This window comes from Ochotona princeps, chromosome X (genome assembly GCF_030435755.1).
Source record: "Ochotona princeps isolate mOchPri1 chromosome X, mOchPri1.hap1, whole genome shotgun sequence".
NCBI lineage: Eukaryota > Metazoa > Chordata > Mammalia > Lagomorpha > Ochotonidae > Ochotona > Ochotona princeps.
In genome coordinates this window covers 61,763,653-61,835,741 of record NC_080865.1, presented here as the reverse complement: position 1 = coordinate 61,835,741, position 72,089 = coordinate 61,763,653, and positions in this window count along the sequence as shown.

Genomic DNA, 72,089 nt, shown 5'->3' with positions numbered 1-72,089 from the left:
ATTGTTTCCAAATTTTCTTTTTCTTGTTATATATGAGGATAAGGGAGGAGAGAAAGGACAAAGCTGTATCCTGTATCCTAAGTGTCTCAGTACCTGAGGATGGGGAATAGCCACCCAATGTAATCCCAGGGCCCCTGATGTGGAGCATGTTCTGAGGGGTCTGATCAAGCGGTTTCGATAGTTCTGAAATGCTGTCAATCTTGCCGATCCAAGGATGAGGAAATCCTTCCAAGGTCCATTAGCTGACACAGTCCACCTTAGAGTCTCGATCTGCCCAGAAATTTGCTGTCAAGATTGGCTGGAGTAGTTGACCAATTTGTTCTGCCTTCCTTCCTCTGCTATGGTACCAGATGTCCTCTGCAGGCTCCCATGGACTGCCAAACCCTCCATGTGCATCTGGGTATGGCATCCACTGCTCTGTCTTAGATAATTAAGAGGTCCAGTTCTGACCCATGCATTCTAGGATTAGTTGGCAGAGCCTGCAATGCTCCCTACAGTTGGAGTTCTGAGTCCAGTGGTTCAGTTGGAGGAATCCCCAAAGAAACCTCACCAAAGGTGATCCCAGATTTGACTCGTGTGTGCTTGCAAGTATGGGATCTGGCTCAGCTAGTTACCCACATCAGTCAAAGCACACACTGAGAGTTGCAATTGCTGGTTCAGTTCTGTCTTTAGCCCCTCCCTTACTTAAATCAATGGATGCTATGACCCAGTTCAACCCTCCCCAAGCAAAACGTAGCTCTCAAGTATCCCATTGGGACCTACTGCCTAGTCAGAGCGACTCCCAATAACCCCCACTAGGCCTGGCCCCTTGCCCTGGTTTCTCTGCTTACCAGTATGTGCAGCAGAATGGTCCAGTTGGTCCCAAATCCCATTCAACTTTCATACTCCTCAATGGTCATTGGAACCAACTCAACCCAACCAACCCCGCTATCCAGTCCAGAATCATGCCAGCGGGTGTCACCACCTGTCTAACCAGGCCCATCCCTAGCCCTGGTTCTTATGCTCACCAGTGGGAGTTGCAGCCCATCAGAGCAGTGCTCACAGTTTCCCTACTGGGCCCACTCACTCCTAGTCCCGGACCTTATACTTTCCAGGTGCTTCTGTAGTCTAACTTGACAGGATTTTCCCCTAGTACCAGCACCTGCCAGCTGATGCTGCAGAAAAGGGGCCTAATATTCTTAAAAATTTTAAAAAATAAAAACAAATATGTCTCTAAGATTGTCATTTCAACAAAAAATGTTTTTCAATTTTCATAGATCCTTTCAATTTGGAAGGAATAAGTTTATAAATAACACAACTCTGCCTTCTAGAGTCTCTCCAAGTAGTTTGTTAAAAGCAAATTCAGGAGGAAGTAAATAATGCTGATGTTATTCATTTAAGAGGAATTTTGCTGTAAGTAGTCGGTTGTGAATATTTTGAAATAATTGTAGGCTCACATGCAATTGTAAGAAACAAATAGAGATATGTCATGTGCACTTTACTCAATTCCCTAATGATAACATCTTGCAAAACTATGGTACAATATCATAATCACAATATTGGCACAAAAATCTACTGATCTTATTCAAGTTTCTCAGTTTTCTTGTTGGAGACTTGGATTTGAGTTGTGTGTTCCTTGCTTTGCTCTGCCCCAACACTGGCCATTGATGCACTTAGTGAATAAGGCAGGGAAATTTCTGTCTATCTCTGTTTCAGTCTGCCTACCTTTTAAATAAAATGGAAACCAAATAAAACTAAAACAACATACAGCGTAATTTGATTCCTATTTCTATTAGCACAGGGAAACTACAAATATCACATGGGTTCTTTGACAACAACTCAATGTTTTCTGTCACTGTAAGTTTGTCATATAAAGAGTATTGCATAACAGGAATCATACAATGCATACTGCCTAGGGTTATCTTTGCTCACTCTGCATAAATATTTGGAAATAGACACAGGTTGTTTTGAGTAATAGTAGTTTCATCATTTATATTGCTGAGTAGTTTCCCATGATATGGGTGTCATAAGACCTATTATTCTGATAATATACTGGAGAACATTTGAATTGTTTCTGCTTTTTTGGTTAGTAAAAACAAAGCTTGCAAGCACTCAAAGATAGGCTTTCTTGTTTGAACATGCTTTCAATTTTATGGGATAGAAGACAGTGGTGGGATATGATGATGGTTACATTTCCAGCTGTATAAGACATTGCCACACTGTTTTCTAGTAAATAGCACTTTAAACTCATCACATGCTAATTTTATCTTCAGGAATAACTCTACTGCTAACAAAGATGCCAACATCATACTTCCAGGTTTTTTTTAAAAAAACAATATACAGAATGAAGCACAAGTCTTAAGTTCTTTTTCAAATAATAATCAAACCTCAAACATACAAAAACCAGATCAGAACCTCTTTTGATGGATAGATTTATTAATTTTATTAATAAATGTTGTATACTTGCATTTTATAAAGAAGACTAACTCCATAAATCATGGGAGTAAGTTTGCCACTACTTGTTTTTTTTTAAGGACAGTATAGATTAAAATTTAAAAAATATTGGAGAAAAAGTGTGGTAGATGCAGCCACTTAATTTTACACTGATTCCAAGATCTTTGTCACTTTATCCCATAACCACTAATTATCACTAAGTGTAAGAGAAGCAAGTTTCACCTTTATTTGACTAATAAATCTTAACAAATACAGCGGAACACAAGCAACTTATCATATAGTTGAAATAGAAAAAAACACAATTTTGAAAAGTCAGTTTTGAATGGATGATGACCATGTTAATGAGAACTTAGCTATAACTGCTGCCCCAGGAGCCTGAGTTGAGAGTCAACTTAAGGTACTTCTGTGTTGAAGATGTATTTGTTTATTTAAAGTCAGGATTACAGAAAGAGAGAGAGAGAAGAAGAAGAAGAAGAAGATGAAGAAGAAGAAAAAGAAGAGAAGGAGGAGGAGGAGGAAGGGAAGGAGAAAAAAGGAGGAGGAAGGGGAAGAGGAGGAAGAAGAAGAAGAGGAAAAATAATAGTAATAAGAAGAAGACGGGGAGGGAGAGAGAGAGAGAAACGGAGGGAGAAAAAGGGAAAAGAAGAGAGAATCTACCATCTGTTAGTTCACTCCCAGATGATCACAAAGGCTGGGGTTAGGCCAGGTTGAAGCCAGTAACTTCATCTGGGTCTCCCACATTGGTAACAGGGCCCCAAGCATCTCTGTCACCATTTACTGCTTTGCTAGATCATTAGCAGGGATTGGATTAGAAGTGGAGCTGCCAATGGAATGACAGCATTGCAGATCAGATGGTAGTTTTACCAGCCATGCTAGAAATCAGTCCCAAAGCCAGGTACTTCAATGTCATCAGTGTCTTAATGCCATTAAAACGTCTTAATCTGCCAGGCAAAATGCCTATCCTAGTCAGATTCTTTTCACAAAATATAATAATGTGATTAAAGACATATTGGGCTGTACTACAAAATTATTTATAATGTTTTGGCTAAGATAGTGTTTTTGGCAAGCTAGCTGTAAATGAATGACATGTTAAGCTAAAGGGACACATCACTGTGATTTGGATATTAGGTGAGAGACAACTTTATGAAATAGAGAGGTGCAGATCACTGACTTAAGAAAAGCACGTGCTGAACAATGTGATCTATTTTTGGTCAAAATGTGTAAGGTCACACACACACATACACAGACACTATATATATGTGTGTATATATATGCATATATACACACACGCACACACACACACACACACATATATATATATATATATATATATATAGAGAGAGAGAGAGAGAGAGAGAGCGAGCTAAGAAGTTTATTCACTACAGATTAAACCCATGGGATTTCTGGTAGTGGCAATGTGAAGGCTTGTATTTTAAGTTTTGGCTTATTTATATTTCCTGATTCTTTGTGGTTGTGTATATTCTTTGTGCCATAATAAATGATATTTCTAATTGATTATAAATGGAAATGCATTTATGAAATGTATTGTGCCACTTAGCTTTAATTTAGTTTCTTTAACCAACAATGGAAAATCAAATGCAAAATCTCAATTTAAGAGATGTTTTTGTCAGTGCAGCAAATATAGTGATTTCCATAAATGTATCAGCTCTTTTGTTGACATTGGGAATCATCAATTTTCACATGCTCTTTTTCAGAGCAGACGTCTAGAAGTACTATTTCATTTTGACATTTTAACATGCTGGTGTACATTTTATTTTAAATGATGGGTTTGCTTTGTGCCTATCATAAGGCTTGTTTGATGAAAATGGGATATACCTGTACAGTTTGAACACAGCTATACCAGCTTTGAACAAATTCCAGGGGTGTTGGTTGTGGTGGTATTTTCCTATCTGAACAGCACTTCATTGGCCTCAACTATCTTGAAGGAATGCTTGAAGTACAATCACCTAGACTATCTTTAACCTGAGGCCTGTTCATCACCATTCCTCCTAAATTGTTCCACAAGCATTTGTTAACCAAGTAGTAATTCTGTGACAGGCTAGGTTATTGGTATAGAGCAGTACACAAAGTAGCTAAGACCTGTTTTTGTGGAGTTAGTCTTCTATTGGAGCTAGACTTTCAGCCAACATAACACATTAGCAAAATGCATCTTCAACTGCTAATGTCTTCATAGAAAAATAAGTAATGCAGGGCAGTCTGGAATGCGGACAGAGAATGTGATAACTTGGATGGTTGGGGTGTACCTCAGAGGTGACCCACAAGCAAAATACTAGTAGGCAATGAGGAGTGAGCCATATAGGTATGGGGGAAGAAACACTGCAGGCCAGCTAACAAGCCTTATGTGCAGAGCATTTTTCAAGAGCAGGAGGACCAGCACAGGGTGGTTGGAGTGCAATGGATGTGAGAGTGACAGAAACTTAAAGGATGTGGTCAGGAAATAAGACGTTGGTGGGGAAAGTGGATTCAGAAAAAAAAAAAAGACCTAGTAGGTCATCACAGAGTCTTTGTCCTTAAATATGAGTGGGATGGAATCCACTGAAGTGAGCAGGGGAAGGATAAGATTGATTCAGATGATTTTAGTAGGATAAGTCCAGCTGCTGAAAAGAGGCAGGACAGGGACACTTATTTTTTATAGTTTGAGGGAACTTCAAGATGTTTGTTGAAGATTGATTTAAAAGACAAGTTTGTTTTGATGCAAAAAAGGTTGAAAGGCATGCATAGCTTTTCCATAGTGTGCACTTTCTTTTTAAGATTTATTTATTTGTTATTAGAAATAACTGGAGAAAGAAAGACGATTAGATCTTCCATCTGTTGGTTCCCTCCTCAAATGATCACCATGGCCAGAGCTGAGCCTATCTGAAGCCAGGAGCCAGGAATTTCTTCCTGTTCTTCTTCACAGCTGCAAGTTCCCAAGGACTTGGGCCATCCTCTACTGCTTTCTCAAGCCATAAACCTAGAGCTGGATTGGAAGTGGAAAAGTTAGGACACAAATTGATGCCCATATGGGATGATGGCACTGGGAGGCAGAGGTTTAGTCAATCAAGCCATTGTGTCAGCCCCCATGCTACACACTTTCCATGATGTTTTTCAAGTTCCCCTCACAATTCAGGGTGTTGCTGGCAATAGCTTGAGCCAAGGTGGTGCTTTGGGGAGTAGTGAAATGGAGCCAGATTTTACAAGTTTTTTGAAGACGATGGTAGTAGGAATAATCGTGATTAGAAAGACTGAAAGTGGAGTAAGTGCATGGAAGAAAATTAAAAGTGCTGTTGTAGATACCGTAAGTATAAACTGTCATTCATCAAATAAATTCTTAATTCCATCATCAGCGCCAGTTATCCATAAGCACTGCATGTGGGGTAAAACATGTACCTCACAGCATAAATACTCACTTGATCAGATTCACATTTAATTGCTGATCAGCCGGCCCCCTAGTGGGCAAGGCAGAGCTGGCTTGTGTCACTTGAATTGACCTGACACTATAGACTTGGACCTTGATTTCTCTTTCAGGAAATGAAAACCAGACATGCTTTGTTTTGTTTGTTATTTTTTTTTAAAGATTTATTCATTTTATTACAGCCAGATATACACAGAGGAGGAGAGACAGAGAGGAAGATCTTCCGACCGATGATTCATTCCCCAAGTGAGCCGCAACGGGCTGGTGCACGCTGATCCAAAGCCAGGAACCTGGAACCCCCTCCGGGTCTCCCACACGGGTGCAGGGTCCCAAAGCTTTGGGCCGTCCTCGACTGCTTTCCCAGGCCACAAGCAGGGAGCTGGATGGGAAGTGGAGCTGCTGGGATTAGAACCGGTGCCCATATGGGATCCCGGAGCATTCAAGGCGAGGGCTTTATCCGCTAGGCCACACCGCGGGGCCCTGTTTGCTATTTTGAACCAACTTGCTTTCTGTGATCAGTTTCTAGATTTTGCACTGATTTAGTTATTACGCAAGAATTATGTGTTAGAATTGAAGATATTACGATGCAGTGCAGTTGTAGTTTAGGAAACTGTGGGAGCCTACACACTTTCAGTCTCTTGAATAATATTTACATTGTTAGTAATAAGAATAATATTATCAATGACAGTGGTCATCAACATTTGTATTTATAGTGTGTTATATAGTGTGTTGATACTGTGTTAACTCCTTTACATTCGTTATTGTCTCAATTAGTGTGACCAGTGGCCTACAAGGAGATTTTATTAGTTTCTCCATTTTATAGGAGAGGAAACTAAGGCTTAAAGAGTTGCATTCATTGAAGCGTAAGGGGCAGAACTCACACCAGATTTTTCAGGGGGGCAAAACCAGCACATTTCACTAAAAAATCAGAAGAATCTTCTAAAAGTTCGTGGAAATGCATACTCTGAAAAAAACTATGCATGGGTTTCAAAGGGTTTTGTACCAAAATAAACATTCTCTCATATTCCATCAGCTTTTTTGGTGTTCTTTTGTATATCATAAGATCATGGGCTTCTTAGGGCTGCTTTCCCCTACAATTTCTGTTGTGTATACAGCTCATTAGTTTGGAGGAGGGACAAACACACTCCTTTATAAATGTTCATCAATCTATGCCTTTCACTAAAATGAAGCCCTTTTAATTGTACAGAACATCACAACCTCAAAACCCTTTTCAAACTCAGTTACTATTGACACTCAAGAAAATTTTTTGTGGAGCTCAAGATAGGACTTGTTATTCCCTTTTTGCAGATTGAAACAGACAAAAACCAAACAAAGAACCCTAGGCTCCCATAGGTTAGTGGCCTGTTTGCAAATGAGATTGTAAATTTATTGTACATGAGATTTTCCTGGCTGTTAGTCAACTCATCCAGCAGTAACCAGTGTTTGAAAGTTCTCATTTGGAATATATCATTCTTAATAAATATTGTAGAGGACTGTTGCTTTACTTTCTAGCAAAGCATCAAACATGAAAAACTAAGTATTAACAAAATGTCAAAGACCTTTGTTCTTTGCCTCTCTTTTTGATGTGAGAGTTTTTGACCTCAAAGAGGTTGTTTGAGTTTGCATGGGATGCTGTAAAACAAAAACAAAAATAAAAACCAACAAAACAAATCAAAGCAAAAACCACAAACTAAATAAATTAGAATTACACAATCTTTTTCTCTCACATTGGGGAGGGTAGAAGTCCAAGACAGCATGTCAACAGTGTTGGCTTCTCCAGAGGCTGCTGCGAGTGTGTGTCACGCTCTCTTACACTTCTCATACTGACACCGATCCTACGAGATCACGGTCTATGTAAATGAGCTCATGGAAACTGGATTATCTTTTTGCAGGTTCTATTATTAAATATTCCTATACTCACATGCTGAGATATTGTGGGTTAGGATTTTAACATGAATTCTAGAATACAGTAGCAGGTAATTTCCTATTTAGCAAATGCTGGTTTATGGGGTGAATGTGGGAGCTAGAAAAAAAAATGAACTTTCCAATATCAATGTGCAATTCTGCATAAAGTCAAAGCCGTCTAATGGAATTCAAGCTTGAAACAACTTTTTAAAATGAAGAACCTAGTAAACAGATAAACATAAGTTTGGGCCTATAGTCAATACTAAAAAGAAGAAGAAATGAGGAAACTAAGAAGCAACTTAATCACTCAGGGCAAAAAAGAAACTTAAAACTTTCAAAATACGCACTATAAGCAATAGACAATATCACAGACATCTTAGCTAATCTTTGAAGCAAATTTGTATATGACAGCATTTACTATTTCCAAGGGGGTGCTTATATTTTGACTGCTAATTTGGGATTAATAAGCTCAAATCCTAAGTGGGCTTTAGAGTGGGTCACAGGACCAAAGTTTATTGGAACCTGTATCTGCCTGAACTAGTAGGATAGAACAGGGATATAGGACCTGTGATTCTAAGATGAGATCTAAAGAAGTCTGCTGTTGGTCCTGAGAGCTCAAGGAGATGAGGATAGCAGTACTGGAATCATTGGGGGCTATACCACGGACACCAGCAAATGGTTCAGGATGGATGTGAGGTTCTGCAAAGACCCAAGTGGTCATTTCTGTACTTGGTAGAATAATGCCAACATCAAGGCAGACCCTTAGGTACCAAGGCAGAAGACATTCACATGTTCAAATCTGTTACACAACAAAGAGCACAAGAGTACTTCAAAAGTTAATGAGATAGTAGAATTAAAAGATACATTCATTTTCCATGAACTTTTTGAAGGTCCCTTGTACAGGTCAGCACAGGGGCATTTTTACTAATGCTTCACTGAAACTCAGTTTTGAATATGTAGCCTGCTGGCTGACCTAAGGCTCCCTAGGTTCCTCAAACCTAGGAGTATAATTGTTCTCCAAGTTCAGAGTGGTACTGATGAAAGATCAATGTTTTAAAAGCCCAGAAAGACTTAGGTAAGAGGGATCAAATGCACCATTCCCCACTCTGGAATAGCAAATATCATAGCTATTAGCTCAATTTGCTTTACATATAAGTAAGTTAATCATTATTACACTAAAATACTTCAAAAATGCTTCCAGTAAAGTATTGTTCTGGCAATATTTTGACTTGAGAGTGTATCACTGACCTATAACAGAGCCTGTCCTGGGATTGTAACTTTGCTCAAAACACCCCTACAACACTTACATTGTGGCTGGTTGTCATCCCAGTGTAGTGGCAGCGATTCATGGACACTCAATACCCTCATAAATATTAGGGTCTCATAAGATACTAAAAGTTATACACTCATTTTTCCACAGGGCAAATTTAAGGAGAAGGAGAGCAATTAAGAAACATCTAGATCACTAAGGCAGAATTATTTTTTTCAAAAAAATTTATAAGTCGGTTTATGTGATATATGATACCCTGCAGCTAAATTGAAGTAATGCAGACTCCTCGGGGCTTCTTTTGTACAATACTTGGAAGTGTCAGTTGGCACAGATTGTAGCAGACTCTGTGCTTACAGGCATTGACCACATGCAGCTTGTGACATCTGTGGTTTTGGTCTTCAATGACTGTGTGCTTGATTCTTGTTCTGAGATTTGGCTTTATCCAGTGTGAGATCTAGAAGATACTTTTAAAGTGACTTAAGTATTAGGAAAGTAATAGAATTGCTGTCATTGCACTTATTGTATTGCATATTTTGGGGGCATTTTATAAATAATACAGCAAAATGAATATGAAAGGTAAATGCATTTCTTAGTCAACACATGAATAGAAGGTCATGGGAAGTCAGCCTAGCAGAGCATCCAGACATCCGGACGTTTGAGTGGTGTTCCCCCCAAAAGTCATGTTGAAGTCTCACTCCCTAAAACCTGTGAATGTGATCTTAACTTTAAATGGAGAATCTGCATATGTCATCAGGTTAAGAGGAGGCATATGAGGGGGTTAGATGGTAATTCAATGTGACTAATCCAATGTGTCATAAGAAGTAGGGAACAATTTAGATATGAGCAGAGAGGTGTGATAAAAGCCCAGACTGGGCCCGGCGCCATGGCCTAGCGGCTAAAGTCCTCGCCTTGAATGTGCCGGGACACTATATGCATGACGGTTCTAATTCCGGCAGCCCAACTTCCCATCCAGCTCCCTGCTTGTGGCCTGGGAAAGCAATCAAGGACGGCCCAAAGCTTTGGGACCCTGCACCCGTGTGGGAGAACTGGAAGAGGTTCCTGGCTCCTCAATTGGTTCAGCTCCAGCTGTTGCAGCTGCTTGGGGAGTGAATCATCAGATAGAAGCTCTTCTTCTCTGTCTCTCCTCCTCTCTATATATCTGACTTTCCAATTTAAAAAAAAATCACATTTTCAAAAAATTAAAAAGCACAGACTGGAATGAAGCTGCTGTAAGACAAAGTCTGGAGCTAGCAGATGTTCAGAGAAAGAAACAGAGAGTCACTTTTAGAGGCTTTGGAGAGAGCAGGACCCTGCACATTCCTTGGTTTTGGACCTCTAGCCTCTGGAACTGTGAGAGAATAAAACTGCATGTTTATTCCACCCTTTTATTGCTATTATCATTTTTCCATGATGTTGTTTTGCAAATTTTGGGATTCATCCCTTTTCCCCCTTTCCCTCTCTTCCCATTTTCCCCGCTCACCATTTTCTCCCAAATTATCATGGTAGTATAGTCCTTTAGCAACAGTTACAAGTTTAACATTCTGCCATTTTAGTATATCATCCAGATATATGGAAAAGTAGAAAATCTAGTATAATATTGTCAAGATGTATTTTAACTGCTTCAATTACAAACCTCCTTTTATTTAAAATCCATGGTTTAATCCATTCAGTGTGAGGTGTGTTTTTAGAGCAAGCATTGGAAACTAATACACTCAATTTCCTCTCTCTTTTCAGCACTGTGCCTAACAGAATCAGTTTTCAGTGTGCCAACAATTTTTAAGCTCTCTGACTTCTGATGGGTTCTGAGGCTTGATTTCTGGAAGACAGGAAGCCACAGAGAACGAAATGATGCCATTTAAAATTAACTGGGGCCTATGCTGTGGTGTCACAGGTTAACTTGCTACTTGAGATGCCAGCATCCTACATTTGAGTATGAGTTGGCATACTGGCTGCTCCATTTTGCATCCATCTCCCCACTAATGTGACTGTAAGTGCCATACTAGACCCCTATCATCCACATGGGAGTTCAGAATGGAACTCTAAGCTCCTGGCTTCAGTTTAGCCCAGTCCCAGGTGTTGTGGTCATTTTGAGGGTGGACCAGTGAATTGAAGATCCCTCTGTATGTTGAACAGCCTTTAGAAATTGAATTTAAAGGGTCTGGGGTGGTAGCCTAGTGGCTAAAGTCCTCGCCTTGCATGTGTGCAGGGCACTGGGATCCCATATGTGTGCCAGTTCATGTACCAATTGCCTCAGTATTCCACCCAGCTCCCTGCTTGTGGCCTGGAAAAACAGTCAAGGACGGTCCAAAGCCTTGGGACCCTGCACCTGTGTGGGAGACCCAAAAGAAGTTCCTGGCTCCTGGCTTCAGATTGACTTAGCTCCGGTCATTGTGGTCACTTGGGGGATGAACCTGCAGATGGAAGATGTTTCTGTATCTCCTGTCTTAAAAATTAAACTTAAAAAAGTAAGAATTAATCTGTCTTCAGGGAAACTGTTCAGGAACAACTCAAGCAAACTAACAATGTTCCCCAGGTAAATAATTGGGTTTTGGAGCTGCTAGATTTTTGTGTGTGTGTGAATGTTGAAAGAGACAAGAAGTATTCCTCACTCATTCTCATTAAGTATGTCATTGACTGCGGTAGACATAAACCTTGTGTTCTCCAAAATTCTCATCCTGAAATCCTAATCCTAATGAGACAAGATTAGGAGGTAGGGAGTGACTAATTTATGAGAGTGGAGCTCTCAGGAATGTTATTGTTGACCTTAGAAAATTAGGAAGAGTCACAGTATCTTCCCTCCCACCCATCTCTTCTCTGCCATGTAAGGATATAGTAAGAAAATTACCATTTATAAATCAGCACAATAGACCCTCAGCTGAACTGACCTAGTTTGCCACCCTGATTTTGGGCTACCCAGCCCCTAGGACTGTGAGAAATGAATGCTGTGTGTTTAAAACACCCTATAGTGTTCTGTAACAGCAACCTTGGAGATAAACTGATTCCAAGCAGCAAGTAACCCCAAGCTCAGGTCTCAGATTTGTTTTTGACAATCTGGGTCATATTTTTCTGCCAGGAAAAATTCTAAAATAAGTTATTCTACATTTTAGGCCAAATATTTAGCCTGTATTTATACATATTCTGCGTAAATATTCACAGTAGTGAATAATAAGCAAACGTCATTATTTTCATAGATGATAGATTTATTAGCATGCTGATATCGGGCTCAATGCACCAATTCTTTTCTGAAGGTCAGTTATGAGAACGTGTATAATAGAAACAAACAGATGAGGGACTTGAGCTACTAATTTTAATTAAGGATAGTAATAGGGACAAATCAGTTAATTCTCATAATTTTATCGTTTTGGACAAACCCAGATTTTTTGCTTATGATACTGGGTATTCTCACAGATACACATAGCCAGGATATTCACTCTATTAGAAATAATAAATAATTCAATTTTTGTGAAGTTGTAGACTGAGAATATTTTGGAGATTTTCAGAAAGGCATTGTATTGGTTGGCTTTTCATTACTATAATGAAACACTCAAGAAAAAAGAGGTTTCTTTTGATTCACATTTTTGGAGATTCAATCCAAGATCTTACAGTTCCATTACTTGAATTCTGATGAAAGTATCAGATATAAATGATGAAGCACAGACATAATGAGGAAGGATCACATGGTGAACCAAGGAGCAGAGAGAAAGAAAGAGAGAGAGAGGCAGGGCCTCCTTGGTTAGATGATCAGTGTGGTCACAAGAACTACCTTCTGAGGTGTGTCACAAAAAATCTATTTACCTCTGACTGGACCCACGTCCCAAATATCATAATTTGATTAAATTCCCACCTTCTTACTACAATTAACTTATGATGTTGAGGTTTAAAGACTTGTGAAAATTTGAGAATTGAATCTTGTTCAAACAATACTAAATGCACTGCAATTAGTCATAGGAATTATGTGAGCAGCACATTTATATTTTGTATAGGGGATCAATTTACCTGATAAATACAAATAGGAGCCTAAGCGCATAATTTATCAGAGTTTTGCAGAATAAGAGGAAACCTTTATGTATTTTGGATTCCTACAAATGCAATGCTTAGTGTTCCCAGATACAGATTTTTCTCTTCAGCATTATTATGAGTAATTGGATAAAAAAATCTATATTTGCAAACTAGCAGCATAATATTAGCAGGTGTTATTACAGTAAGAATATTTTTCCACATTTTGTTCTTAGAATGTTACTGAGTCTTGTTAGAGAAGATATGGAACTATGCAATTTCTATTTAGGGTGAAGTGAAATCTGGGTGAGTTGGGACAGTCAGAAGCCGGAGTAGGTATGAGATTATTTAAACTCTCTGAAAGCTGGAGACAAGTAGTGGAAGTGGGGCAAGAAATTCAGTGCACAAGGTTTGACAGCATCTGTAAATAATGGTATACATTCTCTTTCTCTTGTTATTTAAAGCCAGCTAGCAGACAGGAGCTATAAAAACAGCTAGCCAGGGTAACTTTTTCTCACTTCCAAAAACTTATTGAATATTTTAATGCCAAGATACAAGATCTTAGTAAAGCTATACAAATATTGATTACAGAAAGGGCACATACAAGCGCTTATGTCCCTCATCCTCGAGAGCTCTTTCATTTAATTTGATCAGAAATACTGTGAAGTAGGTAGGCAAATGCCTTATCAGTGAAGAAATGAAAACAGGCCAGAAACGTAGCCACCAACCAACATTTAATCTCCAGTTATATTTTGCCAATCTTGATAAAAACCAGCTTGTTAAAAAAAAAAAAAAAACAAAAACAGAAGGACCCGGCGGAGTGGCCTAGCGGCTAAAGTCCTCGCCTTGAAAGCCCCGGGATCCCATATGGGCGCCGGTTCTAATCCCGGCAGCTCCACTTCCCATCCAGCTCCCTGCTTGTGGCCTGGGAAAGCAGTTGAGGACGACCCAATGCATTGGGACCCTGCACCCATGTGGGAGACCTGGAAGAAGTTCCTGGTTCCCAGCTTCGCATCGGCACAGCACCGCCCGTTGCGCTCACTTGGGGAGTGAATCATCGGACGGAAGATCTTCCTCTCTGTCTCTCCTCCTCTGTGTATATCTGGCTGTAATAAAAAAAATGAATAAAGCTTTTAAAAAAAAAAAAAAAAAAACAGCTTGACCCTGGCTTACAATTACGGTATATTAGACGTGGAAAGCACCAGAGAAACAATCGGTCCTAGCTGTTTCTTTTTATATTTTCATTCGTTCTTTAGACACTTGGTTGTGTACATATTTTCTATTCAGCTCAAAAAAGGATGTTAGGAGCTACAACTGTGAATAAGATACAGTCTTCCTCTAAAAATCTCATATTGAGTGCTAGTGCTTTTCAAACTTAAATGTGTATGCAGATGAGCTGGGTGATCCCATTATCATGTGTACTCTAATTCAGAGGTATAGAGGACTGAGACTCTACATTTCTAATAAGCTAGGGAATGGCTATGCTGCTTGTTAAGGGATTATGTTTTGAGAAACTAGTGTGGAATGGGTGACATATGTGAAAACAAGTCTATAGCCACCAAGTGACCCGGGCAATATCACACAACAAATAGTGACAAAGCCCAGATCCCTAACTTAGTCCAAAGCCCTTTATATTCACATGGCTTTGAAGGTCAGAGTTTGATATTATTTGGCTTAGGTGTCACTCATGCATTTGAACTTTTTGGCTACTAGAGGTTGTGTGAAAACAGAATGTTTGAAAAGGAGGCTCTTTCACAGAAATCCTAGTAGCCAAGGAAGGAATATTCAAATACAAGAGAGTCACATTGTGGCTAAAAACAGTCTCTCACTACATCTACTTATTTGTACCAGAAACATTTATTCACAGTCTGTTCCATGCATAAGCAAGATCGCTTACTCATTTTATCTATACTTCTTATGCATACTTACTATGCATTGTATAGTGCATAGAACATACAGAGATGGCCAGAAAGTTGTTCAGCTAAATGATGGCACTATTGTAGAACATATTCTTTGTCCAGTTTTTAAAGATTATATTTTACTTATTTGAAAGGTTGCATCACACAGACATGTGCACACACACGCGGAAAGAGAGGGGAGAGGAGGGATGAGAGAGAGAAACCTTCTATCCATTTGTTTACCAAATGGTTGAGAGAACCAAGCACCTGTGCTATCATCCACTGCTCTCTCACATACATTAGCAGGGAGCTATATTGGAAGCAGAGCAGCCAGGACTTGAATCAGCACTTGTATAATACGCTGGCATGGCAGGCAGATACTGCTATACCAGGTATACTACACTACCACAGTGCCCCTGAGAAATCAAATAGTATTGTTTGAGTCCTCTACTCAAGGAATTTGAATTCTAGTTGCTTTGGTTGCATTAACAGGAAGTCAGAGTGGACGCAGAGGAGCTAGGACCCAAAGCAGCACTCCACTAAGAGATACAGTGGCTTTGGCTTATTGGCTGTGCCAAGATGCCTGCCCTTCATTCATTATTTGATGTGATCTGTTCTGCTATTGATCTCATCTGTTGCATTTTTAACTACATTTAGTGTTTGTTTTAGTTGAAAGCTTTCTTCTTGGCTTTGTTTAGTTAGTTTCATCTCTGTATTGAATTTCTCTGATACAATATTGAATCATTTTTTTTTTTGCATTGTCTTGAATCTCATTGAGTTTCCTTTAAAAAGTTGTTCTGAAATCTTCATCAGAGCATTTGGAAATTTCAATTTCTAGATAGTTTCCAGGATCTTATTTTGCTCTTTAGGTGAGGTCATGGTCTCCTGGAAAGTTTCTGATATTTGTTGGGGTATTATGACATCTATGCATTGAGGGATTACTTTTAATAATCTGGTTTGCTTTTGTGACTGTCTTTCTAAACATTTGAAGCAGTTTGTTCAGCTTCTGAAGTGGACTGCGATCTGTCTGCTGCTGAGTTAGGCTCACTGCGCAGTGCTGAACCTATCAGCCACTTGGGATACCAGTTGGTATAAAAGACTGCTCAACCAGGACCACAGAACTCACTTAGGTACTGAAGTAGGTCCAGAGGCTCTATCTGTGGATCCTTGGCTGGCGGCTGGGACTGCTACAATCTGCTCAGCTCAGAGTTTCATCAGCCTGGCATTGAGATCTGAGACAGTCGCATAATTCCTTATTATATGCCCAAGGTTGTAGGAGGGGAGGAAGAAGTAGGTTCTTAATTATTCAGACAGTCTATAGATGGGTCACATCTGGGTTTCATCAGGCTCTATGCAATGTTAGGAGTGACAGGAGCTGTTGGGCTGTGGAGGCACCAAATATTTACTACATGGGGAAGGGCTTGGGGAAGGGCTTGGTGGACTCAGTTCCGTTGAATTTCTTCACAGTGGGCCGGGAACTGGCAATAGCTTTGTTCTCCCTCTCCCAAGGAGAGGTGTCTTTTGTCTAGCATTGCTTGGAACTGGGCAAGGAGTGTCATATACCACTCTTTTTCTTCAATGTGACTTTTCTTATGAATTTAGCGAACTGAGGCACTGTGATGTCTCAGTTGGCTTTCGCAGCTCTTTTGAAGAGGTAACATGCCTAGTGTATAGCTGTTCATATCGGTGGTTCTGTAACAAGGTGGCCCCTGGAGCTTCCTACTTGGTCACCACCTTGATTCAGGTCCCAGTATATTTACTTAGTGAGTAAACCAGATTTATTCAATATTAAGCTGTAGCAAGTAATACGCATTTTATTGGAACTTAAAACATTTCTGTATTTTCTTAATTTCAGGGATTGGAGTGTTAAACAAGCTCTCTAATGTGCAGTTCGGTTTTTCCCTTCTTTAAGTCAACAAAACAATCTTTACACAGAAGTTGCCAACACTGACATGTAATATATTAGAACATAGTGGCAGTTACACAGTGCAATCTTAGATTTATAACTCCTCAGAGTAAATGTATTGAACATTCTCTGAGTCATTTCTACAGTATTTCTAAAGTCACTAGTAAACACTTAATGATGGAAAGATAATCAACATAGATTTCCATTCTGTTGTGGAGGTTTTCTACGTAAATCTCAGGAAATTTCCATTTACCATGTAATTGGCCTATGAATGACTTGGTAGATTACATGAAAGAGGAGCAAGAGAGGATAAATCACTTGGGTAGTATAAACGTAGACAACAACAACCTATTGATAATAGTAGGTGTCTTCTTAAGTTCCTAAATATATGTTTCTGAGCTTATTGGGAACTTGACTCAAATGCATGGTAATCATTAGTATTATTAAATGAATTCTTCATGCATGCTTCATTATTCTTCCACTAATATTTCCTTTTCCTTTTCCAGAGGTACTTCTTGAGTCCTGATAAAGCTCCTGATGTAGTAACATGTTGAATGCAGTTTATCCCATCTAAAGTGGACGCTTAGAAGCTGCTCTTTGGATATCACTCTGATATGTACTTTACACAATGTGGAATGTGTCTTCTTAGTTGGAAATAGTTTGTGCAGATCATATATAGCTCAAGCCATCAATTTCTTCATATAGCTCTCTACTTAGAAGATTAGTACCTGTTGACACCCAACCTCACTCTAAGTCTACCAGATAGAATTCCCTTGAGGCCTCCCCCACTTTGATTCCTTTAAGTTCTGGCAGCGCTGGATCTGTCTCTGGCATTTTTTTAAACCTTCCTTGACACACTGTAAGATAATTCTGGGAAATTTTACTAACATGCCTTTTTACCTCCTCCCCCCACCCACCACCCAAACTTCCTTTCCTTTGCAGATGTTTTGCTGTGCTTTCCATAACCGTAAATGTATTTCAGATGAACCACTATAGTTTACAGTGCTGCAGCCTTTCTCATGCTGAGGTTCCAAACAAGTTTTAACAGCTGCTAAGGAGGCTGGCAAAAAGCCTTGATTGCTAATTCTGTGCTAAACTGCTTTTCACAATGGGACATGCTGTAATATTTGATACAGTCTTTAAAGCAAATGATTTTTACCTTACATTGTTACTGCTGTATTGCATGTATTCCCAGCTTAAAAAAAAACATTCCAAATCCTAAATGGGCTTGATTTTATTTAAAACTCCATGCAGAAGTGGGAACATCCAACCTATGGGCCATATAAGGCCTGGAAAATCATTGATTGTGTTTGGTTCTGCCAAGGCAACTGCAGGTGGGCTTCGACAGTCAGCACATCTATAGCAGGCTAATTTTAAAGCTGATCATTTGGTATGGCACTCGAACGATGATATAAATATCCAAGTGGCCGTGGGCAGAAAAAATCTTCCCACCCCTGCTCAATAGAGAAGTCAGGGGCTCCTGGGGCAATGGGGAAGTTGGAAAAACAGGGAAGGCTGATGTAAGCTGGGTCAAGGGAGTTGATTCAAAAATACAGTAAACTATGCCTTCTAGAAAGATGAACTCTTTGCTGACTTGGTTTTAATTTGTAAATACATAGAAGGAAAGCGCTTGGGAAAAACTGGAACAGATATACTCAGATGTTCCTTGTGCATTTCCAAGTGTGTCAGTATCGGGGGGCTGTTCAGTGTCAATGTCAGGCGTTCTGGGGTGAAGTGAGATTATGCTCAGAACCTCATAAATAAATTCACACTGCAGTGAATCTGCTGTCAGCTTATGGAAAGTGCATAATATGCGTAACAAAGGAGATGCCACATTAATGAGGAAATCACTTAGAACAGACTCTAAATTGTAAGTGCTAAAGGGTTGCTTCAAAAACCATGTTTAGTCCACTAGTGTCTCCAAATTCTCAACTGGCCAACAATCTAACAGAATTGAGTTATATTTTATTCTGTTTTGTAACTAAAAAGTTCAGCTAAGTATTGACGGTAGAATTCTTATTGTCAAGATACTTAGATTGGGGCCTGTGCAGTGGAGCTGCCTGTGTACCAACATGCCATGTGGGTGCAGGTTAGAGTCCCGGCTGCTATATTTCTGATCCAGTTTCTTGCTAATGCAGCTGGAAAGGCAGTTGAAGATGGCCCAATCTCTTGGTCCCCTGCACTCACTTAAGACACCCAGAAAAAGCTCCTGGCTTCCAACTTTGATCTGATCCAGCTCTGGTCATTGTGGCCATTTGGGGAATAAACCGGCAAATGGAAAATCTCTCTCTGAGTTTTTCTCCCTCTCTCTCTCCTGCTCCCTGGCTCTCTGTAAATCTGTCATTCAAATCAATATTTTTAAAAGAAAAGATACTTAGATAATAAATTACATTGATAAAATCAAGTTTATTAAAAGTCCACATGAAACCTCAATCTATTTCTGTCTTCATTAGTGAAATTACTCGTTACCAGAGTTGTCCCATTCTATATATCTCCAATTTATAAAAAAGCTTTAATACTGTAGAGCTCAAAAATAATTCAATAACATAAGTAAATGGCAATACTACATTTGACAGTGAAATATTACAGCATTATTTTCAAAATATACTCATATAACCATACTAATTCTATATTGCATTATTAAGTTTATGAAAATACAATCAAATAAGTTTGGGAAATGCTGTTAAACAAGTTTTGTGTGTGGTGTTTTTTCTTAATGCAAGTATTCTCAGAACCTTTAATATGTTAATGGTCACTGGGACAGTCTAAAGAGAGTATATATATTTTTTAAAGATTTATTTATTTTTATTGGAAAGGCAGATATACAGAGAGGAGGAGACAGAGAGGAAGATCTTCCGTCCGATGGTTCACTCCCCAAGTGAGTGCAATGGCTGGAGTTTAGCAAATCCGAAGCCAGGAGCCAGGAGCTCTTCCTGGTCTGCCACATGGGTGTAGGGTCCCAAGGCTTTGGGCCATCCTTAACTGCTTTCCCAGGCCACAAGCAGGGAGCTGGATGGGAAGCGGGGCCGCCGGGATCAGAACTGGTGACCATATGGGATCCTGGCACGTTCAAGGTGAGGACTTTAGCCACTACACTATAACTTGATGTCACATATGCATCTGACCACCAAAATCTTTTTGTAGAACATTTCTAGTGAGCAAGGCTCTGAGGAATATGGATCTCAAACACTGACACAGCATTCATCCAGATGTGAGCCAGAGTGCAGCAGTGGTTAGTCATGCATAACTAACCACAGACAAGTGCATGTTAGTGAAATGCTTAGACTTCATTGTACATCAGAATCATTTGGGGATGTTTGTCAAAATGCAGATTCTTAGGCTCTGACTGATTTGGCAGATCTGACTTGAGATACAGGAATTGACATTTTAATATAAGTATTAGAGTTTGTAGTTTGAGAAACACCATATGGATCATTAATTAAGATGATATAATTAATTTTGAACTTCTAAGTTTAATGACACTGATGTTATTTGTTGAAACTGGGATATTACAGAAATTTGGATAAAAATCAATTAGATATGACTAACATTTCACATTCACTTCAGTGGCATGTTAGCCATCTTTAACACTCATATGGGGGTAGGTACTGTGTTGCAGAAGAACCAGCTGCTACTTAGAACACACACATCACATATCAGAGTGCCCATGTGAGTTACAGCTACTCTGCCTCTGATCCCACTAATACACCTGGAAAATTGGCAGATGATGGCTCATGTGAGACCTGATGGAGTCCCTGCCTCCTGGCTTCTGTTCAACACAGCCCTGACTGCAGTGAGCACTGGGAAGTGAACCAGTGGATGGGATATCCCAGTTTCACTTTCTCTGTCTTGGTCTGCATTTCAAGTAGATGAAGATGAACATTTTTTTAAAAATTAATGGGCACGGGGTGGTAGCCTACAGCCCGAAGTCCTCACCTTGCGTGTGCAAGGATCCCATATGGGCACCGATTTGTATCCCAGCTGCTTCACTTCCCTTCCACTCCCTGCTTGTGGCCTGGGAGAGCAGTGGAGGACGGCCCAAAGCCTTTGGACCCTGCATTCATGTGGGAATCCTGGAAGAATCTCCTTCCTCCTGGCTTTGGATCTGCTCAGCTCTGGCCATTGGGGCCACTTGGGGAGTGAAACAGTAGATGGAAGATTTTTCTTTCTGTCTCTTCTTCTCTCAGTAAATCTGCTTTTCCAATAAAAATAAATCTTACCAAAAATTCATGTACTAAACATGGACTCACTGACTTACTCGCACCAAGAAATATTCATGTAACCTGTACTTTTGATCATGTGTAGCATAACTGAGAGCAGCTAAGTCACCCTTTCCCTTAATGAACTTCAACTTGTACTTTCTTTTCAGGCATTAATTGTAGTACTCTACACATAGCCTAGTATTTTAGACTTCATGGTTCTGCTCATGCTGTTCCTCTTGTTTGCAATGTCATTCTTATTTCTTACCCTGGGTAGAATGTTTTTCGTTGAGTGTGTAGTGTGTGCAGGTGTTTGGAAATGGGAGAACTTAAGAGGTTATTTCAGAGATTCAAGGAAAAAAGAATTAGAAGATTTATAGCTTAGTACAGAAAGTTTTTAAATCCACAGTGTGAGTTTCTATGAACTTTTTGAAGACCCATCATATTTTCTAGCTAAACACGATGTGATTGAAGTTGGTAAATAATATGTAGATGTGTTGTTGCTAGGGTAAGACTTATATTTAGGATAAGAGCAGCCTGAAACCCATACTACAGATAGCTTAAAATTCTGAGACAGGGTCAGGACTCAGGTGATTCAGAAGTCTCCAGAATTATGGCAGTTCATTTAGGAATTACTATGAAAAAATAATACCTTTTTAACCACAGTTAGTTTCTAAGGCTTTTTCACCCTGACTGAAATTTACTCATCACTGATTCTGATTTGCTTATTTGTTGCTACTAATTCTCTTTCTTTTGGATTAATTTTTTTCATCCGCCTGGGTCTTTCTCAGCAATAGTGTTTTACTATGCATGAATAACAATTACTGGCTTCTGACTGAATGAGAACAGCCCTTTCCAAAACGCAGATTTACATCTTCTGATATCAGCTGAAGCACTCACCTTTAATCATTCTGAAAATAAAAAACAGATCCAAATGTAATCATGCCTATTTCTTTTAAATCTTCCGCATCTGAAAGCTGCATATCTTGTCATCTCCCTTGTTCATATTTGGCACTTCACGTTATGTCCTAATGCCAAAAATCTGTCGTGGGAGACATGTACGAGTAGATAGATGATGATTGTAATGTTTGATAATGGAAGAGAATTCTATTTGAGTTTTGTAGCGAGGTTAGACTTCTTTCCCTCGGAGTGTGAGACCTATTTCCGGAGAGAAGAAAAGAAAGGATATTACATCTAGTTATGATTCATGAATGTCAGGATTCAAGTGTTGGAAAGCTTTGTGAGAGCGGAAAAAGTCTTGGAAACAGGAAGCCAGGCTGCCATAAGCACATACATAACAAGTAATTAATTGGCTACAGACATAAGGGAACCCACAGAGAACATTAGAAAATACTACTGTACATGAAATGTATTAACGTTAATATTGTGAACAGCTGGATGGCTGGATGTTTGATAACGAAGCAAGTCATTTTAATTTGATCTAAGCTTCAGCTTTTAATTGAATTTATAAGGACATGGGGAAAATGAACAGGCAGCTTCTGGCAATTCAAAGACAATATTTTGGCTCAGAGTCTAAGCTTCTCTCTAAATTTGGGAAATCTGTCTCTGGATAAAGAAGGAGCAAGGAAAAAAAATCATTCTGTAATCCCAAGAACAGCAGATGTATGCCTCTGATTTTGAAGAAACACAGATTGTCACTGTTTGTCAGGAAGCTAACTATTCCTTTGGGCGTAATCTCTTAAAGTAACTAACAGATCAGCTCTAATTATTTGATTGTTGGTTTTATGTGCTATGAGACTGTTTACTCTATGAAAAGACAAGAATATCATGGAAAATCATTTTTCAAGGAACTTTAGAGCTGTGTGCTGAGGCCAGAGGTGAATTTTCTTTTTAATAGACCCTCAAAGAACTGGACATAAAACTTATTTTTGGTAATGGGACCCCATGTCTTTTGACTAGGACTGGCAAAGACTTATGTGTTCAAAATTGCTGCTTCCTACAAGAAACATAAAGGACCATCGGTTTTCTTTTCTTGAAAAGGGTGCCCTGAGCAATCACATTTGTATCCAGCTAACCTCAGTGTATAATATAACCTGTCACTGTTTTGCATCCTCAGATGAAACACTTTATCATCTTATTCTGTCATTTGGTTGAACAACGTAAGGTAGAACAGACAATTCCATGGTGGAAGATGTAAATCATATTCGGGAGAAGAGGGGAGTGTCTAAAGATGAAGTATCATTTTTCTTGCCCTTGCTGACGTGATGAATTTCTTCTGCCCTTCTTTTTTTCTTACAAAAGAACAGATTCAGTTGTCGTCATCCCAAATCATACTCAGCTGAAAGTTTACTTTTTCAAAAAATATTGAGGAAGATTTTTTCAACAGTGAAAAAAATAGTTGAATAGTTATTAACTTCAAGAATTTCTCTCTAGGTATATTTATCTCAATTAATGTTTCCTTTATTTGCATTTGTTGACTTTTACACACAATTTGGCATATTTTATCAGACATACATTTATTTCTTTTACATGTGTCTGTCTTAGATCTCACGCTAAATAACAAGTATGTGTGCAGAAAGAATTGTTTTACTTTTATGTTTTACATTTTTTGTAGTATCTAAAATTGATACATGCACTAAAGGTGCTTCATAGAAATGTTTAGCATAACATCTTCATAAATGTTCCTTGATAGCACTTATTTTGGCAAAGTGCATTTGAAAAACTATTTATTTGGTGTACAATAAGAAGTGTGACAGCTGCTTCCGGTATTTCTCTTTTGTAGAGACATTATCTAGGAGCACTGTGACTTGTATACCTTCTATTTTTTGTTATGTAAATCACAGGTTGGAATTGGTGGGTTTGACACATGGAGATAAGAATTCATTTTAAAGCAACTTTGAAAGACAGCAAAGAAAGATTCAAACCTGAGAAATATTGAATCTTAAAAGGATCACATCCAAAATGTGGTAAATAATCATTCCCTAACCAAAGAGGTAATGCTCAAACTAGGTTCAGATTTTTCAGATAATCAGTGATGTTTTCTAATGCAAATTTATAGCTGTAACAGTTGCTTTGGATCTCCATGGTTGGTAGTACCCAGTAGAGTAGAGGAGCATTCAGAAATACAGAGCTTCTGTGTAAGTCCAGGAATAAAGGGGATATTGAAAGATACACCCAGCTTCTGTTTAATTATGTATAAGCAATTTACACTCCATGACGTGCTTTAAATTACATCCTTTTTTTTTTTCTTTTCCCTTGTTACTCAGTCTCTCACATTTTCTGTGTATCCGTGGTCACTAGATACTTCCATGAAACTGGACATTTAGAGGTAACAAAGTATAACCATAAAGATGCTTTTTTTTTCTTACAGGAAATAACTGCATAGAATTAAAAATAAAACACTGGGCCCGGCACGACAGCCTAATGGCTAAGGTCCTCGCCTTGAAGCACCAGGATCCCATATGGGCGCCGGTTCTAATCCTAGCAGCTCCACTTCCCATCCAGCTCCCTGCTTGTGGCCTGGGAAAGCAGTTGAGGACAACCCAAAGCCTTGGGACCCTGCACCCGCGTGGGAGACCTGAAAGAGCTCCTGGCTCCTGGCTCCTGGCTTAGGATTGGGGCAGCACTGGCCGTTGTGGCCACTTGGGGAGTGAATCATTGACGGAAGATCTTCCTCTCTGTCTCTCCTCCTCTCTGTACATCTGCCTTTCCAATAAAATAAACAAATCTTTAAAAAATAAATAAAAATAAATCACATTGCTGTAAAATATGGATGCCAGGCTGTGGGTGAAAGTAATCACGCCCTTATGAGGATGTTTTTGTGTACTAGAAAATTATTTCTCCTCAGAAATTTTGTTTAACAGCCTCATTTGTATCAGTTCACAGTGGTTTAGTGGCAACTCTTTTAAAGAATATTGAGTACTGTTCAATTATTACAATAGATATTCATCAGACATAATTTGGAGTCCAGGGGATATGCAATTCTAGTTTATTTAATAACCTACTATGTGATATATAGAAAAAACAAGTCTGTGGAATTCATACAGCAATACAAATATATTGAAAATTCCTTAAAGAGCATGCTGGTGACTTTTGTATTCTACACCATTTTGGAATTCATTCAAAGTAGAGGGAAAGATAACATGTGGATTCGACATAGAATGCCTGAGGAGAGCAATGGGGTCTTTTATGACACATGATTATTTTCTAAAACACAGTAAAATCGGACTCTCCTGAAAACCTGGATGCCATCTGACTAAAAATGTATTGTGAACTAGACAAGTTAGAATTGTGCCCTTTTTCAAAACTGATTTTTTTTGTACGTTTGTCAGCTCTTTGTATATATGTCTTGCCTCACAATGACAGCTTTAGGCACATTAAGCACTCAAATCATAGCCAATTCATTTTTTTTCATGTTCACCATAGACTGTACAGAGTAGTCTGTACAAACTTGAAACATGAGACATGTTTCTTGCCTGAATAAATTACTGCAAGAGTATGTTTTCATCATATGCACCAGTGCCCATTTCATTCAAGATAGTATTTCATTTGTGAAATCAGGACACAGAGGTCTACGTGGCCCACACTACTATTTTCTCACTCTCAATGTGAAAGTTTCTTCTGACACTGACTTCTAATGCCATTATCTCTTGTTCAATTGACATAATTATATTACATATATATGTCAAGGTCGGTGTTGTGGAATGGCAACCTTAACTGCTACTTGCAAGGCTGCCATCCTATATCAGAGCAATGGTTTCAGCCCCAGCTACTCTGCTTATGGTCCAGTTTCCTGATAATGTGTCTGGGAATACAGTAAAAGATGGTCCAATTGACTGGGCCAGTGCTACCCTCATGCGAGTCCTCAATGGGTCATGGGTTCCTGGCTATAGCCAGACCCAACCCCTGCTGTTGTTGTCATTCTTAAGGAAGTGAACCAGTAGATGGAAGATCTTTCTGTGTCTCTCCATCTTGTAAATCTGCCTTTCAATTGAATCCCTTGAATCCCTAAACCTTTAAAAATATATATGATTTTTCCTTTGAAACTTCATTTAGTTTCTTTATTTTGCTTGCACTTCACAAAATAATAATAAAAAAATGTCTCTAAGAAATATACTCCAATTTCCTCTTATCTTATCCAAAGTTGGTTACCAACACAGCAAACTTTAGTATCGGAAAGAGGAGATTTTATTTTAACATATCATTAAATATTTATATTTTCTTTTCTGTAACTGTGTTGACTGCACAAGTTAATGAATGAGTGGATCCTGAATTTTATTTATGAACAGAAGAACAAAATTCAGAGAAATGTCATCTGGCCATCTTTCTACCTCAAGTGGAAACAACTGCTGTGTACACCTTCTCTGCTTTTCGCTAATTTAAGTAGAAAAACAAAGGATTTCTTCACTGCTTCTGCTAGCTCTGTGAAGCCAAGGACCATGGTTATCACATACATTCTCCAGAATAGAGCTTGAAACACAATAGGCCGTCAGTGAATATTTTAGCAGGAAAAATGTAAATGAAAGCGATATGAGCAAATAGCTACAGTGACCTTTTAGTAGCTCCTCCAATTTGCCAAGTAATTTCCCACCTAAGGACCTTTGTCACTTGCTATTTCCTCTGCTGTGAAAACTCTTGCTAACCATGAGATCAGTCTCATTATTTCACTTAGGCCTACATTAAAGTGCTACTGTGATGTGTCTGTCTTCCATAGCCTGTTAAAGCATTTTACCTCCAAGTAAGCTACTGATATCTTGCTTTACTTTTCCTTCATATCACATGTTACTATGACATTTTCTTACATGTTATGTATTTGATGTTGTCTCTCACCCCCTCTTACGATATGTTATCACAGTCTGAGGGTAATTCACACAGTTCATGGAAAATGGAATTAGAAGTTCATTTTGATGCAAGAAATTGAAATCCATGTAGTGTTTCATATTATACATTACATGGACTTTTTGAAGACCTTTCAAAGGCATAGATTTCAAATTCTTTGCACCAAAATGAACTTCTCTTTTTAAAAAGATTTACTTAAAAAAAAAAAAAAGATTTACTTATTTTACTTGAAAGGCAGAATTGCAGACAGAAGGAGAGAGAGAGAGAAAGAGAGAGAGAATGAATCTTTCCTCTGCTGGGTCAAATCCCAGATGGTTGCAATAGCCAGAGCTGGGCGGGGCTGAAGCCAGGAGCTTCAATCTTCTTCACTTCCTCTGGGTCAGCCTCATTGATGCAAGGGCCCAAAGATTTAAGGTATCCTTCATTGCTTATTCAGGCCATTTGGGCAGGGAGCTGGATTGGAAGTTGAGTAGCCATGACACCAATTGGTACTCATACGGGTTGCTAGTGCCATAGGCAAGGGATTAGCCTACTATACCACCACATCAGTGCCATGAAATTATCTTTTAGGTCCATGTTTCATGAACTTTTTGAACACTATTGTAGAATGTGAAGTTTATATGTTCAGGTGCTCTAGCAGTTTGGGGGTGTCATTAGGAAACAAATCATTCAAGAAGTTCTATTATAAACACATTTAAGAAGGAATCAAATAGAAACACTTTGAAGGGGTGCTTAAAGAAGTATGGACAAACTTAAGGGAATAAACAGAGTATAGTGATAGAAAACTTGAAAGAGAAAAAGGAAGAAAATTACTGAAGCCAAGCCAGAGCTGGAGCTAGCCCAGAGGGATTGCCCAAAAGAAGTACAGCCTTGGAGGGATTCACCTGCTGTCAGAGAGGTGGAACTGGCAGTAAGGAAGAGTGGGGAAACAAAGGATCAGCAATTTTCTCTTGCTAGACTCCTACCAATGCTTCCTACTGTTAAAAACCAAACAGAAGCCAGCTGGCAAAGAGCCCAGATGAAACAGAGCAGAGAATTGGAGACTGAATCCTGAGAGGAAAACAGAATAAGAAGCACAGGTGTGTGGTCTGACTCATGGCTGCTCTGACGAGCAGAGCCAGTAACATGGACAGAGAGAGGGTCTGGGGATGAAGCACCGACAGGAGACCAGTGATGGTAGAAGTCTCTGCGAAGTCACCCTTTATTGCTCCTTCACCTCTCCTTGTATACTCTCCCCCCCACCCCCGCCCGCCGGTCCTAATTTAGCAGGATATTGGGTACAGATGAGTTCAATTAGTCTAGGTGTTTTTAGCCACAAGCACAATTCCTGTTCCTGCCCATTCCAACCAGCACTAATCAACTCCTTAGGCCACAACACATGGCTGTATCTTTCCTACCTAGAACAGTATCCAGCCCATTTTTTTGCACTAAATAAATAGGACGATAAATATTTGTTTACTCAAATAATTAATGGTTGTTGAGGATTTGGAGCAAAGAAGTGATGGCATTGATATGGGGTATTACCATATAGGGTATGTGGCCCTCTTTCCTGGTCAAGTACCTACTCACTTCCTTGTGGAGAGAAAGGGAAAGGACACCCATTCTGCTTCTTTAGTTATAACCACAATCAAAGTTCAAGTTGGAGTGAGCACTTGAAGTCGTCATCCATTTGTAACATAAGGCCTAAAATTAACATAGAATATTATGTGCTTTCTTGACATCTGGGGACCTCAGAAAGTCTCAAGTGACCTAAGAGTCTCTTTTCTTACTAAACTCCTTAACAACCTTTTGTATCAAATATGCCAAATACAATTCCTCGTTATCACTGAGTAGTGGGTTTCAAATCCCTGTCAGCATGCAGGACTGTTTTGGTAAGCATTACAACAATTGTTCTATGCAATCAGTATTAATTTATTACTAATCAATTTATACTTTCTTACACTCATTTTTCACATTAAAAAGCTAATACACAACACAAAAAGTATATTGAAATGAAACAACATTCTGTGGTTTGACTGTTGCTTGTAGCCCTTGTTTTTACTCTTGTGGGACTGTGGTCTCCCTAATTTTTACTTGTTGAATATTTTGGTTAGTGGTAAATTGACCTTGTGATTATAGCTGGGGGTTGAAATTATGCCTTTGAAAAATTTAAAGGAAAAAGGGAAGAGGGAAGGTGATTGAGGGATGGAGAGGGGGATGGAGGGAAGCAGGATCATCTATGGACTCCGTTCTCTTAGTATTAATAAAAATGTGTAAAAATTAGAATAAAACACCCCATATTTTTGTGTGGAGTTGTTTTAATTTTATCTGAAGATGCTTCTGTGAGAGTCAGTGGATAATGGTTTTACATATGGCTGTTATTTAAAAAAATCTAAAGTCATTTTTTTGTATTACAGCTTTCATTAGTTATATTTAGGCCATTTTAGCATGATGGCTTTTCATTTGAAGATGTTTATTTTCTACACGATTTGATCTTTTTGTCTTTGTGCTTCTGTGTGAGCATGAGCCTCTAGTTTGTCTGCTTGTGATTTGTAGAACCCCTTAAATCTGTGTCCTGACATTTTCAGCTGGTGTCATAGATTCTCCGCCATTATTGTTTTTCAAAGATTTATGTATTTGTAAGGCAGAGTTACAGAGCTAAAACCAGGAGCCCGAAAGTTCATCTGGTTCTCCCACGTGACTGCAGGGGCCCAAATACTTGAGCCATTTTCTGCTGCTTTCCTCGGTGCATTAGCAGGTTGCTGTAACAGAAGAACAGCAGCCGTGGCTCAAATGGGCACTTATGTGGATGCTTAGCGTCCACAGGCAGTGGCCACAATCTGGGCTCCCATTACTTCCTCAAACATTATTTATGATTTGTTCTCTCACTTCCTTCCAGGATTCTAATTGCAAAGTATATTGCACATTTTCAATTTCTCCCATACTTGTGTTACCATCATTTCTGTATGTTTCAATATTTTTTTCTCTGCGTTTCAGTGCAATTATACTATTCTTTTGTTTCACTAATTTTGCATTTTACTGAATCCAAAATACTATTAAGATAGGATATCATGTGCTTTTCGGGTCTATAGTTATAATTTTTTATCTATGTGAATTCTTCATCTTTGGTAAAAGCCTCCATCTGTCTTGTTGACTGTATTCTAAAAGACATCACTATTTTCATGTCCATGTCCTACAACTCCAAAAATGGGAGCACTCATGATTGTGTTTCTATTGTTCTTTTTCTTCTTCCTTTTTTTTTTTTTGAGGAGTGATATCTAGTAACTTTTCTGTAACTGCTAGATATTTCAAGTGAAAAGTTGTACAGACCCTAAACCCTGCCATGTTTATTACAGAAGAAATTCACACTACTTATTGGTAGGCAGATAAGGGGAAGGTAGATGAATTTGATCAAATTGATGATCTGTACTGCAATGAAATTGTGTTATAGCTTTTGTAAGGTTCAGGCTTCCTTTAGTTCTAGGGAATAGCCTTCTAAGTGTGCCAAGTGAAAGTCTAGGGTGTTTACTAGGGGTCTCTCCTCAGCAAGTTGTGAAGTGCAATTTTGGTCACTTCAGTTCTGTACAAATTTCAAAACCTTCATGCTGCCAGAGGTTTTATTAGCATACGAAGTCCACAAACACTTAAAGGGAAAATCTTGGGCTCACATTTCTTTGTATTTTATTTTTAAAGTGTATTTTTGTGTTCGTAAATCAGAGCAACAGTGAGGGGCAATGGAGGGAGGGAAGGAGAGAGGGGAAGGGATGGAGTAAGAAAGGGAGTGGAAAAAAGAATCTGCTGGCTCACATCACAAATGGGCATTTCGAAGCTAGGGTTCATGTGGCAGAGGTCCAGTTACTTGAGCCATCGTCCACTGCTCACTCAGACACATTAGCACGGAGCTAGATCAGAAGCAGAACAGACAGGACTCCAACTGATTCTCCAATATGGGAAGATATCATTGCATGAATTGTCTTAATCCACTATATCACAATGCCCGCCCCAGGAGCGATTCTCAAGTGTATACATAGCCTTTGAGAAATATCTTAAAAATGAGAAAAAGACAGGAGTTTTGGATTTAGTAAAGGAGGGAGAAAGAGGGGAGAGACATAGAGAGCACACCTGTTTGGCCAACTCTTAGGCTTTGTAGGGAACGGAGAGAAAACTTAGATGGAAAGATTCATCTAGAAGTTTAAGCTTCTGTAAGAAGGGGGCTATATTAAAGAAGGCAAGGATGGGGAGGGTAGTAAATAGATGTTGGGATTTTGAGATGAGAAATTGAGGGAGTTGATCCTGTAATTCTCTTTAAAGCAAAGATAAGGCTGAGATATGTTAGTTGTAGTGTAGGGATATAGGTTGATGAGAAAGTTTGGAACAGGAAGAGCCACTAGAACTAGAAAATCTCTTAGTTCTAGGATTTTAAAACTGAACTTTCATTCAGCAGAAACTTTTCTCCAAATGACGTGTTTTATAGAAGTCTAGCATGTGTAATATGTAAGTCAGATGAATGTTCAATGGTTCCTGGGGAAGAGTTAAAGAAAAGTTGTGACTAACATGCAAAGTTTGGGTTCCCCTTGCTCTTTCACCAGTATGTCCTCACTGCCTGATGCGGATCTAAAGGCATCCTTCAGAATGCCTGAGGCTCCTTTGGACATAGTTTCAAAACCATTAAGATCCTTATCTTTAATAGGAGCTAATACACTCAGAGAAATGGATTGAATTATCCATAGTAGAATCACAACCGTATCTACTTTTGTTACTTGCTATCCAGAACATCATTTTCCTGTGTAATGCTATCCAATGGCTCTTGAGCTTAAAATTAATAGCCCTTGCTAAAAGTCTCTAAGAATCTGTAATTTTGATCTGCATTTATAAACATTTTCCCTTAGATAGTTCCCTTCTGTATTTTCTTCCTATTATTTGTTACAACTTCACAAATTTAGATGAAATAAGACAAGGTTGGCAGGCTTAGGGATCTTTGGAAGGAAGTTGTGATGCACATTCAATATATTACTTGTGAAATACATGAAAGCTAATGTATGAGATGTAGTCTTCAGTAACTTGTTTTTTTATCTAGAGTTGTTTCTAAGACTCATCAGATTATTGTGTGTAACTATAGCTCATTTGTTTTGACTGTGGTCACAGAATACGTCACTATTATAGTAAAATGATACATATCCAGGTAATACAACTAGCCTTTTTGGAAAATTAAGGAAATAATTTGTTTTTTCCCTCAATTCATTTGAATGACACAATAAGATGCAATGAGAGCTCCTTTCCTGGAAACCAGGAACAGGGAATTTAGCCTAGGTCTCCTGCGTGAGTTTCAGGAAGCCAATCACTTGAGCCTTCATCACTGCCCCTCAGGTTCGACATGAGCAAGAAACTGGAGCTGAAAATAAAATTCAGGTACTGTCATGTAAGAGTTGACATCCTGGGCCTGGCGTGATAGAGTAGTGGTTAAAGTCCTTGCCTTTAAAGCACCAGGATCCCATATGGGCGCCAGTTCTAATCCCAGCAGTCCCGCTTCCCATCCAGCTCCCTACTTGTGGTCTGGGAAAGCAGTCGAGGATGACCCAAAACTTTGGGAGCCTGCACCCGTGTGGGAGACCAGGAGGAGTTTCCTGGCTCCTGGCTTCGGATTGGCTCAGCTTTGACCGTTGTGCTCACTTGGGAGTGAATCATCGGACAGAAGATCTTCCTCTCTGTCTCTCCCCCTTTCTGTATATCTGCTTTCCAATCAAAAATAAATAAATCTTAAAAAAAAAAAAGAGTTGACATCCTAATGGATGTTTTAACCACTAGATCAAATGTATGCTACTGACAATGAACTTTATATGTGGATATTGGGTGACTGGTGTAGCAACTAAACTTGCTGCCTGGTACATCTGCATATCTTATTGGCGAGCTTAGTTCCAGGCCCTGCTACTCTGTTTCCTATTCAGCTTCCTGCTTGCGCACACTCTGGGAGGCAGCAAGTGGTGGTTCAAATATTTGGGCACCTGCTACTCATGTGGGAGACCCAGAAAGATTTTCAGGCTACTGGCTTCATCCTGTCCCAACCCTGGCTGTTGTAGAGATTTGGGAAGTGAAAGCATAGATGGAATATATTTCTGTCTATCTTTGCCATGCAGATGAAATGAAAATTTCAAAACAAAATAAATTCAGTGTAGGAAGTATCTCAACAGGAGACAAGGATATGGGATTGAGAATTAATGCTTTTGGTTAATAAATGTGAGTTCCAAGTGCACCAGTACCAGCTTTTCATGTTCCACACAGACTTATTGAACCAGAATTTTAAACAATTTATTTATTTTGAAAGAGTTACATGGCCTGGCGTGATAGCTCCATAGCTAAATTCTCACCTTGCAAGTGACAGGATCCCATATGGGCATTGGTTCGTGTCCTGGCTATTGCCCTTTCCATTCAGCTCCCTGCTTATGGCCTGGGAATGCAGTAGGGATCCTGCACCCATGTGGAAGACCCGGAAGAAGCTCCTGGCTCCTGGCTTTGGATCAACTTAGCTTTGGCTGTTGTGGTCATTTGGGGAGTGAACCAGCCTACAGAAGATCTTTCTCTCCTCTCCATAAATGTGAACTGTCTTTCCAATAACAATAAAAAGTTATATAGAGAGATCATGAGAGACAGAGAAATAGATGCTTCACTCATTGGTTCACTCCCCAGATGGACATAAGGGCCCAGGTTGGGTTGGAACAAAGCCAGGATCCAAGAGCTTCCTCTAGGTTTCCCACATGGGTAGCAGAAGCTCATGTACTTGGGCCATCTTCAGCTGTTTTCCCGGGCCATTATCAGGGAGCTGGATGAAAGGTAGAGTAGCTGGAATACAAACTAGCTTCCATATGGGATGCATGCATTGCAGGTAGTGGTTTTACATGCTACACCACGATGCTAACATCCTGAATTAGAAATCTGGGAGATGATCCACCACTCTGGATTTTAATAAGATCTTCAGATGATTCTAAGAACCACTGTTAACAGTATTATGCTTCATAACTTACATGTAAACATCTCTTGCCTCTTGTCCCCTCTTGTTCTCTGGCTCATTCTTGCTTTTTTTTATTTTGCATGTACTTAATAAAAAGTAAAATAAAATAAGAGCATCTGAGGTATGACTAATCATAAATCTTAAAAAAAAACTTTAGGAATACTACAGCCTTTCAGTCTTTTGACAGCTATTCACTTTGCAGATAAGTTAGTCAGAAGGGCAAATGGTAAGAAGAAAGGCAAGAAGAAGAATAGAACCATGGAGCAATTCAGGAGGAAGGTGAAGGTGAGCTGAGAGGATTCTTTTTGTAGCAGGTTATGATGAAAGTGTAGTTGAAAATATGGAGTTCACTCTGAAGCACTTATGCATGTATGTTTGTATATGTGTGCATGTAAGTGCCTGTGTGTGTATGTGTGTGCGCGCGTGTGTGTGTGCTGATACCTTGCTTGGAAAGTTTAACATGTCCCATTGCTAGAGATAATTACTCCCCTTCTCTACTTATCTCTGCTTCTGAATAATTTAGACTCAGCAGGGAGTAACTTACTCTCACTGCAGGATATAACTGCTGTTATTCAAATGGATCTTGCTGTATGGGCCAGGCATTCTGAAATGAAATGAATCTGTATCATTACTACTTTGACTCCCTTTTTTTGATTCTGGTGCTGCAGTTGCCTTTCCAAGCTACCTCTTTTCCCTGCTGTTAGCATCACACATCATCATATTGAAAGTGAACACAAAAAAGGGGAACAAAGCATAGACTTTATTTATTTTGAAAGAAACCAGTTATTAACTGAACATTTATTCTTAAATGGCTTACTAGTGTTCAGACTGCAAAAGGGTAGTCCACTCTGAAAGGTACCACACGGTGTAACAGTTAAAGATGTCATTGTTGCACACAGAGGACACAGAAGACTTTAACCTGCCAACTGCCTGGGGACACTCAGGGAAGAATCTCTTGAAAGAAATTAATTGTGTGACATACAAACCCATAGGAAAACACTACTAGCAGGCAAAAAAAGCACCAAATGAGTTCTGTAAATCTTTGGGGTTTGTCATTTCTAATATGTTTGGAGTCATGGAGCTATGAAAGCAATAGTTTATCCTCTGCTAAACTTCTTTTAAGGCAAAGCAAATCTAATCAAGAAGTTATTTGTCCATTTAAATAGCAGAATGATGGACTTATGACTGCTAATGAAGGACTATACTATTGTAATAATATGGGCAAAATAAGTTGGGGGGAGGAGACTTGGGAAGGGGGTATCTTGGTAAGGGAAATCCAAGAGCCTATGGAATTGTACCACAAAATTTAAAATAAAATAGAGGAGGAAAAAATGAAATGCAGTTTCTCATACATATAAAAAAGTTATTTGTCATTACCCTAGTTGTAGTTCTTTCTATTGTATTAATTTTTTTAACAGTCTGCCTTCTCACAATATTAACCATACTCTAGTCCTTCCTTTGTGCTACTGCAAGGTTGAGCTTGTAGAATACAGTGCAGTTTTAATTATGTTACTAATCTTTATATTACATCTCAACCTTGATTCTGGTTGTGAAAAACCCAGAGCTAACTATGTGCCCCATGATTAATAACTGTGCATGGTTTCCCTTACATATTTTTGCATACTACCTAGTCTTGTTGTCATTTGTTTTCTTATTATTTTTCTCTTCACTTCAGGCTTATGACATTTTTTTTAAAGATTTATTTTATTTTTATTACAAAGTCAGATATACAGAGAGGAGGAGAGATAGAGAGGAAGATCTTCCATCCAATGGTTCACTCCCCAAGTGACCGCAACGGCAGGTGCTGTGCCAATCCGAAGCCAGGAGCCAGGAACTTCCTCCAGGTCTCCCACATGGGTACAGGACCCCAAAGCAGGATCCCACTGGGCTGTCCTCAACTGCTTTCCCATGCCACAAGCAGGGAACTGGATGGGAAGTGGAGCCGCCGGGATTAGAACCAGCATCCATATGGGATCCCGGCGTGTTCAAGGCGAAGACTTTAGCCACTAGGCTATGCTGCCGGGCCTAAAGAAATCTGTAACTGGTTGTGATCAATTAGTTGTAAGCAGCACTGTACTTGGACCAGCCTTGTGACTTTTTTTTTCCTGATTACATTGTTTCTGTTTTTGCTGGTCTCCTGGGATTCCTTTAGAAATATAAAAACTGAAACTAAACAGATGCCCAAATCAGTACAAGTCATTTTGTTTCTCACGAGCCTCTGTTTATCTCTGCATTATGCACTTAACTCTGAACTCAGGGTAGCTGAGATCCTCTGTGATGTAGCCTTAACCCACTTTCATAATTTCATTGTCCCACAACCAAAGAAGGTATACAACATGCTGCATTAGACCAGATCTCCTGTTTTGCAAAGTGTTTTCTTCCTTTTATGCCTTTGTGCTTGTTGACACTTCTGTTTGGGTCATTTCCTCTCTTATCTCTGCCCATTGAGATGCTCTCTATAAAATTCCATACATCCACTACTGCTTCTGTTAATTTTTCTTCCCTGATCTAAGCACCATTTAGGATCTGTCCCTATCTAGAACAAGGCCTTATTGACATTGGTATATTCTACCTGAGGATTGAAAAATTTGGGTCAAAAACTAAATGAAACTATGAAAACATAGTTTTCATAGCTAAACATCCAGAAAAGCTTATATGGACATAGATTAACATGGCAAGGCTAATCTCTAAGCAGAAAATAAGAATGTAACTTGCTTATTCTATGCACGGTTAGTGCAATGGCTAAGTGTTTACTAACTTAAACTTGCCCAAATTATCTGAGAAATCAAGAGACAACGAGAGTCAGTTGGATGAATTTGTTAATATGCACTTAAAGATGGAGAGCAGGATACAGATGCCAAAAACAGATCTGAAGAGCGAGTGCAGCAGGATTCTTAGTATGACAACATCAGGAAGCCAGGAATGCATTGAGTCAAAAATCATAACAGGAAAGCAAAAGACAATGATAATGCTTGATTCTCAAAGTGGTTGCTGTAAAGTGAAATGCTAAGATACCAGAAGTTTAAGAGATTTTTATTTTCCTTTATACTCTTCATTTTTGTATATCATTGCTTTTAAATGATCATGTCTAAGACCCACTTTTTGAAAAAAACATTCTGTTGACTAAGCTCATTAGACTTCATGACTAAGATCATAATAGACTTCATATTTACCTAATTGGTTAGGAACAATGACAAGAACAATCCAAAAAAAAAGAAGAAAAGATGATTAAAAAAAAGATATCAGCTGAAGAGCAAAAGGGAAGAAGGGGGCAAAGATTACTTCAAAGTAATTATTTCAGAGTTTTGTTTAGGATTGAAGAACTGGCATTCAGCATGCAGCTGCTGACATATGGTTCGCTCTATGACCCTCAGAGCCAAACAGTATGAATAATCCAAAGCTTGCCAGAATCCAAGACTTTTATATTAAAGTCATTCTTTTTTTTCCTCAGGCATTGTGTAGCTGCTTTGCTGTACAACAATGAAAATACATTCCCTACCTTTCTTTTTTCTTTTTCGTTTCATTTTTTTTATTCGAGAGGAAGCTTTAGAGTTTAACTAAAATTTCTCCATCAAATAAAGTGGGACAGCAGGACTTGGGACTGTTTTTCTGTTTTTATTCCTGACCTGGGTCACAGAAGAATGCTGGCTTTGAAGTCTGAAAAAGAAAAAAATTTTTTAATGCTTGAAAGATACCACATGCGTCCTTTACATAGCCTCGTAAAGATGCTTGATTTTAGTTCTTTAAATGCCCTCTATTTTTAATGATCCAAGCAGTAAAATGTATGAAATAAAATTGTGCTTTTTATGCATGTGGTGGATCACTTCTGTATTCTGAAGAATAATCTGACAGAACATTATGTTTTTTGCTTTATGTCTTCATAATGTAGCTACATAGAAGGTACAGAATAGGAAGAGGTTACAATGACATGTTGCATGTGCATATTAAGGCTCTATTTTAATTACCATGGAATACATTTCATTTTTTCCCCATATACTTGTCCTTGCACCAAGCAACTAGGTAGACCCCCTGTTTAGGGTTTGATTCAACTCTGATCACCAACACCCCAATAACTATCAGACATCGTTAAATTCATTAAAAGAATAATGTTACTATCCTCCTCAAAATCTTCAGCATCATCCTATTTTCAAAAACCTTTAGCATCTTCCTATTGTGTGTTTAAATCTCTTTTGTCTGGCATGAAAGACTTTCATCATCAGGTTTTTTTTTTTTTTAAAGATTTATTCATTTTATTACAGCCAGATATACACAGAGGAGAGACAGAGAGGAAGATCTTCCGTCCGATGTTTCACTCCCCAAGTGAGCCCCAACGGCCGATGCGCGCCGATCCGATGCCAGGAACCTGGAACCTCTTCCAGGTCTCCCACACGGGTGCAGGGTCCCAATGCATTGGGCCGTCCTCCACTGCTTTCCCAGGCCACAAGCAGGGAGCTGGATGGGAAGTGGAGCTGCCGGGATTAGAACCGGCGCCCGTATGGGATCCCGGGGCTTTCAAGGCGAGGACTTTAGCTGCTAGGCCACGCCGCCGGGCCCCATCATCAGGTTTTAACATTATCATTCTAGATTTACCTGCTTCTAACAACTCCCTTTCTTACATGTACATTTCAACCAAGCACACATATTTCTCTCTCTTTCCTATCTTTCTTTTCTAATTTTCACTGTAGTTGCGCTAAAAATACTTTCTTCCTGGATCATCTGAAACTTCATTTTTAAATATATTTAAAGGCAGAAATCTTACCTGCATTTTAAGACCCAGTTTGAAGGCACCTTGTTTTAATGTCTCACTTGTCCCATTTATCACATTTTGATATCTTATTTTGTCTCACTATTTTGCTCTTTCACAGTGACACCTAAATTGTGGAAACCTACTTTATAATCCTAGAGCACTGGAGTGGCCTTTTTGGTTGAATATGCAGTGAATCCTAATATGCACCACAGACTCTCTGAACCTTCCTATCTCTATGTTTAAATAGCTACAGCATTTGGATTAAGGATCCTAGTAACCTTTCTTTCCATCAACTAGGAGAACCTGGTAGCTTATTGGTGATGGCTGTATTCATCATCAGAGACCTAATGTTGAGTATCTATGGAAGTAACTCTGTGAATTAGTGGAAAACAGTAATTTGGGACAGAAGGTAAAGTCTGAATCAGTATTACAGTTGGCATGTCATAACGGGGCATAATCCCTGCAGATATTTGAAGGAATGACTGAGCCAGCTGTACAGGCCTTAGAATTATGTGATTCTGCAGCAGATAAAGTCTCATACATCACAGTAACCACACTGGCAGAGTAGAGATAAGACAGTCTCTTTAGTTTCAAGCAGAATTTGCATAACTTCAAGAACTCAAACTTCAAATGCCGGCATTCTTGAAAGTAATCTTTACAACTGTCTGAGGGTTTAGCTGTCTCTCACTGATAAAAGGTATTATTTAACATTTCTTGACTCATCATTTAAAAAAACAAATGTCCTGACCACATATATAAAGCCTTGAGAGCTGCCCTCTTTGTTTATTTGGAGTATGGCAGGGAAGCTCCAGGAGGAAATTGATATCTGCTAGTGCCACAGGTGTGAGTATGGCAATCTCTCTTTTTGGATAATGTCCGTCGGGGATGTCACTGTTTGAAGGCTGACTTCCCCTTGGGGGAGAAAATTGTATCCTGTATTATTGTCACAGCGAGTTGTAGACAAGCAAGGGCTAAAGCCTCTCGAGAAATAAGCACAAGTGACAAGATTCATTCTTTTGGCATTCTTTAGAGAAAAACCACGCTTTTCGCTAAAGAGAAAACTTCTTGAAGTTCGTCATTTGTGAATTCATTAGAAGTCACCTTTTGGGGGAAAGAAAAAGAATAGCCAAATGATCTGATTGTGTGGGTGCTCTGACAGCAATGTCTGTCACTCAGTGGCCTCAGATGTGACACAGCTGTGTGACTGCCTAGTTAGTGTTGGCTTCCTTCTTCATTGCTCCATGCATACCCTTCTTAAAGTTGTGCCAAATTATGAGATTTTAAAAATAACTCCTTGCCTTCAATGCCTTTGATTGAAGAACTGCAAACTAAGTAAGAAGCTATGGAATCATATAGGTTCCTAGTCAATTTTGGGGGATGGAGAACTAAAGGATTATCATAGATAATGATAAGTGCCTTATAAAATGAACCACCTATTGTTGATTCACTGAATATCCACATCTTATCAAATCTATTCTTTTGCGTTTACCGTTTATTTTTATTTCGGGGTTTAGAGATAGAATGAGACAGAGACAAATACAGAGAGAATTTTCCATCCACTGCTTCACTCCCCAAATGCCTGCAATAGTTAAGATTGGGCCAGGCACAAACCAGGAGTCTAGAACTCAATCTGGGTCTCCCACATGGGTGGCAGGAAAACAATATATGAGCCATCCCTGTTATCTCACAAGAATCAGGAATCAGAGCTAGAACTGAAGAATGAACCCAAGGAACTCCACATGGGATGCATTCATCCGAAAAGGTGTTTTAACCACTGCACTCGATGCTCACCGCCTTGTTCAGTTGTAATGAACATGTATATACTGTTTGTCCCAACAGGAATTTGTCACTAACTATAAACAAAACAAGCCAACAAATCAAAGTTGTGAATCATCAATTTGCTTTTCTTACAGTATGTTTTGCTTATATGGATGAGTCAAAATTTGGGAAACATGGATTAAACAAACTCAAACTGTTTTTGATGTAGTACTTCTCAAAACATCCCTATGTTTTGTGTATCTCTAAAGGGAAGCTAGAGTGTGCAGTCAACTGTGTTTGATCATTAGACATGTTCCCCAGGCTCACAAAGTGAGACTGACTATTTCCTTCCATGATTTTGAGTTTAGACTGAATAATCCCTAACAACCAAGCCTCTTGGCAGCTTTGCTGCTGAAAAACAGTTTACATAGTGAACTAGCTTTGTTACTGGATGGAATTTTCTCCACTCATTGTAACATTCTGTTCTTGGCTTAATAAGCAACTAGCATGATCCTGCATACTTTCTACTTTAGGTCACTGTGAGAAGTTAGTTTATTTATATTTAGATAAATAGTATGAAACACTGACCATATGGTAAATTCTTTTCCAGAATTTCCTTGTAGAGTCTTCACATAATCAGGATTATGGGGTGCTAGATGATATTATTTCTAGAAATAAATCTAGGTCTACCATTATGGTACATATGATAAGTTAGAGTTGTTTCCTTTAGGTGGAATAACAATATTGGGTCTGATGCAAATGGTTTCTTCTTCCTAGCTTATTCATTTCATAAATATTTGCTGAGTTTCTACTATATTCCTAGCATTATTTTATGTATTTGGAATAGAGTTATTACCAGAAATCTGGATGCTCATAGAGCTTACAGGCTTGGGGGGAGATAAGTTAATATATTCAGACATAAATTATATGTTTTCATATTGAATAATTAAAATGACCAAAGTAAAACAGGGTGATAAGCTGGAGAATGACTAAAAGGTATGGGGAGTTCTTCATAAAAGTGTGACTTATTATTTGTTTCTAATCTCAAATATGTTTGCTCTATAATGAAATTCTACAAAAATAAAATGTAATATCCTTGAATTTCTTTATAAATAAATACAATAATAGGGAGGAAGTAGTAATTTAAAGAGGTGAGCTAGCCATGTTAAAATACAGAGCAGCCAAAGTCCAAGTGTAAATCACAGGAATTACAAAGACCCTAAGGTAAGATCATTAGTTGACTTTCTAAACAGGAAGAAAGTCACTGCAGCTGGGGCATAGTGAGCAAGAAAAGTAGCTGGATTGGCGAAGTCTGGCATTCTTTGTTGAGCAAAAGGCACAGAAAAAGAGAAATGGGAAGTTAATTCACAGCTGACTTTAACTTATTAGAGATAATAAATTCAAAGACTGGCCATCTGCTTGTGGGTAGAGATGGAGGAATTAGTTCTTCAGCAGGCTGGGTATTTATTTGGGATCGTAGGGTGTTTGGAGGGGTCTGGGGATTCTGAGAAAATTGAAGGTGGGTGGGGACTGGCTTTGTGAATCTTAAAAATGTAGTTAGAAGGAAATACAGAGTGGGATGGGGACAGGGACTGAAGCATATGTCCTTGTCCTATCATTCTTGGAGTATAGTCATGTGCCTCGTGGTCTTAACGTAGGATAGACAGCCGTACTGCTGAGTTCAAGAGATAGGAGATGGTGTCCTCAAATAACAAATTTATGCAGGTCTTCATAGTTCTTTGAATTATGAAAAATCAAGAAGACATTATTCAGTGGTGCGGGACTCACATTACAGTCCCTGGGCCAGTAACATGAACAACACCTGGAAACTTGTTGGAAATACGAATTCTTGATCCCATTCCTGACCTGTGGAATTGCAAACTCTGAAACTGAGACCTGTGTGGTACCTAGGTGATCGCAATAGATACAGGTGGAGAACCTCATGCTGGAGAATAACTAGGGCTTTAGGTAAGGAGTATAACAGTGTCATCTTAAACTAAGAAGTGTCTTCTTTCATTTTGAAGTCTCATTTTTAAATTTAGGTTCTTGATTGTATTTCCAGCAAAAACAAGGACCTTGTGGAAGTAATTCATTAATTCTTTCTGTCTGTATTATGAAGAGTTGGTGCTCATAGGGTTGACCATAACTTCTTTTGGTTAATGCTCATAACAGTCTAAAGGATAGGACTCGTACAGGTCTGTTCATAGATGAGGAAATGTGGGAACCAGAGAAGGAACTTATTCTTAAGTCACAAAGGTAATAAGAGGAAGGGTATGAATTTAGATAGTTTGGTTTTTGAGTCTCATAATAGTTGCTTCCCTAACCATGGTCATGAGGGATCATCAATAATGTTCATGAAAAATGCATATTATGGGCCTGGCAGCATGGCCTGGCATCTAAATTCCTCTCCTTGAACGTGCCGGGATCCCACATGGACACCAGTTCTAACCCGGCAGTTCCACTTCCCATCCAGCTCCCTGCTTGTGGCCTGAGAAAGCAGTCGAGGACGGCCCAAAGCTTTGGGACCCTGCACCTGTGTGGGAGACCTGAAAGAGCTCCTGGCTCCTGGCTTTGGATCGGCGCAGCACTGGCCGTTGCAGCTCACTTGGGGAGTGAATCATCGAATGGAAGATCTTCCTCTCTGTCTCTCCTCCTCTCTGTATATCTGACTTTGTAAGAAAAATAAATAAATCTTTAAAAAATGCATATTATGTAAACAATATGCATTGATTGCCTCAAATTTCATTTTTATAAATTATTTTAGTCATGCATATTTTTGGGGTACAGTGTGACAGGTCAATATACATAATATATTAAATGTGTAAAGATTAAATCGATTTAGCTTTTATTCCTCTTCAACTTTTGAAAAAATTCTTTCAGGAATTGTAGGTCTTTATGAAGTATGGTGTGACCTCTCAATGCACATATATGATACAAGAGTGGGAATGTAGTGTCATGTTCTTTTAGCAATATTTTGCATTGTTAACTATATGACAACAGCAATGTATCAAAAGCAAAGTAACTTTTTTTCCTCAGTTCTTTTCCTAAGTTCCCTACTCTGTTTGCTTGGCTTGTTTTTTAACTTTTTTTTTTTCACTTTATCTGGAGTCAATTTTTGCCCAAGATAGGTGTAGAAGTTTACATTCTATACAACCTTTAAGAAGACACCCCTTGAGTGGAGGAATCCACCATGGGGGGAGGGCATGGGGAGGGGTTAGGGGAATCCCAGAGCCTATGAAACTGTGTCACAAAATGAAATAAAAAAAAAAGAAGACACCCCTTTAAGCTGATGTCCTTATCATAAAACCTTAGTTTTATGAAACATATAATTGCATTTAGACATATAAATCTCAATTTAATCAGCTTTTCTATCTGAATCTTGTGTTAGACATTTAAAAAGGTATATTCTATAATTTAAGTTTTTAGTTTCAATGTATATTCTCCATAATAAAACTCTGTAATAACAAAATATATTACCTCAGTTTGATTTTTTTAAAATATGCTCTTCTTGTCATTTTCCTTTTAATGTATTGAGCAAATAAATTACTAATTCTAATTTAAAATGTAGTTCTGTCATGATTTTTCAGCCAGTAAAGTTATTGAAAATATTTTCTAAGAGTCTGTTAGAGAATTAATTATAGGTTATAATGAAAAATAATATTTTTCAGGTTAGATCACCTAATTGTAAAATACATTTTCTATTTATTAGCTGCCTCCCACGCAACTTTATTGTAATGGAAAGGAAAGTGTTTTCAAAATAGTCTTGGATGTTTTTAAAAATAAATTTATTTTATCCTTGACTGTACCTTTGTCTATGACCAGGAAAAATGATTCATTGAAGTTTTATGAAGGGGAACTTTTACCTGTAGATCAATCTCAAGTAATTTTGAGACTAGAGACTAGAGACTAATCTGTACTCCTTTAGTAAGAATTTGAGAAAACATTCTTCTCAAAAATCAGCTTCTCCTCTTTTTCCTTCTTTGCTTTCAAGTAAAATTATGGCTTTAGCAAAAAATACCTTAGTAACAACTATGATGAATTTTGTTTTAACGCTAATAGTGGAATTTCTGTTGTAAACAAAGGCAACATTTTAATACCATCACAGCTCTTAAAAACTGTCATAGACAAGTGTATTACATTATGAAAATTCTGGCTGTACAATTCGCTTTAATTAGGAGCAAGTTAGATTTTCGGTAATTCTGTATCTTACTTCTTCCACACAATGTGTTGGCATTAATGTAACTTGAGGGGTTACGGTGAAATGCTTTCACTGTTACTTTTACTGTCACTTTTACTGGGTACCTAGGATTAGGGCAAAGGTTCACTTCTGTTCAAGGGGAAAGAATTCTCATACTAAGATTAAATGTCTCCCAGGGGACTTGATACAGAGTTTTTGCCTTCATTTTTTCCCTCCCACCTGTATATATTCAGTTTTATTTCATCAAGCACTGAGATACACAAAGACTTATGTAGAGACAGGCACACATGTATTTCTCCAATATTTTAGAAGCTGTACCAGAAACTAGAATGGCATTATCAGCGTTTTATCACTGAAGTGAAATATGTAGAACAAACAACTTTATAGAAGAAAAGGTTTAGTTAGCTCAGTTTGGGAGGTTTAGCCCAAGATCAAGCAGCTTCACTGGCTTGCTGATGGTAGGATGTGCCTGGAGGTAAGGTCGCATGGCAAGCCAGGAAACTTTGAAAAAAATCTTCTCATGGGAATTCAAGAGAGCACACGAGGATTACTACCTTCTGACAGTATGTCCCATATGATTTATGGATCTCTTCCTGGGTCTCACATCCTAATGCTTCCATTACCTCCCAATATACCACCTTAGGGCCCAAGTGTTTAATATATTGACCTTTGGGGAACACTCAAAGCAGTATCCAGCTCACAGAAGTGACTTACTCTCTTTCTTTATCTGGAACTCAGGATCTTTCCCAGAATGTGGGCACTTCTACACTCTAAAACAGAAAGTCTTAGACATATCGAGATGGTTGGGTACCTGAGTTCAGGAACATGGTTTTAATAGGACAATGCTTCATTACTCCACTAACACTAATTCTAGAGTTAAAGTGAAAGATGGCAGAGAGTTTAGGAAGAAGAGATAATACTTCTATTAGATACTGAAGTAATGAAAAATCACGAAGCTCAGTCAACAGTAGGCCTAAGAACTAGTCAGTTGTCAAGGCAAGAGTTAACAACAAAAGTATGAGAGGAGACATTAATAATGATAATCTTAGAGTCTGTCATTTTCCCTGGATCTCAGGATTTGCTGTAAGAGTTAAACACTGGGATTTTTATAATGTGCTGAACCACAATATAATATATATTATATAATATAATTACACATTATAATATATAATATTATGTAATTATATAACATATATTTTATATCACACATTATAAATTATATATAATATAATTATATTATATATTAGATATTAAATTATATATTGTATAATATGATATATATGATATATATTATATATATGACATATTATATTATACAATAATATAATATATTATACATATCATACTTATAATTATATTATATAATATATAATACATAATATATGAAATATAATATCTAATATCTAATATATGATATATAATATGTAATATATGATATATAATATATGTTACTAAAGACACCTGCACCATTTTTACCTACTTGAAGAACAATAAAATACAATAGGCTGTGAATTACTGTGTAACAGTTACCATGATGTGTCACTAGGTATGAGACAAATAGATGAGATCCAGTTAAATGCACAGTCATTTCCAGCCTATAGAGCTGTAATTACAGTTTTGAGAGAAATTTGTATTAGAATGTGGAGTCTATAGTCTTTGGATTTTAAGTTGTCTAATACAAAACAAAGTTACCTGTTTCCAGTCACGTTTCTTAAAATTTATTGTCACAGCTTTGACTTGAGAGAGTAAAGGTTAAGGCTCTACTTCTTGGATGAAAGATCTTGCACAATCCATAAAAATAGTGGACAGCTGAACTAAAGAAGCCACGTTTGGTATCTGTGAATCTATGTTGTAGCCACAATCTCCCCCATCCCGTGTCATTTGTCCATTAGGAACCAATAAGGCTAGCACAGGATACAAAGTGCTCTGTCTCACTGTTGTCATCTGCTTTCAAACTATTTATCAAGCCTAATGACATGGGATATAGCATGTGCAATGCATTTTATATATCTGAATTCAAAGCCTGACTCTGCCATGTTTAATTCTGTGATCTTGGTCAAAAATTATTTATACTTTCTGTCACAGTTTCCTCATTTGAAAAACTGGGCTATTATCAAAAAGAGGAGTCTTCAAAAAATGGTAGTCTTTCAAATGTTTATGAAAAATGCATATTATGAAAATGTTACACATGGATTTCCAATTTTTTGTACCGAAGTAAACTTATCTTTTAGTCTCATTTCCCATGAGCTTTTGGAAGCATCCTAATACGTAATGCAATTGAGTAAATATAAAACAGGAAGAGGCTGGCATTGTGATGCAGTAGGTTAAAGTAGTTGCTTTACAAGAATTCTGTATTGGAGGGATGATTTCAGGTCCAGGTGCTCTATTTCCAATGAGCTTCTTGATAATGCATCTGGGAAGGCAACAAATGATGACACAAGTACCCTGCCACCCATGTCATAGACTATGATGGAATTCCTGGCTCCTGCCATCAGCGTGGCCCAGCTCTGTCTGTTGTAGCAACTTGAGAAGTGTACCAAAAGAAGGAAGATTTTTTTATCTCTTGCTTTCTCCCTACATCCACCTCTTTCTGTTGCTCTACCTTTCAAATAAATGTTTTAAAAGAAAAACTCTAATAGTGCCTGGCACAGAGCATGAGTTTTCTGTTAGTTATTGTTGTTATTATTAGTGTTATTATCATCATTACTACTTAACCTTTGCCCTTTGTCCCAGACTGCATTCTACCTTTGGTATCAACATGCCATGCTGTTTTTGTGCATATATTTTTGCTTGTGCTGAACTCGGCATGGAAAAAGGTACTTCTGCCTCTTTGCCTAAATTGTGTTCAATTTATCCAAATCTCTTAAATGAGAATGTCTTAAAACTCTCTGATTAATTCCTCTTTCGTTGCTATCAGAGTCATGTAGTTCAACTTTGAGTTGTTTGCTGTCTGTTTCATGGCGATGCTATCACCTGCTGATCAGCAAACTTCTGAACAGTAGGGACATTGCCTCCTCTACTTTATCGTGTTTTACAACTCTTACTATGTTTCTCAAAATAACTAATTGATTGATTCTTATCGAGAAACCAAGGTTTAAATTTGATCCTTAGCATTCACCATCACTTTTGAGTCAGAAATATACATGAAAAAAATTCAGAGTTTTAATTGTTAGCAATTTATATGTTACATTTATAGATTCATAATCTGTGTAATGTTTATTCTCTTCTCCAATTTTGGAGTGAGTCTCTGTATGCATAGATAGACATATTTCCAATAGTTTCATAAATCCATAAAGCTAATATCAGCTCTAAGGAACTGCAATGAAATTCACCTGACTGTCAGTTGTCAAAGTTAGGGTTCAATGAACTCCCATTTTGGAATATCGTAGGATGAACCGAATTCAAATAAAAACTTCCTGTAGGCATTTGAAATGGAACTATTAGGCTAGGTTTCAGTATCTTCGTTCAATTGTTCGTCGCATTTATAACTGCAATCCTTCTGTTTATTTCAACTTTGCAGGGATTCTTCTCAATAAACTGCTTGAGTCCATACCTTGATTTGACATCATCGATTTGTGTCAAAGCTTGGATATATTAATATGATCTTATGGGATCATAATTAAATGAATTGAACTCAGGTAAAGCTATGTTTTAAAGTGAAAAGATTTTATTTGGAAAATTTCTTTGAAAATATTTCTTGATTATAGCATTCTAGAATAATCAGAGTATGTTCTTTTTAAGACTGAAACATGTCAAAAATTTCTTTCACTACAATGAATTATGTTTGTTGGCATGTATCTTCCATTCTTACATGAAAATAGGAAAATTAAATAAAGAGGACTTAAATATAAATTTTGAAGCAAAATATTTTGGCATGGTGTCCTGATATTCATTCTTTGATCCTGAGTACTTTGAGTTAAAAATTTAAAAAAAGGTGAGACTGTCTTTTTCCCAATCATGTTTCAGCCTCTTGAACATGATTTTCTCTTAAAATATCTTAAGTAATCTACTTTCTGGGTAACACTTGCCATGAAAATACAAAATACAAACAACATATATGAAATAAAAATAAAGGGTAGCAACTCAGTAACATTCTGTCAGTGATTTGGATTTTGTGGTCTCATGAGAATAGTTTAGAAAAGTCAACCATGAAGCTATCTAAGTTACACACAAGTCAGCACTGAGAAAATATTTTTCTCTGTGTCTTTGGATCTACAAGTTTTAAGTCACATTTCTTCTACGTTCATGAACATTCTATATATATATATATAGAATATGCTCTCTCTATATATGTGTGTACACACACACACACACACACACACACACGTAGAATAGGCTAGAGAGTGGCCAACCATTTTAATACAAAGACCCAAGGCCATTAAATTGTAAGCTAATCCCATAACTATTCTCCAACCTACGCCAGACCTAAGACTCTATTTAACTTCCATTTTCTTAAAAGAAAAAATGAAACAGTAACAATATCTGTTTAGGTAATGATAAGAGAAGTGTTATACATATCTGCAGTGTCAGCAGATGGTGAGCAACATATTAGAAGTTTTCATTGGTGAGATAAAGAATTGGGAATGGGGGGTGTAATAGTGATGTCATCATGTAGAATTCAGAGTCCAACATTATGGAACACCAGGTTAAGCCACCACCTGAGATACTGGTATCTACGTAAATGCCTGCTATGTAGGTGCCTGCTAATGCACCTGGGAAAGCAATAGAAGATGGCCGAAGTCTCTGTTGCTCATGTGGGATTTCTAGATTTGATTTCCAAGCCTTATCCAGTCCTGGCCAGTGAAGACTTTCGGAAAGTGAACCTGCAGATAGAAGATCTGTCACTGCCTCTCCTCTTCTCTCATAAATTTGCTTTTGAAATAAACAAAATAAATCTTGTTTAAACTAAATTATGGGATACATACTTGTGAGTTTTAAAATATTAATTTATTTGAAAGGTAGAGCAATGGAAAAGGAGATAAATAGAAAGGGAGGGGAGGGAGAAGTAGAGAGGTAGAGTGGGAGAGAGACAGAGACACTCATTCACAGAAAGAGAGAGAGAGAGAGAAGAGAGAGAGAGAGAAGAGAGAGAGAATGGATTCCATTCATGGGTTCACTCCTCAAATGCTTCAGCAGTCAGATCTGCCATGCGGGTGACATGGACTCAAGTACTTCAGAGATGTCTACTGCCTCTCAGGGTGACATTAGTTGAAAGCTTGAAGCAGCAGTAGATCCAGGACTCAAATACAGGCTCTCTGATCTGTGAGGTGGGGTCCCAACTGGCATTTTATAGGCCAAATGCCTGACCCCATGATTTGTTCATGAAATAGTTCAGGTAGTCTTTACACTGACAATTTCAAAAGAAACCAGCATCTTTTCATTTTAAATAGCATTCACAGTAACCTGAAAGCTTGAGGACGTAAAATATTGAGTCTATGAAAACAAATGATTGTACCAGGCTAGATTGATGTTATAGGAGGAACAATTAGTCATTTCAGGTTTATTAATTAAAGAAAATTCCAACAGATAACAAACTACTAGAGACTGACTTTCCTGAGTAGCATTCACTTCATTAACTTGGTCTTCAAGGCTAATGAGATGGATCCATTGGATGAGATAGGAAGAGATTTCTGAACCTTGGAAAGCAAAGGTCTACACCCTTGATCAACAGGCAATAGATATAGCAGATGTGATGAATCTGCATGCTTTAGCAACCCCTTAACATTAAGCATTAGAAAAATCTGAGCGGGAAATGATAGGGGAAAAAGGAAAGTAGCTAGGTCAGGGCAAAAAGCTGTAAGTCACACCTACTCTGCTTTGTGTAATTTTATCTACCTGTCAGGCAAATAACCCTTTTCCTAGGATGTATCTTCCTTCTCCTGGGACATGGTGGTGGAACCACATAACCATACCCCTTCCAACCTCGTAAGAGACTGTCAATTTATTCATTTATTTTAAAATAATATTTATTTTACAGTAATATTTATTTTAAAATACTTAATTTTATTTATATGAAAGGCAGAGTTAGAGAGAGGTAGATGGAGAGAAAGGGAGGAAGAGAGAGAGAGAAGAGAGAGAGAAAGATTTTTTTAAATCTAAATGGCCATAGTAGTCAGGGTTAGGTGGGTCTGAAGCCAGGGCCAGGAACCAGGAGCTTCATTCGGGTCTTGCACATGAGTGCTTGGGTCCAAGATCTAGGACCATCTTAAGCTGCTTTTCCCAGACACATTAATAGGGAGCTGGATCAGAAATGGAGCAGCCATGAGCTGAACTGATGTACAAATGAATGTCTGTATTTTACCCTGTTATGCCATAATGGAGGCTCACGTCTTAACAATGAAAGAACCACATTCTGGAAAATGTCTTAGTCTTAGTTATAAGGAGACTGTTAATCTTCCATTTTAATATCTATGATATTGGCTATGAGATTGTCCATATATGTAGTAGGGAACAACAGGGTTTTTTTGCCTTCAAAATTAAATACATTTTAGTATTTGATACCTTTGTAAAAGTACTTTAAAAAGCCCATGGAAATGATATTAAAGAGAATTTTGGGGCAAACAAATGTGAAATTCATGCATACAAGGAATCTTCAGAAAGTACATGGAAATTGCACATTATGAAAATTCTGTGTGGATTTTAATATTTTGCAACAAAATGAGCATAATTTAGTCCCGTTTCTAATGAACTTTTGAAGTATCCTTGTATTTTCAGCTGACTGAAAATCATTCTTTTTTCTCTTTATAAATTATTATTATCATTTGATGTTACAGTTCCAAAGGTCCTGGGATTTTCCCTTACCACTTCCCCAAGTCCCCTTCCCCTCCACTGAGTTTCCCTATATTATTATTATAGTATAGTTCTTCATAAACAGCCATATGTCCATCATTGCAGGCATGGACAATAACAGAGAGTCTAGCATCCCATTGTCAAGATACACTTAACAGTTTCATTGGGAGTCCATCTTTGGTCTGGAAGTAGATACTAGTAGCTGATAAGTTTATGGTACACAATCTGTTAGAAGAGGTGACAGCATTTTGTTGAGATGCAATGTGGATATTCATTGGGAAGCTGATATGTAACTTACTGCTAAGATTGTCAATCATAATTAAGCAGTACTGAACTTGGATGTTTAAACTGGGACAAAAATAATATTTTTACTATGGTCTTCATTCAATTTAAATCTTTCACCTGTGTATGTAAAAAGGCAAGGGTCAAAAATGGAAAACACAAACAAGAAAACCATAAAAATTGTCCTGGAATGCTTATTTAATTTAAAACTGGAAGAAGGAAATAAATACTGAAGACCCCATTTGTCTTGATTCCAAATACAAAAATCCTAGGTGAGTAGCATGTGTCATCTAATATCCAAAGAGCATGTTCTAGAGGTGGAAATAGTGCTATTTGGTCAAGATGAAAGACCTTGAGAATAATTTTCCAAAAACAGGATCTAATCAAGATCGTAAGTCAGCCGTAAGTACCAAAAAGCTAACTGGGAATGTTGGGGTAGCATGATTACTCATGTCTACCTGTGCCATGTAAACACCATGTAGTGGATTCTGACTTCTGTTTTGTCTCAAATTTGGAAAGTAAGGTAAAATGCATTTATAATGTAACAATTATGCCTGGAGCCTCTGAGTGACTTACTGGCTTTTACTGATGATAAATATTTACAAAAAGAAGGAGCCTAATGCTAAGGCTTGGAAGATGCTTACTAACCAGGAGTGGACCCTCTGATCTTAGCCAGTATTGTAAGGCACTTTGCCTCAGAACACTTTCGGAGTAATTTGTTCGATTTCATCTTGAAATTTGCTTCTCACATTCCCAATGCAATTTTGGCGTATAATTTGCCAACTGCCTTGATGGCTCTTGGCTTTCTTTATGGAAATTATATCAAGGCCTATATTCTTGCCTGAAATGTAGCCATAACCCTAGTATATATAAAAGTGGACAAAGTGAGCTATAGCCATTTCCCTCCAAAGTAAAAGTAATCTTCCTTTGAAAGTAGAAACATAAATCTCCTTGGTGAAAAAGCCCCAAATATGATGTTTACAAGCTACTGAGTTGACAATTCCAAAAAGAATTTCATTAAGTTTTTTGGTAATGACCAATCTTTTAGAGACAATATTTTTCAAGTTATAATGTTTTAAATGAGAACTTAGCACCCACTCAAAACTGAATTTTTTCAATAAAGGCAAATTCATTTTACAAGATATTTTTATACACTGTGAAAATAAAACCTATATGTAAATAGCATGTTTGCTAATGGGACTTACTTAGATTTCCTTCCTTATATTTTTAGGAAAGGTAAACATTTTCATAAGTTTTCCATTTTGTAAATACGGTTGAAACTAAATGGTAAGCTTTAAAAGTATCCAAGATCTGTTGAACTAAAAACTACATATAATAAGAATAAAGTGAATTAGTACACATTCTTACTGACTTTTTCCATTCTCCACTGTATGTTCAACTTCACTGGATACTCGTTTTGTAAAATATCCAATCAAATATGACAAAACTTCTAAATTCCACCTGAATGCTAGATCATTGTGATTTACACACAGAAACACATACAGTATATATGTATATGTTTATATATAATATATATTACATGTACATATTGTTATATACATATACTTTATAAAAATGTACAAACATATATTTATGGAGAGAGGGAGAGAGAGAATATGAATACTCCAATATACTCCAATACAGTATGCTGCTACTGGAGAAGAAAAACAATTAAGAACTCATATTTGGGACACTCCAGCCATTTGTGTGACCTGATTAATCTCTTTCTTAAGCAGCACTCATTTCAATAATTTGCTCATACTAATTTTAGATCTCTAAATTGCCCACAGTTTGTGTGCAGAAACTGATTATGATTGTCATAAACATAGTTATGTAGAACCAAAAAAAATTCAACTGAAATCTCAGAATTAGTAGGAATGAACTAATTTGAAATCTGGTTATCTTATAGTAGCACCAGTGTTCCTTTGAAGAAAGGAGTGAAAGAACTATTGAATATATGTGCATTTATACTATTGTATGAAAGGTATGAGGAGCCAGTGATAAATGCTTCAGGATTTGAAATATCAGAAAAGAGAGAAAAATACCTTCTGTTGTACTGTAGAAGCTTGAGATCTCATTGAAGCCATGAAATTATTGAACTGACCATTCAAGAATGTAAAAAAGCCTTCTGAGCTAAAACATGTTAATCAATCCAGGGTGCCATGATTCAGTGGTTTCTTCAACAAAAACAGGAAGTATACATTTAAATGGCCAGGTCACAAACCATGTATTCAGAGATAGTGAGAACTATTAAGAAAATTAGTTATCCAGTGAGTGTTTTTTTTTCTCTCCCTTTTTAATGATTTATCTATTTCAAAGGCAGAGTTACTGGAGTGGAGTAGGGTTGGGGGAGGGAAGACAGAAAAGTCTTCCATTCATTATTACTTCACTCTACAGATGGTACAACAGTCAGGACTGGGCTAGGCCAAAGACAGGAGCCCCACATTTCTTCCAGGTCTCCTATGTGGATGCAGGGGCAGAAGCACTTGGGCCATCATCCTCTGCTTTCCCATATGCATTAACAGGGAGCTGGATTTGAAGTAGAGCAACCAGAGCTTAAACCAGTGTTCGAAATGGCATATGGGAAGGTTGCATTGTGGGAACTGGCTTAACGTGTTATGCCACAAGGCCAATCCAAAGTGGTTCTATGTTAAAATTGTATTTACTTTTTGTAATTGAGATTTTTGAAGTGTTTCCTGAATGATTTATACTTCAGGGCTTCTTAGAGTTAGGAGCTTCTGAAAGTGAGAAAATTGATTCCTTATGATGAAAAAGACGGCAAAAAACTTATGCCTTGGATTTTTTTGTTTCCACAATGCACTACTGAAGCTGGATCTTTGGTTAACTTGAGAAAGTCATGCTTCCCCTTGGATAGAAAAATTCATGACCAGTGAACATCTCCTGAACAGCTCATCATCTTTTTGTGAAGAAAGGTCTTTATATGTTGAAGTTAATTTTCTCAGTCAACAACATGTATTTCACTATGGAAATGATTTTGAGTGTATAAACCAACAAGGCAGATCAAAGCATCATAGCATTTAAATAGCCATTCCAGACAAATAGAAACAGCCTCAGAAAACTTCTTTGCCCTTTCCTCCATGTGAGGTCACAAAGAAGGTTCCATCTATGCAGAATGAGCTTTCATTAGGCACCAAATCTACTGAGGCTTTGATTTTTTTTTCATGTTCCAACCTCTAGAACCTTTATAAATTATCCAATCTAGAGCATTATGTCACAAAAGCTCAAATAGATTAAGTCGATGTCCTAAAAAGAGGAGATATCAGAGAACCTGCCCCTTTCTCAAGACCCCATGAGCACACACAGAAATGGCAGTGACCTACAAGTCAAGACAAAAAGCCTCAGAATGAAATCTACATTCCTGGGACCTTGATCCCAGACTCACCAGGTTGTAGAACTGCAAAAGAAAAAATAATTCTCAGTTGCTGAAGCCACCAGGTGTATGGTATAAAGTTAGGGAAGCTTGAATAGATGAATACAATGATAGTTCCACATACTCGTTTTTGGAATGATGGTCTAAACAAGGGTGGGGAACCTTATTCTGCCAAAGGCATTTGAATACTTATTATCAACTTAAAAATTAGCCTGCTATAGATTTATTGAATTTCAAGTCCTGATCGTAGCTGCCTTGGCAGGGCCAGCTCCAATTGATTTTGCAGGACTTACATGACACACTGGCTGCACGTTCCCCACCCCTGACAGTCTTACACTAGTTTTGCTTACACTGACTTCCCCTCCAGAGTGATTCACATTATATTAGTCCTTTGACCTTCAGAAGGTAAGTATTGTTAGAGTAGATGCAATTAATGTGTCAATAAATTTCCCTTCGTAAGAAACAAAAATCTGGTTGATAGTTGAGTTGTAGTATAAGAAGGATCATCATTCATGTGGGAGACACCTCCTCTTAGGTTGTATCTTTCTTTAAGCCTACATAGGAAGTTAAGCTGTTCTCCGATGGATACGCCATAATGACAGACTCACACAATGAACCAAAAAGCTACAATTTGTCTGTTCCCTATGTTTGACTCTTCTCAGAACATACAGATGAATAAAAAAGCAATTATAACTTCATTTAAGAAAACGGTGATTTAGAATTGATGTTATGGCATAGTGAGTAAAGCCCATGCCATATGGGTACTGGTTTGTGTCCTGGCTACTTCACTTCTGATCCAATAAAGAACAATAAAGAATGGCCTAAGTACTTGAGATCCTGCCACCCACATGGGAGAACTGGGTGAAATCCCTGGCTTCTGGTGTCAGCCAGGCTCATCCCTGGATGTTGTAGTCATTTGGGGGATTGAGCCGGTGGATGTAAAGACTCGCTCTGTGTCATCCTGTGACATTCAAATGAATAAATATTTTTAAAAATTATTCAAGTGTAGCACAATGGTGAACTAATGACTATTGTTGAGGGCCTAAACTATTGTTACAATATAAAGGAAAACAGTGGGGAGGGGTGGCATACACCGGAAGGGGAAATCCATAAGCCTACGGAACTATATGTGAAAAATGAAGAATTAAAAAAATAAGTTAATGATAAAAAAATAAAACTCCAAACCACTAAATGGATCTCTTAAAAACACAGAGGAAAATAATAGAAAAGAAATGAGGGTATAGTGAATACCAGATAATTTTAAGCTTCATATTTATTTAATTGACAAATTTAGTTTACCTGGGCATCCATCTATGCTTAGAATTTGTCTTAACTTTCATCATATTCATGAGTTTAAATCTTCACTCTTGATGTTTCTAAGAGCACAAGAATATATTAGTAGATACTGTATTAATGCAGCTATCATTTTATTGTTATTTATTTCATATACTTAGAATAGAAAGAGACATGTTTTATCAAACCCCCTAGAGAACTAGAACTATGAGGCTATTTTCCCATGTATGAAACAGAACCACCTGCTTATATATCCTTCAGGAATTATTTTAATAGGAGTATAGGAAATAGTGAAATCTTCTACACTTAAGGAACTGTAATAAATCTACAATTGTCTTAAGGCTGTTCATTAAAGGTGTTTTGAGACTCTTTAATTTAAGGATGTCTTTAGGATTTAGTTTCTAAAAAAAGCTCAAATTACCATCAAATTTTAATTGGGCCTTTGGAATATACACTACCCTATGTTTTCACTGTCAGGGAAATGACATTCTGTGAGTCCTATTTAATTTTTCAGCTTTCCCAATAGAATGTGTTGAGTAAGCATTAAGGATTATTATTATTATTATCACCACCATCGTCATCATCATTAATTATGTTAAAAGGAAACCTTGGGAGGCATAAGTGACCTGCTGGCAAGGATTACCCACTCTGGAGTGCACAGAAGATCACTTTTTCTCTCAGCAGTAGGCAACATTATAATTAATAGAAATTGCTCATATGGGGTTTAAAGACACTGTGATAATTAAGTTCACCAGAAAGACATAGAAAGTTTCAGAGCTTATTGTAAACCACTTCCCTGTGAACCTTCTGCAATTCACTGCAACATTTAAATCAGAAGATCTAGCATTTTTTTTAAACATAGTCAGCAAAAAGCATTAACTGGTTTTTGTGTTTGTGGTATAAATAAGCATCACTTAGAGTTTCTTATATTCTACTGAGTAAATATTAAATGTAATTTTCCACTTTGAAATTAGTAGTCACCATAACAAAAGTTTTTGTACTTCTACTTTTTAAAAAATTATCCCATACATTCATGGTTCAAGTAAACAGTGGATTAAAATAGTGCTACTACTTTGTACTATGCTATGTCTCAGCTAACTTTTTTGAATGAAGTTTTGAAAAGGCCTCAGTTGGCCTTTACATTAATACATGTAGGCAGTGAAGATTGGGGTTCACACAGAACACAAAGTCATTTTCCAGAAAGTGTGGCTATTTTTTTAAAGGATTTATTTATTTGGAAAATGAAATTACAAGGAGAGAGAGGGAGAGAGAGAGAGAGAGAGAGAGAGAGAGAAAAGATGATTCTTGTCTGCTGGCTCACTCTCCAAATGGCTACAGTGACAAGGGCTTGGCTAGGCCAAAACCAGCTACCAGCTTCCTCAGAGGCTTGCACATGCCAGGGGTCTGAATCATTTTCTGCTACTTTCCAACAAGCATTCATATGGAACTGGATTGGAAGTGGAGAAGCTAGGGCATGAACTGACACTCATATGGGACCCTGGGACTATAGGTTGTGGGTTAATCCTCAGTGTCACAGTGACAATCATAGGGTGATTTTGTAACCTCATAAAAATCTTGTATGTTGGTATCATTTGTGGTCAGGGAAGCACATAAATCTAGCATGCTAGTAACCATTCACAAAGGCTAGAAAGATCTGTTAGCATGCTAAAAGAATAATAGAGAATACATACTTAAACCAGTGTTTCTCAAATGTTAGGAGCCTAGTAGAGATTCTGAATACACGTTGGAATATCTGGGCTGATGAGATTTAGAATTGGTATTCTTTTACGAATTGTTTCAATTCTGATGTATATGGTTTATCAGAATTTGATAACACTGTCCTAAACCTTCTGCCCTTAACTTCTACTTCTTTGGTCCAACAGAAAGCTGGTTTCTTATTAGAATTCAGAATTTCAATAATCGAGTGAATTAATATATAGCTATCAGATTTTTAAATATATTATTTCTCATGTGTTCTGTGCAAAATTCTGAGTTTGATGGATTTCAGTCTGCATATTAATATCATTGGCTCTATAGCTTACATTTTTTTTAGCCTACAGATGTTATCCATACTTCCATGACATTTCTGAGAAGGTATTTACATGTGTCTCTTGTTTCTGAAATTGTCTTATTATCATTGTTTGCTCAAGTAGTTTATAGCATTACTGATTCATACTGAGCTTACCATTTCTGACCAGTAAGAGTGACAATGGGGCCCGGCGGCGTGGCCTAGCGGCTAAAGTCCTCGCCTTGAAAGCCCCGGTATCCCATATGGGCGCCGGTTCTAATCCCGGAAGCTCCACTTCCCATCCAGCTCCCTGCTTGTGGCCTGGGAAAGCAGTTGAGGACGGCCCAATGCATTGGGACACTGCACCCGCATGGGAAACCCGGAAGAGGTTCCAGGTTCCCGGCTTCGGATCGGCGCGCACATCGGCCCGTTGCGGCTCACTTGGGGAGTGAATCATCGGACGGAAGATCTTCCTCTCTGTCTCTCCTCTGTATATATCTGGCTGTAATAAAATGAATAAATCTTAAAAAAAAAAAAGAGTGACAATGTATTTGCTTTGAATAGGATTCTCTAAATTATACACTAAATAATTTTCTATCATGCAGAGAAAGAAATTATAGGTAAGTAAGGCTTTATTTGGAATGTGGCAGATATCTCTAGGAGTGGAGTATTGGGTTGTGTACTTAGTGGCCAGTTGTAGCTTACCAGACTCCATTAAAGTTAAATTATCACATACCTGATGTTGAGTAAAATATGTCATAATCTTAAAAAAAAACCCTCAACTCATCCATTCTCTGAAAGAAGAAATAGATCAAAGCCTACTTGTATGGCAGTATTGCATTAGTAAGGGGAATCTTATTTTTAAAACCTAAAAGGCAAAGCTTTTAAAATGCTGCTGTTATTTACTGTACCATTAGCCGTTCCTTTTTTGATGGCTTTGCTGTTATAGTAAAGACCTGCTCCAATCAAAAAATATTCCCCATGGTTGCTAGCTAATGGTATAATTATACTAAGTTGTCAAGAGACTATTCTTGAGTTTCAGGGTAAAATTCCTCTTTTCAACTACCACATAACTGACATGCACCGCTTGTTCATTATTAACCACTTTTGTGTCTTCTGTGTGTATCAATAAAAGCGCCCCCTGGCGATTCTATTGCATAACTTTAGACATATCGTGATACTTGGTTTTCTTCCCACTTGCCAAGGCTCAGCTCACAAGAGATTGAGCAGTTTATAGTGTTCTAGGTAGTCTTCAGAAGCTGGATTTCTTCTCTAATTCGTGTTTCTGTGTTTTCAGGTTTTTTCTTCTTTTTAATCAATGACTGAATAAGTCTGTACATTAAGTACACAGACAACTTATCTAATACCCATCAAACTTGCTACTTTCGCTCAAGAGACTCAGTATTTAATTGACTCACCAAGAAACTTTTTCTTGTGCTTGTCTCCCTCCTCAGCCTTCCAATTTTCTTCCTTTGTGTTTATAGAAAAGCTCAACTAGCCGTGTGTGTTAACAAACAGGGCCGAGGGCAGAGTTCTACCTCTGGGAAATGTTTACCTTGGAAAAACACAGGAGACATTTGTTTGGTCTGACTCATCTAGAGTATGCCATAAGCTATCTTGTGTTAAAAAAAAGTGAAGATGGCTTAAATGCTAATGCCTGTTCAGATTCAATTTTAGGTCTAAACAACGATGAAATGTGACCACTGCCACTTCTTTATTAGCCACTAGATATTTGCCAGTCCACTAACGCTTTGATACTTATTTTTTTCTTCCAGGGATATACATGAAATTAATAAATATATTTTTCAATTTGTTTGTCAAATGGTCCCAGAAAATTGAAAGAATAATCCGAAGTAATACCAGTTTGTGAACTTAGTACTCTTAAAGCTGTTTTTGTCTCTTGGAGCACATGTGGGTATGGAGGGAGAGGAATACCTTGCCTTATCTTCTTGATCTGGTCTTTGTTTTAAAATCTACATGCAAATATTATGCTAGAAATCATGAGCTGAAGGACTCTAATCCTCTCTTTCTGCTCTCTGCCAGCAGCTCAGGACTGCTACTATATCCTCCCTCTACAAGTGATCATTGCTGCACTGAAAACAGATAAAATAAAATGAATTGAACTGCCTTCATGCTGTTAATGTTTTAACTTCTAAAACTAAACTTATTTCGAATCCTTTATCTATCTATCTATCTATCCTTCATTCATTGTTTATGTAGAATGGACTGATTATAACAACAATGTTAGCTATAAAGGACAGTCAGAGAAAGAGTAGCAAAGGACAGGGACAACCTTAAAGAAACAGAAGTGTTAAAATCTAGATGAGGTGGAAATTACTTATGCATGACAATTAAGCCAGTTAAAAAGCAGCTATCTGGTTTGGGTGTTTGACCTAATAGTTAAGATACCTGCATCTTACATCAGAGTACCAGGGATTGATTTCTGGATCTAGCTCCTGACTTCTGCTTCTTTCCAGTTCATACCCTGATAGGTAGCATGGTCGGCTCCAGTGATGAGTTCTAGACATTTGTGTGGCAGGGCAGGCCCCTGGCATTGGTCCCAGTAAAGTCCTAGAATTTTCAAGTTTTTGGAGAGTGAACTAGTTGGTAGGAACTCCCTGTGTTTAAAGTAATACAAAAAAATTAAAAAGCAACAGGGAAAAATAATGTACCAGCAGTATATTCAAAGTCAGTTCAAATAGCTCATGTAAAATGAAACATAAAAGTAGATTTATGAGAGAATTGATATGGCAGAAAAAGGTTAGGACATGCTTAAGCAGACAGAGAATCATTAGCAAGGATGAAGCAGAGAGGGCACATTTCAGGAAATTGGAGAGGACAGGCCAGTGGCAGAGTCGCACCTGGAGACTAACCAACAGGAAAGCAGCAGAGAAAACAGTGTGGTCTTGCAGTGATCAGATATTTCAGTGGTAGTGGGCAAGCAGCAAACTGAGCTCCACCAGCAGCCAAAGCTCCACCAGCACCAGGTGTGAAGGGAAGTTCACTGGAAGCTCAGGAAGTAAACCCAGGCAATGAACTGCCCATCCTGCTGATTTGTTTGATTTGACCAGGAGTAGAGACAGAGTAGCTGACTACAAATAAGTGGTGCATGAATAAAGTGGATCTCACCGCTCAGATCCCACACCAGAGCCGCATTGGGCACCATCTTGTTGAGGGAGGCACAGGTTTTGGGATAGGACTGTACATTCTCTGAGCTGGGAGCAAACTCATTTATAGCTCAAGGCATTGCACTGATGTGGAAGCCTGCAGGTTCTTCCCAAAATAGATCGGGGTAGATTCCAGACATAATGACCATAAGATCCAGAACTCCATTACTGGAACATCAGGAGTCATTTTGTACAGCATGGCAAAGGCTTTGAGAGTAGAGGGACAACAATGAGCTGTGCATGCATTGAACCGGGAGCAAACTTACTTCTAACTCAATGCATTGCCCTGATCCCACAGGAAAAGTAATGCAGACTTTGGCATCTTACAACTCAAAATAGGTCCAGGTACCAGGTACCTGCCAGCAGGCTTTAATAAGATCAGCACTACCAACAACCTAGCTATTTAGTACACCTGGTGTCTTCCTAATCCTGGGAACTGTAAAACCCAAAATGGGAGAAAGTTTTTACAGACAACAGCATGTGATCAGAGGAGGTTTAGAGCAGTGAGCCAGGATCTAGGGCTACAGAGACTGGTGGAAACTTAACCTAAGAACCCAGACCTGAAACTCTCTGGAGGGAGTGGCACAAGTGACTACAAAGAACCAGGTAGCAAATGCAGTAAGTAAAATCAAACTGTAGACCAATGGGTGACACAGCTTAGAAACCTGCCCTAAGTAAAGAATCTAATAACAAGAACTGCAAAGAACAAGAGCAAAAGAAGAGACAGAGGCACAATGAACATTATTGAAGATGCCCTGCAAAGGAGCAAATGCCTTTACCAACATCAAAGTTAACTGAGAAGTACATTGAGAAAATGGGGGATAAAGAATTCAAAATACTTATTGTAAAGCTTCTTATCAACAACGAGAACGATATACAGGAGTTCAAGGGATATGTCACACAGGAAATAACACTAAAATAAAATCAAGCAGAATTATTTGAAATGAAGGACACAATGGAGAAAATTAAAAATTCAGTGGAAAGTCTCCATAATATAATGAATGTGGTGAAAGAAAGGATCTCAGAATTGGAAGATATTTCTTGTCATAATAGAGAAGTAATCAAAAAGCTGAAAGCAGAGCTGGGTCAAGCTAAAAAAAAAAACATATTCAAGAAATAAGAGACAGTATCAAAAGGACAAATATCCGAGTTAGGGGTGTTTAAGAAGGTGCAAAAAGAGAAGTTGGGTGTAAAAATGTGTTCAATGAAATAACAAAGCAAAATTTAGCAAGTCTGGAGAAAGAATTGGGAAACAGAATATAAGAGAGGCAAAGAACTCCTAACAGGATCAAGGAAAAGTGGTCTTCACCATGACACATGATAATCAAACTCTCTTCAGTTGAGCATAAAGATCTTTCATTTTGCAAGTGAAAAAAAAAATCAATTGACATGGTAGAGGAATGGCAAATAAATTCACGGCTGACCTCTCACAGGAAACTTTACAGGCCAGAAGAGAATGGAGTGACATATTCCAGATTCTAAAAGGAAAAAAAATGTCAGCCCAGGATAATGTGTCCACCAAAGTTTTTGAAAATGAAATAAAGTTCTTCCACAGTAAAGGAAAATCAAAAGAATACGCCTGTTCCAAACCTGCTGTAAAATGATACTTAAAGATGGTCTCTTGACAGAGAAATGTAATAGCTCCCACTAAAACCAAAGGCAAAGCACATCCCAGTAAAATAACAGCAGAAGACTATCTCAAACAATGAACAACCCATTGCTAAAATAACATGACCAAATTACCACTTATTCATATTAGCCCTGGATGTAAATGGTTTAACTTCATTAATTAAACATCATAGACTAGTAGACTGGATCAAAGAACAAAACTCATCCATCTATTGCCTAAAAGAGATATATCTTACTAACAAAGATCAGTGGACTATAATCTCATGGATTTTGAATTTTCTTTTTAGTTTCAGTTTTTCAAAAGTTATATATGTATATGTGTGTGTGCATATGATTTATTTATTTTTATTGCAAAGTCAGATACATGAAGAGGAAGAGAGACAGAGAGGAAGATCTTCCATCTGCTGATTCACTCCCCAAGCAGCCGCAATGGCTGGAGCTGAGCCAATCCGAAGCCAGGAGCCTGGAGCCTCTTCGAGGTCTCCCACATGGGTGCAGGGTTCCAAGGCATTAGGCCATTCTCGACTGCTTTCCCAGGCCACAAACAGGGACCTGAATGTGAAGCAAGGTGGCTGGGATTAGAACCGGTGCCCATACAGGATTCCGGTGCATTCAAGGTAAAGAGTTCAGCTGCTAGGCCATTGCATCATCCTTCATGGACTCATATGTCATACAATAGCATCATTTTCTTCAAAACGTTCTTGGTTTTCTTTTTTCATTTCTTCAGCGACACATTAATCATTTAGTTGCATGTTATTTAACTTCATGGCATTGCAAATTTCCATTTTTCTTCCTGTTGTTGACTTTGTTTTGTGACTTTTCACTGAAGGAGATGTATAGTAACTGTAATGCAGACTATTGTATCCAGATGTGAGGATACAATGCAGTATGCATATACTTCCAGTTCAAAACTAGACTCCCAATGAAACTGTTAAATATATCTTGACAATAGGATGCTGGACTTTTTGCCACTGTCCATGCCCACAAGTTGTGACTGCTTATGAGGATTTATACTGTTTTAATGATATGGGGAAAATCAGTGTGGGTAGAAGGAAATTTGGAAAGGGATAGTAGAATATCATAAAATAATCATAAAATAATAATAAAATACATATAAATAATAATGTATGAAAATAATATTTAAATAGATTTATTTTGATGAAAACATTTTTTGCAATTCACAAATTATTTTCTCATAATATTCATCTTAATAGCTTTTTGACGCTCCCTCTTATTAATGACTTTCAATATTCTTTACATGAAAATAAGCTTATCTTTCTATTCCATTGTAATGATCTTTGTGAATTACCCTTACATGAGTGTTGACAAGAATAAGAGAGGCCACAAATATTCAGTTCAGTGCTTGAGTAGACATTCTATTCTAGATCCCATATTAAAAAATGACAGAAATCAAGATAATAGAGGCAGAGACAAATAGAGATAACTTATGACACAAGTGAACCTGGATATTTTAAGATATACAAAGCACCATGGGGTAAATTGCACGGGGAGCTACTAATTTTGAGTTAAGATGGTTTGGCTTTTAGGCTAAGAGTTGTGGTTTGAACCTGGATTTGAATTATGTATCTAACGTTTTATACTTAGAAATGACAGTGTGGTGTAGAAATGTGTAGTGAATATTCAGAGCCTCTGTTGTGTTTCAATCACAATGTATAAAAGCAGCATGCAGGAGGAGATCACATAGAAACATAAGCTATAGGTGAAGATTCTTGAAAAAAAAAAACACTGAATAGCTGGAACTTCATTGTTGGTGAAATGGAGGGTTTCTGAACAAAGAAGTAAAGAGAACATACTTACACCTTAGGATGTGGTATAGCATTGTAGTTCAGAACCAGTGCCCTGAAATCAGACAAAACTAGATTTGATCAGTGAATATTTTTTGAGCGCCTCTGTTTCAGGCACTATTCTAGTCATCAGGATGCTAATAGTGATGAATATTGACAAGGTCTCTGCTCTCATGATCCTTACTTTTTAGCAGGAGACAGGAGAGACTGATGACAATAACACAAGAAATAAATTTTCCACATGATTTCACATGGTGATAAGTGCTACAGAGAAAATGGAATTGGGCTAGAAAGGGGCAGGAAAGCTACTTTAGACTGAGGAGTCAGAGAAAGTCTTACTGACTAAGCAAAATTTGAGTGAAGCATTGAATTAAATAATGGGATTAGTCAGGTAGATATCTGGAGCAAAATCTTCCAAGACTGTAAAAAATTAAAAGCTGTAACTTTGAAACGAGCTAGATATATTTAGAATGCCTTTATAGATAAGGGTAAGGATTTTGGTTTTCAATTGTAACGGGAAAATATTAAGGACATTTAAAAATTTGTTGTCATAAAGCATTGGCATAAATTTCTTAAATATTTATTTTATTTATTTGAAATGCAGAGTTATGCTGGAGGAGAGAGAGAGACATAAAGATTCATTTTCTGCCCTCTGACTCACTCCCAAAATGGCTGCAAGCTAGGGGCCGGGAACTTCCGCTGTTCCCCATGTGGATGAAGGAGCACAAGCATTGGAACTGTTTTCTGTTGTCTCTCTGGGCCCATTAACAGGAATCATGATTGGAAATGGAGCATTAGCTAGGATTCAAACCATCTCTGTTACGGAGTGCTAGCTTTGCAGGTGACAACTTAACATGCTATGTCATAATGCCAGCCCCATGATTTATATTTTTCAAAAATCGGTTCTGCCTCATACATGACAGAAGCAGATAACTCAAGATACATTTTATTTTATTTTTTTTCAAGATGCATTTTAAACATAGAGCAGGCAAAACTCATTTGCAGTCTACTCTGTTTATCTGACACTAAATAAATTACCTAACCTTACTGTCTTTATCTGTAGAAAGAGATTATAATACTGAATCTGTTGCCTAAAAAGCACTTGTTGGCTTCTGAATCTACAGTGCAGCAGTGTTGAGAAGTCCAGCTTTTAAGAAATGACTCAGTCTTGTGGACTTTGCCGTCGTTGATGGATTGATGTCAATATCTCACAAGCAGATAATTATCATGGGGGTAGATTCCCTATAAAAGAATGATTCTGGCTCCTTCCTTTTGTTCTCACATGCTTGTTCCCTTCCCTTCCAGCTTTTTAATTTTTTTCAAGAGATAGTGTGGTAAAAATGGTCTCACCAAATGCAGGGCTATAAACCTTGAATTTCCTGGCCTCCAAAAGTATAAAGGAATCAAATTATTTTCTTTATGAGGAGTGGGATTCTATTGTAACAACACAAAAACGACCAAGGCAAATACTGAACTTAAAAAATTGTGAGGCTTAAATGAAAATTTTATGCTATATATAAATAAGACACATCTTATGAACTTATTTAATAATCGTTAGTTACTGACACTATAATAGAATTAATAACTGAATTGAGCATGAGTCAGGAGGCTATTGTGAATATCCAGGAGAAGTAAAAGGAGAGGCTGGAGTAGAGTAATCGGAAGGGAAATCTTCATGTTAATAAATTTAATGAATGAATAACAAACATTTAAGTAGGAATGTTTGCTTAATGACCTATATCCAAAGCTCAACACTGAAAGTACAAAGAATCAAAATTCATTTCCACTAGTGAGACTCAAAATAAAATTGTTAATTCATTCCTTTAATTCCCAGGTAACTAATTACTTTTTTGTACTATCATTTCCTATCACATAAAACTGTGATTCATTTCAAGTATGCTGCTGAAACTTGGTTAAAATGTATCAACCCAGGCTTCAAATGAAATGACTGTGCATGCGATGCATTCTCTTTCAACTCTGCACCATAACTAAATTCTTCTTTTGCTGTGTTTGAACTTAAAGTGATTCTTTTGCATTCATGAATAAAAATAAAGGTAGAAATTCCATTTGTTGTTTTCTGCTTTGGGTGAGCCTTGATATTCTAGCAGTGGAAATGAATGGCTGAATGTGTTGGTAATTTTTTTCCAACATTATATGAGCTGCCAGATAACCTGTCATTCTTGGAGTATCAAAGAACAGTTTTCAGTTACTCATTTCTGTTTTCTGATTTTGATCACTCATGATAGACTCAGAGAGACTGAGCTTCAAAGAACTGGTCTAATATTTATGAAGTTACCTAGTAGCCTAAGTTACTTAGGTGACATGACATTAGCCATAAGTTAAGTCTTGTGAATATTAACAGTTTAAAGAGATCTTTGGAAGCTGTGACTTTTTTTTTTATCATTATTTCCTTACTGACAAGTGATAAGAAGCGATAATTTAAAATATACAAATCATCAAAAAAAAAGACAGGATTCAGAATATCCTGGGTACGTCAGCACTGCAATCACCATTTTTCACTGAATCTCATGTTTTTGAAAAAAACAATTAGAAAGTTGAAGGAGAGGAAAAAACCTAGTTGGTTTGTTGTCTAAGTACTTCATAAAACAATCTAAAGACTTTAATTGCTAACATAATTAGATGGGCATATCAATTCCATTTCAATTACTACTAGAAAAAAATGCTTAAACAAAAATTATGTAACTGTAATCAAATGAGCTATTGGCTATGAACAAGATTTTCAACAAATCGAAACATACACTTATTTAGTAGGTTTTTTTTTTCACTTAAACGTGCATATTCACAGGTATTACTACTCTTCATCAAGTGCTATACGCACTCAGAAGTCATATGGAAACTTGTAACTCATTTGCTTCAATCACCACAGCTTTCTTAAATTCACTTAGGTGCTGAAGCCTTTTAATGGCCTGACTGTCCGTATTCACCTTCATCCATGTCTCTGGTGAACGTGCGAAAAGAAGTTTTGTTGGGCTTTGTTATGTTCAGGTGTATCTTTCCAATGCAAAACTCACAGGAAGTACATGTGACTGTCAACTCTCTAGACTGAGCCTATTTTATACAGCAAACTAGACAGGTAAGCGCAAAAGATAATTTGGGGTTGCTTTGTTGTTCTTTTATGCTTGTTTCTATACATTCCATTCTAATCTATATAGCTCAAGGTTGCCTCAAGGAACTTTACATTCAGTAAAGACGAAATGCCAGTCCAGCTCCTGGGGAAGTTGTGAGGTAAGTAAATGATCAACAGTAATTATTTTTCTTATCTTAAGCAGATAATTGGCTCGAAATTCATCTTTCTTAGCATTTTTCAAAGTATTTTCTGCTCACAATCAAATCTGCTTTCAAATGTATCCAATTATGGTGAACTGAAAATAGAATTCTTATATCTTATTTCTAGAGTGATTGTAAATGTCTCTAAATAGAGCTAATATATGTATGCTGTGTTAGTTACAAATATTTTATAAAATGGAGGGGGTGGGAGAGCCCACCGCTAACTAAATTGTATAAAAAAAAAAAACAAAAAAAAGAGAAAGAAATGTATTTCCAAAATATCACTGTTCAAACATTAATGCTAGAAACTTTATATTACCTTATTAATTTTCCACAATTATCCTTTGAGAGCAGGATTAATCATCGTAATTTACAGATGAAGAAACAAAAGCAACATGATTAAGTTCTTTACCTAAACCTTTGACTTCATTTATGGTCAAACCTGAATCTGAATCCAGGTGTAATTCAATACTTGCTATTTTCCCACTATAATACACTGAGGATCCTTAAGCTGCTTACAATAATGTGATATAATTGCCTGATTTATTCCTATCACTCCCCACTGCAGTATATAAGCTTCTAAGGTACATGGTCCCTGTCTGTTTTACTCAATTCTGAAATCCAAGGGCCCAGGATAGTTTCTGTTGTATTATAGGTCCTCAGGAATTTCTCCAGAATGAAAGTAACCATTAAAAGCTTTTTTGTTAATTATAAAAGAAGTGCCAGATATGCCAATGAAGCACAATACAGGTAAGTCAGAGAAAGATAGTACCATGGGTTGAAAGCTACTGCAGTAGCCATGTAGACCATGGACACCTAAGCAGAGCATACAGCTTATGGGTATGTCCAGACAATTATCAGAAAACAGAAAGAACATGGTTGAAATTCTCTTATTGTTATAACTCATCCTTTCTCAATTTTTCTCATATTTTATAATATACATATTATTATAGTAACATATATTATAATGCATAGAAGAGATATATAGTAGGTTAATCCATGTTGTATATGAGGATATGAATGTATTTGGTACCATGCTAAACACTGAGTCTAGAGTGGGAATAAGACAGACATGGCACCTAACCTTAAGATACTTACAGATAAGAAGGAAGACAACAAAAAAGGAACATGTCCATTATACTTATAATTCATGGTAGGCTTTATGAAAGTAGGCCACTTTAGTTAAGATGAGCCTGAGAGGAAGTGCTATGTCACCTGAGAACTGCTAGATGTAAAGAGACCAATCAAACAAAGAGGAAAGAAGAACATTCTAGGAAGAGAGAATTAAACGGATTTTATGTGCAACAATCTTAGCTTGCTGGATGAATAGAAATAGGGCCTAGGTGGCTGGGGCTTTTTGACCAAGAGACATAGTGCTACAATATGAAACCGGAGTTTAAGACAGAAGTCAGTCCATGAAGCATGTATTAGTTTTTTGCCACTACAACAATGTACCTGAGGCAACTAATTTAAAGAAGAGAAAAGGAATATTTATGTCACAGTTTTTGAGGTTCAAGCCCAAGATCCAGCAACCCTATTGATAGGGACTTTGATAAAAACATTTTGTGCTGGCAAAACATGCTGAGGCTGTGCAAAACATCAGGTGGCAGAAGGAAATGTGAATGTCTATGTCTATCTAAGTGATCTCTTTTATAGCCACCAAGATTTAATTAAGGGGTTTGACCTGTCAACTTAATCCAGTTCCAGTTCAATCATATTGCAAAGATCCCACTTCTATATGTATTAATTGGGTTAAGTTCCAACCCTCTTAGTAACATTTACCTAAGAGTTTGAAAAAAAATCCAACCTTTAACATAACGTTAGGAGGCATTTACCATCCAAGCAATTCACCATCCAGGAACTCACAAACCATTGTGGAGAGCCTTAAAAAATCACCTAAAATAGGGCCCGGCGGCATAGCCTAGCAGCTAAAGTCCTCGCCTTGAACGCCCTGGGATCCCATATGGGCACCGGTTCTAATCCTGGCAGCTCCACTTCCCATCCAGCTCCCTGCCTGTGGCCTGGGAAAGCAGTCAAGGACGGCCCAAATATTAGGGACCCTGCACCCATGTGGGAGACCTGGAAGAGGTTCCTGGTTCCTGGCATCGGATCAGCGTGCACTGGCCGTTGCGGCTCACTTGGGGAGTGAATCATCGGACGGAAGATCTTCCTTTCTGTCTCTCCTACTCTCTGTATATCTGACTTTGTAATGAAATAAATGTATCTTTTAAAAAATCACCTAAATAACTTAATATTTTATTTTTTCTCTTAATATGATATTATTGCAAGATTATTCCACTAAAAGCAAAAATGATTATCCAATTTACCTTGTAGTTTGCTTTGCACAATACGTTGCAGATAGTTAAAGCATTAACAAAGGATGCATTTTTTAGAGACTGTATAAACAAATAAGATGAGAGCTAAATCTTAGGGAATGCTATTCATTAGTGTATGACAAGAGGAGGAAAGAGCAAAGAGAAGCAGGAAAAGTGTTTTAGAAATCCATGTGATGGGATGTTTTATAAGATACAGTCTTGCAACAGTTTTCATTTTTATTGATGGGTTGATTGATTTGAGTCAGAGTTCCAGAGAAACAGGGAGGGGGTAATCAGAGAGGCAGAGAGAGGGAGAGGTGCTGAAGAGAAAAAGAAACAGATTTTTCCATATGCTGGTTCATTCCCGAGGTGGCTGCAATGGCCAGGGATGGCCAGGTTGAAGTCTGGAGTTAGAAAGTTTATCCAAGTCTCCCATATGGGTGGCTAGGGACTAAACACACCACCTTGCTCTGCTTTTGTCAGGTTGTCAGCAGGGAGATGGATCACAAATGGAATAACCAGGACTTGAACTAGCACCGATATGGGATGCTGGTGTCACAGGAGTGGTTTTACCCTCTATACCACAATGCTGGTCCCTAGTCAATATTATTAAATGCTACAAAGACATCAAGGAGGAATGAGGTCTGGAAGAAAGCCTGTGTGCTGGAATCAGAAAATCTTTCTGAAAACGTATCTTTCATAGAAAATAAGGAAGTGGTTATAGATCACAATCCTGAAAATTTGTTAGTCAGTAGAAGGATATACTCGAAATGATAGGGAGAAAGAAGAGCAAGTTCAACAGAAAGTCGTTTAAAATTAGTTGAGACGTACAGCAGTTAGGATATGGAACATGGGAAATGGGAGCGGTGATTGGAAGAAGTGAGAGCAGACAACTGATACTGTTTGGAAAATGCTTGATATAGTAGTGAATAAATTTTAGGCCAAGACTGAGTTATAGTGATAGAGGCAAAGTCAAGATCACAAGCACTAGCAGGAAATTCTTAGAGAAAAACACTCTTTACGCTGAAGCGGGACAGAAAGGTCAGAGAGTAGATATAGGACAAGAAAAATTTTGAGGCAGTAGAAATAATATGGAGTCCATGGACATTGATCTTCAATCAAAATTAAGGACACACACTAAAGTGCTATATAGGTTCATTAATGTAAAGCCCTTGTAAAGGTAGGAGCCACAAGGTTGTCTTAATTGTTTTCATTTTGATATTTTCCATACCATCTAGTGGTATCTTGTACATGGTAGGTGCTCAGTCAACAAACTGATATTTGGCATAATCACTGTTTTCAAATAATTTGCAATATAATTAACAAATATATGCTATGGAGTTTATAAAGAAGCACATACACCTGTGGACAGGACTAATGTGGGAGTGCTTCATAGAGGAGCTGGTTGCTCATCTGTAGTCTAATCCTTGCCTAAGCTTTAAATGCAGCTTTTGCAATAAACTTGAAGTGTGCTTCTTGTAAATCTTATGGTTGGCTAGCAACCTCTTGGAGAACTGGAAAGACCTGACCTCTGTAGAAATCATGGTAGAAAATCTGCAGGCTATTCAAGAATTGGCTAAGACTTGGAAACTAAAGAATCAATGTGAGAAAGA